At 48.7% G+C, this 72,089-nt stretch overlaps 1 pseudogene; it reads left to right on the top strand.

Annotated features, from left to right (window-relative positions):
* Positions 1-40,470: 40,470 nt before the first annotated feature.
* On the top strand, positions 40,471-64,568 carry LOC142302777 (beta-1,3-galactosyltransferase 2-like; annotated as a pseudogene).
* Positions 64,569-72,089: the final 7,521 nt, after the last annotated feature.

Raw genomic sequence — 72,089 nt, 5'->3', positions numbered from 1 at the left:
GACTCCTGGGGAACTTCCCAATAGGCAAACAAGAGATGGGGTAGGTACTTCTCCCAGTCTGAATCTCGGTCCGTGAAGGCCCTCAGCATATTCTTCAGAGTGCCGTTGAATCGTTCACAAAGTCCATTTGTTTGGGGATGATACGGGGTCGTTCGGATCGCTCGTACTCCACAGGTGCGCCACAGACACTGGACCAACTCTGACATAAACTGGGAGCCTTGGTCCGACAAGATCTCACTGGGGAATCCTACTCTGGTAAAAATAATAACCAAGGCCTCGGCCACCTTGGCTGCAGAGATACTTGACAAGGCCACGGCTTCTGGATATCGGGTGGCGTAGTCCACAACAGTGAGAATGTACTGCTTTCCAGATTTACTTGGTTTAGCCAGAGGTCCAATGATATCAACAGCTACTCTTTGAAAGGGTTCTTCTATTATAGGGAGCGGTTGCAGGGGTGCCTTTGGGTGATCTCCGGGTCGCCCTCTACGCTGACATATGTCACAAGTTCGGCAGAAATGCGCCACTGCTTGGGAAATCCCCGGCCAATAAAAAGTTTGAGTCAATCGTCTCTCGGTGCGGGTTTTGCCTTGATGGCCAGCCGTAGGAATGTCATGAGCCAGGTGTAATAGGGGAATTCTGTACTTCTGAGGAACAATCAGCTGTTTGCTATAAGTCCAGGGCTTATCTAGGGAGTCGGCATTGGCAACCCGATACAGAAGTCCATTTTCTCTGATAATCCTTTCTCCGTTTTCCCCTAGCTGCCCTATTTCAGCCCGAGTTCTAAAACTAGCAAGGGTGGGGTCAGTCTCTACTTCTTGTCTAAACTGAACTTTATCCCAAGTAACATTCATATTATCCCCACAAGAAGAATCACTCACCGGCTGTAATGGCAGTTCTGGTGGCCTCAGTTCCATGGATGGGTTGTACACGTCCACATGGGCTGCTCTCTTGGCTTGACTTCTGGTTACCGCACCGACAAAGTGGCAATGAAGATTCCCCACATCATTTCCTAGAAGAACGTCTGCAGGGAGGCCGCTCATCACACCGACCACACATTGTTTTGCCCCAAAGCCATAATCCAGGGTCACACTCGCTCTTGGAATATATCTCTGGGTACCTCCTGCCAGTTCAATGGCAATTCCTGGTCCCTTTTGAATTGCTTGTGGTTGAATTACTCGGGGATCGGCTATGGTGAGGAAAGCCCCAGTGTCACGGAAGCCAACAACTTTTTGGCCATCCAGCACGACCTCCTGTAGATGTTTGTCCTGAAGATCAGAAGAACAGGTGGCTGGAGCTCGCACCCCATAGACTCCGGGTAGGGGAGCCAGGATATCTGAGTCACTTGGCAAGTCATCAGGCACAGAATCCAGCTCTTCTCCTGGTGAAGGTGTCTGTAGGTAATGAACAGGCAAAGGCGGTCTGTAGCTGTTCTGTCTACGAACACCTGGACATTGGAATTGCATGTGCCCAGGCTGCCCACATCCATAACATCTGCGCTCTGGGATTCTTCCTCCGCGTCGTATTCCCAAAGGTGGAGCATGAGTAATGCGAGGCACAGTCACACGAAGGTCCCCATGAGTTGACGGTCTAGGGTGATGGTGAACATTGGGGCCAGAAGGACCAGGGGCCACCAGCGTTGGGGGGTTGGTGTTTTTTTTTCTCACTGGGTAGTAGTTTTTTCCACTGAGGCTTGATGGTGAGAGCCTCATCAGCTAGAGCTGCAGCTTCCTCCACAGTGGCTGGTCTCCTTTCACGCACCCATTCCCGGATCTCAGCGGGGCACTTGAAGTAAAACTGCTCTTTTAGGAGGACCTGGAGGACGGTCTCCAAGGTTAAGGCCTCCTCTGCCTCCAACCAACGATGCCACAGATGTTTGAGTTTGTGGGCATACATCTTGAAGGACACTTCCTCATCACATGCTAGAGTACGGAACTGAGTCCTGTAAGTGTCTGGCGTTACAGCATAATGTTCTAGAATAGTCTGTTTAATATCCGCATACTCACAGTTCCACCGAGGGTCCATAGCTCTATAGGCTGCAGCAGCTCCACCCTCTAAGAGCCCAACCAGATGCCGGACGCGCTCCCTTTCTGGGACTTCCATTAATCGACACTGATGCTCAAAGTCCTGGAAGAAGCCCTCAATGTCACCAGCAGCCTCATTAAACTGCTTGAAGTCTTTGCGGGACACTCTGGGAAGTTCCCTCATGATGGGTGCTGGGGTTACAGTCTGTCTGGAACCTCTCGCGGCTTCCACAGCGAGCTGCTTATCCAGCAATGCCATCTCCTCCATCCTGCGCTCCTTCTCTTCAGCTCCACGCATGGCCTCCCTCTTATCTTCTATGGTGGCCTCATCTCCAAGCAGTGCCATCTTTTCCTTGTACCACACAACCCATTGACTTTTTTGGGTATTCACCTCCGGCTCCCGTCTTTGCTCCCCTTGCTGTGGAAATTGTTCCTCGGTGCCATCTTGCAGGCAAGCGTGTTCCAATGCCTCAATTAGTTGCTCCTTAGAGAGTCCTTTGTAGCCGACACCTAATTCACGGGCCTTTGTTTGTAGACTCGCCACAGTCCAGTTCCTGTATCCTGAGGTTCTGGTTTCAGACGTCGATTGGCTGTTGTCCTCCATTTCTTCTGCTCTGATCCCGCTGCTGCCACCAGTTTGTGACGGGGTGTACATCAGAGCAAAGAGAGACAACAGGCCGAGGATGATCCAACAGGTTTACTAACAGGAATACAGGAACAGCACACGACAAGTCCAAATAAAACAGATTCGGGGGCACCTCCCGATAATCCAAAGTGCCAGATCACAACGTAATAGTCCTTTTCAGAGTCCCAGAAATCCCACACAATCCACTGGACGGCGAGGTCTGTCCGCAGATTCAGATCTCGCTCCCTTCCTCTTCAAAAACTCAACTCCCAACTGCATTTAGAAACAGGAGTGAATTGTTTGAGCTCGTGGGCCCGCCCCTCAAGGGTAGGGGTCTATGCAATGGTTGGGCCCACTAGAAGATTCTAGAAGGTTGGCTCCGAGATGTCTACAGGTTTGTGTAGTTGGCGTTATCCACTGCTTACGAAACAATGAGAAGTTCCCCTGGCTGTGTGGACAAGAGATAATTGCATTATGGGCCCAGAGACACAGGAGATGGGGGGAAGGTATGGTTACTTACATCCCAAGACATTTCAAAGTGTTCAGTAAGTACAACCAAAGGAAAGTGACATCACATCCTGACATAGTATTACAGCAAATACAGTGAGAAGGTAAAATACATCATGACACTGTACATTAGGGGAAACACTGTATAGGAAAATACAAAACAAAGTTGTCAGCTCACCTCCTCCTATAGGGGTTTGTCATGACTGTTCCTGTTTTGTAATTTTAATCTTTTCTAATAAATTTATAAATTTGGACATTTTATACGTCCAGATGGTTCCTTACAAGCGCCGGACATATACTTCTTTTAACTGTATAGGAAGAGGGGGGGGGGGCGAATCGACCAACTCCTACACATACACATACAGGTATTCAAACATATAGACATTTGAAGATAAATTCACAAAAATACATATAAGTAGACAAATATATACACAGTCGTATACACTGACATACAAAGATATACACTGGAGATCAAAATTAGAGAACACTGTATGATCTGTTGCTTTTTCAGAGATAATGTAATCTACATTGATGACCATGCCGCTAGAACAGGGTTTTACAAAAGATCCAAAGTTTATCAACATAAAACCTTTATTTTACCCAAAATGTTATGATGATGATGATGATAATTAGAGAACAGCAATGACTGTAGCACAGAGAGAGATGATCAGTAAATGTTCTGCAGGTAACAACAGTCACAATCAGTAGGACGTGCACCGGCCGTCGCTGTGAATGACTTCAGCACATCTGTGGCCACAGGACATCACTAGTCTCTCACACTGCTCTGGTGGGATTTTGGTCCACTCTTCTCCCAGTCTCTTCCACAGTTCTTTGACTGTTGTGTGTTTCTTGGCCATAACTTTGTCACCAAGGATTTCCAGAGGTTTTCTATTGAGTTTAGATCAGGGCTCTGGGCTGTGGCCATTTCATTATTTCAATCTTTTTGTTTCAAGGAACTGCTTTCCCCATTTTGCCGTGTGACAGGGGGCATTTACATAAAAATAGCTGGCTGATTGAGTGATGAACGCAAGTAAGGAACCACATATTGTTGGAGAAGGTTCTGATACACACTTACATTCACTCTGCCATGTAGCTGTATGACAGGTCCAACTCCTGCTGCAGAAAACATTCCCCAAACCATGACCCTTCCTCCACCACCTTTCACTGACTTCTTAACACACTTTGGGTTCAGTCTTTCCCCAGTTTGTAGACAAACATAATGTTTCCCATCAGACCCAAATAAATTAAACTTACTTTTATCACTAAAATGAACTTTGGACACGTCTCCTCTGTCCACACAACATGCTCCTTTTGATTCTTTCTGCTATGAGAGGTTTGGTCACTGCAGAGTTGGCTTTCAGTCCAAGTGCTCTTAAACGTCATGACACTGTATGACGAGACAGATCCTTACCCTGTCCAGTGCTAAACTGCCGATCAATTCCAGCTGCAGTGTTGAAGCGATTACCCATGGAGAGTTTCCACATTATCCTGTCCTCTCTTGCATTTGTTTTTCAAGGGCGACCAGCCTATTTGGTTGACTTGAAATAGTTTGCAATATTCTCGAAATCACAGACTTGAAACGACCAACTTCTCTTCCTATGGCCACCCTTTTGGCCTTCATCTGAACAACCTGCTGCTGGAGGGTTTCAGTCACTTTGGAATGACACACCATTTTTGCAAAGTCAGTGCAAACTGGAAAGTTAGGCTGCCAGTTACATAATGTTTGTCAGATAATTAAGGAATTAGCATCAGATGCCAGATTAACACCAATAACATGTATCTAAAAGTCTAATTTTGATCCGTTTTCTTTTTCATTTATCTCATTTACATTTTTATTATGCGCTTTTGAAAAAAATTCAATTCATGACATAAGCTTAAAATCCTGCGAGTTTCCTCAAGTTAGGATATAATCACATAGGACGACACAATAACCGCAACATTCAGGAAATTGTGTGTTGTTCTCTAATTTTGATCTCCAATATAAATATCATACATGCACACACCGACATGTGGCACCCCTGCGGCTTCTGACGCCACAGGGTACTGCACCTCCATTAGGGTGTAGTACTTATCTCGGGTCCAGGGAAGGTCGGTACCGGTTTCCACCAACATCCACACACAGTAACAGTGGGTTGCTCTCCCCAATGGGGACGGACCAGGGTCGGGTCACAGTAGGGGGTCACTACAGCGGTTGGGTTTACAGGATGCCACGGCACCAGGGGCTCACCGATCCACTGGAACCGAGGACTCAGGCTCAGGGAGAAGCAACCACTGGGGGGAAGTCAGGATCACATAGTGGGAAGAGCAGGTTGACCTAGTGAGAGTAGTGAACCAGCTGGTGACAGCGTCAGGAGGCAACAGCTCAGAACACAAAACACAACTACAACAAAAGGTGAACAGCTAGAGACACAGAGCAGCGCAGACGTGCCGCGAGCACATCTGTGGGTCAAGGCGTTAAATACGGTGGCTGGGGAGAAGTGTTACGGGCAGGGAACAGACTACGTCAGGGAAGCTGCTCTAGACGCTCGGATCCGGGGTCGTGGCGGTGGCTTGAGGGGAAGCCGGACCTGGGCCTGAGCACCCGTCCGTCTCCCGCAAGTGAAAAGGGGGGTTATTTACAGGGGAGAGTTTGTCAGTGACGCCACCCGTGGGTTGCGGTGATTGTTGGTGACACCGCCGTTGCCCTGGTATGGGGTGCCCGGGGTTGAAGGAGACGGGCAGCAGGATGGTATCCCCTCCATGGGTAGGGGAGGTGTTGTCCCGGGGCCCAGGTGTCGGTGAGATAGAGTGATCAGACACAGTTTGCGGGGATGGACCGGATGATACCAGTGTACTCACTGTTTTGAATAAAATCACAGAGTCCAGATAGTAAACCAACTGCGGGTAAACAGTAGCCTCCGGAGGGGTGTGCTCGGGTCCCGCACACCGGTAGACAGAACAGGGGCCCTTCCTCCTGCACTTAGATTGGTGTCTTATGGGTTGACTAGTCCGCATGAAACGGGGAAGTCCACTCCCAGTGACTTTTCCGTGGGAGCTGTGGCCCGCGAGAACTGACTTGTGGGATTTTAGCTGTCACTTGCAGACGCCCTATCCCCCTCGTTGGCTTCCATCTCGCTCTATCTGGGCTGTTAGTGGGACAAGACTTGGAATCTTGTCCCCTGATGGTTAATTGTAAAAGTGCTTGCAGCTGTCCTCGCCCTAGGGTCCAGGTACCCCGACTGTGCACGGTCTCCGGACCGGATTCCCGCTGTCGGCATCGGCGGGCTACAACCCTGCCCCGGTCAACTTAATATCGCCCGCGAACGGATCTCCGTCGCCTGTGGCCCTGCTCTGCCGTCTGCCACCTAGTCAGCTCAACTAGCCCAGTAGTCCCGGAGCTACAACCCCCGACTACCACTTCCCTTCTCTCACTTCCACTGTTTTACTTGACTCTCTTGTTCCCTCCCCTTGACACCTCAGAACCCCTAGGTGGGCTTCACCATGTGCAGGTCCCGCCCACTGGTGTGTCCCTATTGTCCTGGGTGGGTGACTAGGCTTTTGTGGCTGATGTTATGTACCTGTGTGGGGTTGTGTTGAAAGGCCTAGGCGGAGAGAATCCTGCATCTGGAAGATGGATGCAGTCTTCTGTGACAACCTGATTTTGTCAGGGCGTCACAGAAGCAGGGCAGCTGCTTCCACAGGACCGGCGCTGTCGGGATACAGAATCCTAGGGCAGGCATTCTTCACGTTGTCTACCAACTCTGCAAGGGTTACGGGGAACGGCTAGAAAAGTCACCGGACCTATCCGACTGAGTCTGCAGCCAAATAGCATATAGGATCCGGGGCTGAGGTCCTCGACCAACCCCATATCGGAACCGCGCTATCAGCATACAGAACGGGACACTTTACTGACACCAGGATCCCCAAGTGCTTCACGCCACGGGGATCCGATACTTAGCGCATCAACGGAGGAGGAGCCCATAGGTTGACACACACTGGAATTGACCTTTCACGGATCCGGGATCAGCTAGAGCCCATCGTGGCAGAGATCGGTACTCTGGGGTAGCACCTGAATGACTTTTGAGTAAAAGACCTGGAATCGCAGCCCCTGTCTCTGCCTCTCCTTTACCGTCGCAGGCGCTCAGCGCTGCGGCACCAATGGGGACTAATGTAGCACCCTGGAAAACCAGGTAGATGTACAGATAGGCCCCCGCATAACACCCATCCCACACGGGGTTAAATCAGCCGACCTGAAACCCTAGTTACCCCCTCAGGGAAGGACAGACACACCAGTGGGCGGGACCAGGCGGTTAGGAAACGCCCACCTAGGGGTCCAGAGAGCCCGGGGCGGGAAAACAGTTCAAGTTGGGAGTTCAAGTTTGGAGGTGAAGCTGACAAGTGCCAGGGTCGGAGCCCTGACACCTTGGCTAGGTGGGAGACAGTAGCCAGAGTCTGCAGGAGACAGGAAGATGGCCACCGGAGATCCGAGGTGGACCGGGGCAGGGTTGGAGCCCGCCGGTACCGACACCGGAGAACCGACCCGGAAACCGTGTGCACAGAGAGGGTACTTGGACTCTGAAACTAGGACCGGCACCGATGGCCTAGCTAATTAACCAATTGAGGGCAGGATTTTAGGTCCTGTCCCAACCTAAGTCCCGAAAAGTAGACAACCACCCACCGAGAGGGATATGGCAACCGCCAGGGCCCGTTGATCCCAAGGGTCAGCGTCAGACAGGCATGGCTCCCAACCAAAGGACCGGCAGCGGACTCCTGTGTTTCACACCGGAAAGTCCTACCTACAACACACAGTGCAGAGGAGAGAGACTTTGACTACCAATCCGGGTGTGGGATCAGATACTCCCGTCTGCGGCAGCCGGCCACCATCACCTTGGTTTACCACAAGACTTGTGTGCTTTATTCGACCGTGAGTAACATCCCCAGCCTGGCCGGGTGCGCCGGCCCCTGCAATCACCATCTTCAGCATAGAGACACTGGGCCCCGGGACATCCATCCCTACCCACGGAGGGGTTAACATCCAGCTGCCAGCCCAACGTCCCCGAGAGCCCCGCAACGGCAGCGGTGGTGCTACGTCTCACCACACACCGTGGGTGGCGTCACAGACATTTTACAACCAATCCCATATAAATATGTCCCCTTTTACTCGGCGTGTCCGCGCGACCCCCAGGTCCGGAGAACCTCTCGATCCGGATCCGAGCAGCACCGGCTGCTGGCATGGGGGCAGCACACCTCCACCCCCCATCCATCCTCCATCATCCTTCCCGGTGTAAACCCACTCCGCCTGTGGGGAGTGACACCATCTTGACTGCGACCCTCACCATCAGCCCCAGAGAGCAGCACCTGCAGCGGCGGCCCATCCCTGGCCGCATACCACAGGTAGCGTCACAATCATAATAGACTTTCCTCACTGTTACTACCACTCCCATCCTCCATCCTGCCTCCCGTCCACCGCCTTCCCTCCCTCGCATATGTCTAGGGGACCCCGAAACCGGGCCAGGCCAGCCCGTGATGACGCAGAGGATCTGCACCACCGGCCCGGCAACATGTCGGGTGAAAACCCTCTTGACCCCGGGGTGTTACAGACACATTAGAGGTATTTTTAATATGGGTAAATCTACAGCAGCCTCAGTCACCTCCCCCGCTTGTTTCCCATCCAGCTCTTCCCAGGAATGGGGCTGTGCAGGGCGCGCTGTTTGATTGCTGTTACTTTAACAGACATGGCTGAGCACAGTGCGCCCATGTGTGCTGGCAGTTACGCTTGCTGCCTGGCCCTGCAACTTTAACTTTGTTTGTGTGCCAGCATAGCAGCATCACTGCTAGCAGACAATACAGCACTGCTGTATAAACATCACAGGGGGCATGGGGGCTACAGTATACATCACAGGGGAGACTGGGGGCAAATACATCACAGGGGAGGCTGGAGGCATAGACATCACTGGGGTCATAGACAGCATTTGAGGCATAGACATTATTGGGATCATAGACATTACTGGGAAGCATAAATATTACTGGAGGGCATAGACATTACTGGGAGGCATAGACATCACTGAAGGCACACACATTACTGGGGGCATAAACATCATTATGGAGACTGGGAGGGCAAACACATTCCTGGTGGGATTTACGCCTTATTGGAGGGGCATACACATTACTGGGGTTGGGGAATACAAGTTACTAGTGGGGCATACACATTACTAGTATGGGTGGCGCACATTGCTGTGGAGGGGGGCATACATGTTACTGGAATAGGAGGCATACAGCACTGAGGGGCACACATGTTACTGGGGGGGTAATACAGCACTGGGGTAGCATTAGCATTGCTGGTGGGGCATGCAGCACTGGGTGGCATACACTTTGCTGGGGTGGGGGTAAACAGCACTGGGGGCGTACACTTTGCTGGGGTGGAAGGGCATACACATTGCTTGGGTGGGTAGAAGATACAACACTAGGGAACACTGGCATTGCCACTCTGTTTCATCTGTGTGACTATAGTGTATCACGCGCTAACTCCGCCCACAGATTAACTTCGTTGCGCACCTGGCAGTCAGCAAATTGTGGCTCTCAACTAGAGCACTGCTGTCCCCACAAATCTGTCCATGAGCCGCAAAAAAGATCTCCTCCGCTGTCAAGGGTGAGTGGGTCTCCCCATTTGTCCTGGGCCCTGGCACTTGCCCGGGTGCTCCGGGTGGTGACGTCAGCCCTGCTTCCATGCTACAGGTTGGGGACCCTGGTGTAGAGCAAGACAGCAATAGTGACTGTAAATTGGGTCTATCCACTTCATCAATGAGTCCTGCTTCTATCTTGAACACAAAGTAAGCCAGAGATTGGTGGACAATGCAATGAAGAAATGTTCACATTGGAGCATCACATTTGTCTTACGTCCAGGATTATGGTGTAGCTGGACCCTTGTAGTCTTCATTTCAAGTACAGTTAATAGTTTAGTGTTACTTTGATTTACAGACATTTCCCTGAAGTGTCCCAGGAGCCATTTTCAGCACAACAATGTCAGGTTTTATATTGCCTGTGTAGCGCCCCTGAGACCCTCAGGGCACTACAGGGAACTGCATCCTCTTGAGGATGCAGGACCTGGCCCCTGGGACCTGGAGTACCAGTGCCGATTCTACCAAAACACAATCTAAATCCTAGTTCTCCACTCCACACTGGGCATAGAGGGTTAACCACATAAGGGGATGGTCGCCATGAGAACGAGTCCCTGGTATAGCCAGCCTGGTGGAAGAGGTCAGACAGTCCAGCGTAGAGTCTAGGGAGTGTAGCATACAGGAGAGGTGTGCGGACGTGCCTGAGCTGGGTCCGTGTAACGGTGACCCCGGGAGCCCAGGAGAGAGGTCGCCAGGACGGGTACCGAAGATACCGCTGGGACCGGAGCACGAACGGGGCACAGGGCCCTAGATCAAGTGCAAGTTTTAAACTGTTTGGCAAATACCTGCCCGGTGAGAACACCTTCACGAACTTCACCGAACCAAATAATCTGGGGGCATCAGCAGTAAACTAGGATCGGGGTTCAGATATTTACCTCTGCACTGCCCGCCGTGCGGAGAAGGAGACTGTACCCCAAAAGGGACAGACGGGGCCCTCAAATTTTGTACGCTATGGGGACCCAATCTACAGAGAGTGCCGGGGACAGAGCAACCTGGGTCACTACATTGGCACTGGTCACTCAAGGGACCTGAACCAGCATCCCCTGGGTCCACAGTGAGTAGAGACTGTTAAAGACAACCTGGTGTGGTCTCCGTTATTACCCCCGTTACATCTCTAAGGCACAGGCCTCCCATCACAGCTGCCACTACCATCAGCTCTGGGAGTACCCACTTTCAGCAGCGGCGGTTCTCCACCCTTAACCGCAACCCGCAGGTGGTGTCACATGACAAAAACTCTTGTCTCCCCTGTAAATATTCCCCATTATAAAAGGGGCCCAGAGCACAGGACCGAGCAACGGCCACCAGAGTGACATTCCAATCACAAGTACTGCCCGGGACCGAGTACCCCTGTCGCGGGCAGGGAGGAGGGTGTCAGCACACCGCGCTCACCCCTTCTGCTCAAGTCCGGCAGCTGCTCAGTGGTGGCTCGAGCGGTGGGCCGGATCCCGGGGTTTCTCGAGCGACACTCCTCGCCCGTGAGTGAAAGGGGGGTTTGTGGTTGGGTGTGGGGATTGTTATAGTTCGTGACGCCACCCACGGTTGTGGTGATTGCACCACCGCTGCTCAGTATGGGGGTCCCGGGGATGGTGATGCGGAGCAGCCAGGTGTTGTGTTGCCCCTCCGTGGGTAGGGGTTGGTGATCCCGGGGCCCAGTGATGAGATGTGAAGTGTAGGGCCTGGTGGGCGCAGGGACGCGGGGGCAGCGCTGTGCCTTGCGGCAATGTGGTACTCACTCAGCCTGACACACGGACACAGTTTGTACGGTAAACCAAACGGCTGGTAGGACGGTCCCACAGACGGCTGCACCTGCACTCCCGGTAGGTGACGGTGATGTCCCTCTTCCTTGCACCTTTGTTTGACTTGTGGTAGCGGTGGATTCCCTCCGGTTACCCGCTCCCCGGCTGCAATCTGGGCCGGAGGAGCTCTACACTTTGCCCGCAGGCGCTGGCCCTGAGAAACTGGTGCCGTGGCGGTGGCGGTGTCTCTCCAATACGGGTTGGGCTGTTGCCTTCAATCGGGACTTGGTTGTTGGGGGATCTGCGTCCCCGTCACTGACGGATTCTGCAAATTTGGCGACTCCTAGCCTTGCCGGGGTCCGAGAGGCCCCTGCCCTGGTGCTGACTGTCCTTCGGAACACTGCTCCAGACCACCGAGCACACAGCCAACGGGGTCCTTCCAGGAACTTCCAAACGGTCCCCCTCCAGACAGTCACCGCCGTTGCTGACCTTGCTGTTCTGGCCCTACACAAGGCTGGACCCTTCAGGCTTTCTTTCTTCACTGTCACTTTACTTGCTTTCCTGCTTTACTACTTTCACTTTCACCCTGTCTAGACTACTCCTCCACTCCTTCCACTTCCTCCTCCTGGACTCATCTGCCTGGTTTATTCCTGCCTCCAGAGTTGTGAGCTCCTCGGTGGGCGGAGCCAACCGCCTGGCCCACCCCCTGGTGTGCATCATCAGACTCCTGGAGGAAGGCAACAAGGATTTCTGGTTAGCTGTGATGTGCCTACCTGGAGTGTGGGGTGTGGTGGTGTTGTGACCTGTGTCCCCTGGCTTGCCCAGGGCGACACATTCCCCCTTAGCAAAATGCAGACCGTCCGCGGGCTGCCGTCCTACACCGATTTTATTTTTCTGTAAAAGGGGGTAACAAGGTTAAGAAAACATGAATAACATTTTTAATATCTCTTCCCAAAACGGGAGGCACATTTACTTTTAACGTTGCAACGGTTTACGGTCACGGTTTCCGCTCTCTCCCACCCAAGCAACCTGGCCCTGATGCTGCCCCTAAAGCCCAGGCAGCACCCCTTGACCCACAGTCCAGCACAAGTTACCCGAGCGGGATCTGTCCTTCCCCTCCAGAGGGTAGCCACCGGTTCCTTTGGTGGCTGGGCCCTAGCCTGCTCTGCTCAGGGCCCTCCCTCCAACCTGCCTCTCCGGAGACGGTATAGCGGAAACGGTAACGGTAACCAACATATTTACAAGCCACTTAACGTTTGTGGTGCCCTGCAAGTTCACGGGCTTGTCCATGGATAGTTCCCATGCAAAACTTTAAACGGTCCCCACGGGGACAACGGTGCCGGCTCCTGCCGGTTCAAATCACATCAGCAAATCAGGTTAAACTTCGGTATCATTTTCTTATCATTTCCAAGTTTTAAACAAACTTGTAAACATGCTGACTGGTGGTCCCAACGGGGACTGTGCAGCGGCACTCCGCTGCCCCCTGCGGCTCAACAGTCCATTCTCACCCGTGGGGCCCTAGTGCCACCTTCACACGGTGCACCGCTCTGGACCCCAATGGTAGCCCGCTGCAGGCGATCCTCTTCGATATTCATGCGGGCATGCACATCCGCTCTACACCCCTCTCGGGCATCGATCTCCCTGCGCAGCTGCTGTTGCCGCCGCTCCCAGCCGGGAGCACTCCCTGTTTGCTCCGGTTCAGCGCGTGCGGGGGACGGACCCAGCCAGAGTCCCTCCGTGTCGGCTACGACCGGCACCTTCAGTAATGAGGGAGCCCGCTGTGACATGGCCTCCTCTGCCTCCTGGCAGCTGCATCCCCGCCGTGCCTCCGGTGCATCTTTGCTGACGGGCTCAGCCTTTGGCTTCTTCCATAGAAGCGGTTCAGGGTGGTCATGAGCTTCTGCTGCAGGTCGGTCCGCCGGGGCGGATTGGCAGGGTACCGCTACCGGTGGTGGTGGTAGCGGGCCTAGTGGCGGGGCAGCAGCAGCTAACGCGGGTAGCGGGAGAGGCAGCAGGGTGAACGGGTGTAGGCCGGGCCCCTCAGCCGCAGCGGCCGATCCCTCGGGAATACAGGGACGTGGGTCTCTTACCCGTTCCTCCAAATCTCCCTCCACCTCGCATCTCCACATAGCAGCCACCACTTCCACCATGTCGGCCTCCCGCTCCTCCAGGAGGAGCTGCCTGTGGACCTGCAGACGGCTGCTTAGCTGGACGGTCCGGACTTCCACCCACGCCTCCATGCCAGGTGCGGGGACCACGGTGTTGTTGGTCGGATTCAGCATCTTTAACAGCGGCCTCTTCCAGGAACCAGTAAATGGCCGCAGGGTCCTGGCGTCCCTGCTTCCATAGCCGCGCTTACATGCGGCCAGCCGCCATTTCGTCCCCCTTAGCTCTTTCCGGCCCCTCCTCTCTCGGGGCGGGGTTTTGGCCTTCGCGCCTCTACTGCTCGAGAAGACGCTCGAGCGGGAACTTTTCGCGCCAAAGATGGCGGCTTCTGAAATTTTCCTGCCGGATACCTCCGGCGGTAACAAGGCGCACCTCTACCAGATGGCAGAGCGGTAAGATCCTGTTCGTGACGCCAAGTTGTCGCGGGCGGGGAGGAGGGTGTCAGCACACCGCGCTCACCCCTTCTGCTCGGGTCCGGCAGCTGCTCAGTGGTGGCTCGAGCGGTGGGCCGGATCCCGGGGTTTCTCGAGCGACACTCCTCGCCCGTGAGTGAAAGGGGGGTTTGTTGTTGGGTGTGGGGATTGTTATAGTTCGTGACGCCACCCACGGTTGTGGTGATTGCACCACCGCTGCTCAGTATGGGGGTCCCGGGGATGGTGATGCGGAGCAGCCAGGTGTTGTGTTGCCCCTCCGTGGGTAGGGGTTGGTGATCCCGGGGCCCAGTGATGAGATGTGAAGTGTAGGGCCTGGTGGGCGCAGGGACGCGGGGGCAGCGCTGTGCCTTGCGGCAATATGGTACTCACTCAGCCTGACACACGGACACAGTTTGTTCGGTAAACCAAACGGCTGGTAGGACGGTCCCACAGACGGCTGCACCTGCACTCCCGGTAGGTGACGGTGATGTCCCTCTTCCTTGCACCTTTGTTTGACTTGTGGTAGCGGTGGATTCCCTCCGGTTACCCGCTCCCCGGCTGCAATCTGGGCCGGAGGAGCTCTACACTTTGCCCGCAGGCGCTGGCCCTGAGAAACTGGTGCCGTGGCGGTGGCGGTGTCTCTCCAATACGGGTTGGGCTGTTGCCTTCAATCGGGACTTGGTTGTTGGGGGATCTGCGTCCCCGTCACTGACGGATTCTGCAAATTTGGCGACTCCTAGCCTAGCCGGGGTCCGAGAGGCCCCTGCCCTGGTGCTGACTGTCCTTCGGAACACTGCTCCAGACCACCGGGCACACAGCCAACGGGGTCCTTCCAGGAACTTCCAAACGGTCCCCCTCCAGACAGTCACCGCCGTTGCTGACCTTGCTGTTCTGGCCCTACACAAGGCTGGACCCTTCAGGCTTTCTTTCTTCACTGTCACTTTACTTGCTTTCCTCCTTTACTACTTTCACTTTCACCCTGTCTAGACTACTCCTCCACTCCTTCCACTTCCTCCTCCTGGACTCATCTGCCTGGTTTCTTCCTGCCTCCAGAGTTGTGAGCTCCTCGGTGGGCGGAGCCAACCGCCTGGCCCACCCCCTGGTGTGCATCATCAGACTCCTGGAGGAAGGCAACAAGGATTTCTGGTTAGCTGTGATGTGCCTACCTGGAGTGTGGGGTGTGGTGGTGTTGTGACCTGTGTCCCCTGGCTTGCCCAGGGCGACACACCTCCTTCCCTGGGCGCTACACCTGCACTACTGTGAGTAACCTGCGTGACCTAAATGGGCTACCATGGCTTGCATCTTCTCTGGACTCATATTCTATTGAGGAAATCTCCAACATCATAGGTTAGTAATTGTAAAAAAAAAAGTTGCCAGTAGCAGATTAATGACTTGTGTAACCAAGTGCATTCACATTCGGCACAGCAAAACCTTTATCGGACAACCATTAATAACCCTGGCATGATGCCAAGCCATATTCACCATGATAGAACATTCATTAAGCAACCATTAATAACCTCATCGGTAGGATGCCAAGCCATGCAAGTGCCAGAATTTGTGTGTGTGGCACTCCTACCTAATACTGAATAAATTAAGATGTATTGGAAAATTTATTCCATTTCTTCACCATTTGCACATCACTAATTGAGCTTCTCGGTGTTGCAATTTCAATTTCAATATTGAGGAGTGTATATTATTAAATCTACCAATGCATATTCTTAGACCTAATACAATTTGGTGTTCCCATAGTCATTAATAAAGGCGTTTGACAGGTGATATGAATGTTTTTTACCACGCCATTCACCTGGGCATCTACCCCTATTCTATCAGTGCTATTTCATATAGTTGCATATAATTTACTGAGTGAAGAAGGTCTTCCTGACTGAAACGTTGCATATTTCAGGAATGTGATTTCCATTAAATCCTACAGTGGGCACGGAAAGTATTCAGACCCCTTTAAATTTTTCACTCTTTGTTTCATTGCAGCCATTTGGTAAATTCAAAAAGTTCATTATTTTTTTCTCATTAATGTACACTCTGCCCCATCCCCCATCTCGACAGAAAAAAAACAGAAATGTAGACATTTTAGAAAATGTATTAAACAAAAAAAACTGAAATATCACATGGTCATAAGTATTCAGACCCTTTGCTCAGACACTCATATGTAAGTCACATGCTGTCCATTTCCTTGTGATCCTCATTGAGATGGTTCTACTCCTTCATTGGAGTCCAGTTGTGTTTAATTAAACTGATAGGAATTGATTTGGAAAGGCGCACACCTGTCTATATAAGACCTCACATGTCACAGTGCATGTCAGACCAAATGACAATCATGAGGTCAAAGGAACTGCCCAAGGAGCTCAGAGACAGAATTGTGGCAAGGCACAGATCTGGCCAAGGTTACCAAATAATTTCTGCAGTACTCAAGGTTCCTAAGAGCACAGTGGCCTCCATAATCCTTATATAGGAGAAGTTTGGGGCCACCAGAACTCTTCATAGACCTGGATGTCCAGCTAAACTGAGCAATCGTGCGAGAAGAGCCTTGGTGAGAGGTAAAGAAGAACCCCAAGATCACTACGGTTGAGCTCCAGAGATGCAGTAGGGAGATGAGAGAAAGTTTCACAAGTTTCAACTATCACTGCAGCCTCCACTAGTCGGGTCTTTATGGCTGAGTGGCCCGACGGAAGCCTCTCTTCAGTGCAAGATATATGAAGCCTGCATAGAGTTTGCAAAAAAACACATGAAGGACTCCCAGACTTTGAGAAATAAGATTCTCTGGTCTGATGAGACAAAGATAGAACTATTTGGTAATAATTCTAAGCGGTATGTGTAGAGAAAACCAGGCACTGCTCATCACCTGACAAATACAATCCCAACAGTGAAACATGGTGGTGGCAGCATCATGCTATGGGGTGTTTTTCAGCTGCAGGGACAGGACGACTGGTTGAAATTGAAGGAAAGATGAATGCGGCCAAGTACAGAAATATCCTGGAAGAAAACCTCTTCCAGTGTGCTCCTCAGACTTGGCCAAAGGTTCACCTTCCAACAAGACAATGACCCTAAGCACACAGCTAAAATAACAAAGGAGTGGCTTCAGAACAACTCTGTGACCATTCTTGACTGGCCCAGCCAGAGCCCTGACCTAAACCCAATTGAGCATCTCTGGAGAGACCTGAAATGGCGTCCACCAACGTTCACCATCCAACCTTACGGGCCTGGAGAGGATCTGCAAGAAAGAATGGCAGAGGATCCCCAAATCCAGGTGGGAATAACTTGTTGCATCATTCCCAAGAAGACTCATGCCTGTAGTAACTCAAAAGGGTGCTTCTACTCAATACTGAGCAAAGGGTCTGAATACTTATGACCATGCAATATTTCAGTTTTTCTTGTTTAATACATTTGCAAAAATTTCTACATTTCTGTCAAGATGGGGTGCAAAGTGTACATTACTGAGAAAAAAATGAACTTTTTTGAATTTACTAAATGGCTGCAATGAAACAGTGAACAATTTAAAGGAGTCTGAATATTTTCCTTACCCACTGTATAACTCTTCTTAATTAATGAATGCTGGATTCCTTTTCTTTAAATATTTTTTACAACACTGGCAATAAATCACGCACACCATCCTATTTTAAACAGCTACAAGGTACTGCGATGGGGGTATCATTGACCCCTTGCCACATCCAAACAACTTCTTTTTTGAGTATGTGACACATGCAAATATTCTGTATACCAATGCAGTGTATGCAGTCAATACCAAAGCTCCCGTTAGCAGTGACTGCAGCTTGAATGTGATCAGATAATGCTATGGCTTTGTGAGCAGAAGAGTTGGAGCACTGTAAGAGAAAAAACAGTGGCTCAATCAGTATTAATAGAGAGATACAGAGATACAGTTGTGCTCAAATGTTTACATACCCTAGCAGAATTTTTGCTTTCTTGGCCTTTTTCCAGACAATATGAAATGATAACACAAAAACTTTTTTCCCCTCATGGTTAGTGGATGGGTGAAGCCATTTATTGTCAATCTACTGTGTTTTCTCTTTTTAAATCATAATGACAACCAAAAACATCCAAATGACCCTGATCAAAAGTTCACATACCCTGGTGATTTTGGCCTGATAACATGCACAGGAGTTGACACAAATGGGTTTGAATGACTAATAAAGATAACATCCTCCCCTGTGACCTGTTTGCTTGTAATAAGTGTGTGTGCATAAAGGCTGAGTGAGTTTCTGGGATCCAGACAGACTCAGGCATCTTTCAGCCAGCCACTGACATTTCTGGATTGAGAGTCATGGGGACAGCAAAATAATTGTAAATAGATCTACGGGAAAAGATAGTTGAACTGCATAAAACAGGAAAGGGATACAAAAAGATATCCAAGGAATTTATAATGCCAGTCAGCAGTGTTCAAACTGTGATTAACAAATGGAAAATCGGGGGCTCTGCAAAAATGAAACCACGATCAAGTAGACCAACAAAAATTTCAGCCACAACTGCCAGGAAAATTGTTCGGGATGCAAAGAAAAGCCCATATATAAAATTAGCTGAAATACAGGACTCACTGAAACTAGCAGTGTGGCTGTTTCAACATGCACAATAAGGTTCGAGAGAGGACCCCATGCTTAGTTCGGCTCGGTGAACCAAGCCGCGAGGGGTTCGCTAATCTCTATCTGTTAATACAAGGCGGGAAAATTCCAGTCTACACAAGAGCCTAAGCCCAGGTATGGCTTGCACTCACAAAGTGCACACCAGGAATGCTACCACAGCCATGGGGATGGCCGGGATACGGACAACAGGACGGTACCCCTTGACGCCGGCTACCGCTGAGGGCCACCCTTGCATGTACACAACATGTCACTCCCTCTATATCATTATTTACTTATTTGTCAGCTTTTTTATTTAGCAGGTCTATGCCAGCACCTGCTGAATGGGAGGCAGAAATACTAACATTTGGCAAATGAGATATAATGTTGATAAATGTAGAGTAATGCACCTAGGATAGAGTAATCCTACAGTCATGTATACATTAAATGGAAGTAAACTCAGGACTACAGAACAGGAGAAGGACTTGGGGATTCTGATTACAAGTAAACTGAGCAGCAGCACTCAATATCAGGCAGCAGCTGCTAAAGCTAACAAGATTTTAGGGTGTATAAAAAGAGAGATTAGATCCCGTGATCCCAACGTATTGTTACTCGACTATAAATCTCTTGTAAGGCCACATCTGGAATATGGGATCCAGATTTGGGCTCCACATTTTAAAAAGGACATTCAGAAGTAGTGATGGGTGACCCCACGATGTTCGGGATCGGGGAGCCTCATCCGATCGTTTTGTAAAGATCAGGATCGGAATCGAGATAACACGATCTTGCATCCGATCACCGATCTTCGAGTTTACAGTTCTGTGATGGGGTGGAAGGGGGCTGTAAAATAAAGAATATAGTTAATAATAAACATTGTCATTATGATCACAGGTCCCGCGACACGTCCTGCAGACTCTGTCTTCTATCCGCTTGTGCTTCTGGGTCCAATCATTGCTGTGCCGCCTGGTAACTGCTGACTAAAAGGACCTTCTGTGACATAATAACCATATGACCAGTCAGGTGTGAATGTAGCATTACCTCATTGGCTACAGACTGGTCACATGGCTATGACGTCTCGCAGGTCCTGTTAACTGAACTTGGATTATCACTGTGCGAGTATCGCATCGCTTCACAGCGCACAATCTCCTGACAACAGCAGGTCAGCTGTCAGCTGCATGTGTTTCCATGCAGCTGATGCGCTCCTGTCCGGAGGGCGTCAGGTGCAGGGTGATGCAATGCGAGACTGCACGAGTAATACCCTCATGTCAGCCTGCTTGATGTAGCAGAGCTGACATGGCTCTCTGTGCTTCTCACTTTCTATAGACTGTCTGAACAGAGTGATGAAGCAGAGCTGACATTGCTGTCTCTGTGGATTATGTCGGACTAAGGATTGTTTTTATAATAAAGATTGAGTCTCTAAATGTTTTTTTTGTTTCATTTCTAATAAAAAAAAAATTCTCTGTGTTGTGTTTTTTCTTTACTGTTTACTAGAAAATTATGGTGGCCGTGTCTAACTTGGCGTGACACCATGAATTTTGAGCTTAGTACCAGCTGAGAATACAAAGCTGGTATTAACCCCTTCATTACCCAGCGTGCCACCCAACACCAGGGCCACTGGCGAGTCGGGTAAAGCGCTAAGAAACAATGCACCATTTCCGAGAATCCCGGCCCCCAGCTGCCTGGCTTTACCTGACTGGCGATCAAAATACGGCGGGAGCCCACGCTTTTTTTTTTTTAATTATTTTTTGAAATAATTAAAAAAAAATGAATGAACTTCCTGTATTTTGATTCCAGCCCAGGTAAAACCAGGCAGATGGGATTGGCTGCCTGTAGCCGTCTGCTTTATCTACGCTGAGAATAAAAAATAACGCTAAGTAATTTTTTTAAATTATATATTTTTATATAACTATATAATGTGTACATTTTATATATATATATATATATATATATATATGTATATATATATATAATATATATATTCACACAGTGTATATGTACAGCTTTGGCAAAAAGTAAGAGAACACCGCAAAATTTTCAAATTTTCTGATTTTATGATTGTATGATCTGCCTCCAGGTTAGTGGGTGTGACCAGCTAAGCAAGACTACATGGCTGTCCCCTCCTCAAACAGACAATCACAGACGTCCATTCTCTGTGTCGGGTCTGTGATTGCCTTACAGTACTGTAAAAATGATTAAAGCATTAAAAAAAAAAATGATGTAGCTCTCAGCACAGATAAAGCGGACAGCTACGGGCTGCACCCCCTTCTGCCTGGTTTTACCTTGGCTGGCAATCAAACTACAGGGAATCCCATTAATATTTTTTAATTATTTAAAAAAATAATTAAAGAAAAAATGCGTGGGCTCCCGCCGTATTTTGATTGACAGTCAGGTAAAACCAGGCAGCTAGGGGCCGGGATTCTCGGCAGCCCGCAGCCGCCCCTGGAAATGGTGCATTGTTTCTTAGCGCCATTTTCAGGCGCTTTACCTATATCGCCCAGCAGCCCTGGTCAATAAAGGGGTTAATACCAGCTTTGTATTTTAAGATGGTACTAAGCCCAAAATTCAGGTGTCACACCAGATTAGATATGGCCACCATGAATTTCCAGTAAACAGTAAAAAAAAAAAAAACATAAAGAGAAACATTTTTTTATTAGAAATAAAACAAAAAAAATTTAAAGACTCCATCTTTATTATAAAACAATTCTTAGGCCTACGTAATCCACAGGTAGAGCATTGTCAGCTATGCTTCATCACTCTGCACAGACAGCGTCTATACAAAGTGAGAAGCAGAGAGAGCATTGTCAGCTCTGCTACATCGCTCTATACAGAGCAAGAAGCAGGCTGACAGTGAGGGTATGATTGCACTTGCGTCTCGCATTGCATCACCCTGCACCTGATGCTTTCCGGACAGGAGCGCATCAGCTGCATGGAAACACATGCAGATGACCCGCTAATGTCGGGAGATTGTGCGCCATGATGCGATGCAACACTCTCACAGTGACAATCAAAGTTCAGTCACAGAACCTTTGATGACGTCATAGTCTTGTGACCAGTCTGTAGCCAATGAGGTAATACAATATTCACACCTGACTGGTCACATGGCTATGACATGGAAGGTCCTTTAGTCACTGGTGGTTACTGGGAGGGCACAGCAATGATCGGAGCGCGAAGCAGAAGCGGCAGGACACGTCGTGGGACCTGTAAGTATGATCATAATGTTTTTTAATAATGTGGGGGGTTTTTACAGCCCCTGAACTCGATCTGGACCCGAACTGTAAAAATGAGCTTCCCAGGAAAGCTCGTGATCGGGATCATGTGCATGATCACTATAAAAAAGAGGAAGAGGAGTGCACTACAACAGCATATTTATATATAGTTATAGTATAAGAAGGGTGCTTGTGATGCAATGAAAGGCACAAGAATCAAGAAGAGAAAGATATTGCACATAACAGCACAACCTACATATATATAAAAATGACAAAACCTTTATTTAAAGTACACTTGTGCAATATAAAAACAATTAAAACATGAAACACACTGCCATAACCAGGCACCCACAAATGTATAACTTCAATAGAAAACAATTTGAATATCAACAATCCCTTGTCACGTGGAGGGTAATGCTAATAGAGTGGAAAGCCTACACATAAAGCAATACATAGAAGACCCGCACAAATAATAAATATTCACATATATAAGTGATAACTGTACAGGTGATAAAGCAGCAATATGTGATTGAACCGAGCAGACTCTGCACTATGTAAAAGGAAGCTGATGCACCAAAGCACAGTAAGACCATGTATACAAGAATGGCAGCAAATATTGCTATTACAAAGAGGATCAACATAAATGCTTTATGTAAAGCATTTATGTTGATCCTCTTTGTAATAGCAATTGTGGCACCCTGGACTAGCCAGGTCGTCACAGGGACTACAACACGACACCCCCACCCCGAGATAGGCATATCAGCCAGACACAAATCCTTGTTGCCTCCCTCCAGGGGCTGATGTCCACACCAGGTGGGGTGGAGCCAGGCGGTTGGCCCCACCCACTGAGGAGTTCACAGTCCTGGAGGCGGGAAAAGGAAGGCAGTTAGTTGGAGTGGGGTTGGAGTTGAGTTAGGGAAGTGGTAGGAGAGGAGCAAAACTGACCGTGTCCGGGTATGTGGCCCGGACACCGAGAGCAAGGTTGGCAGACGGTGGTGGCCGTCTGCAGGAGAGGCAGATCAACGGGGAACCGTAGGACCGGGGACGGGCGGTGGCCCGCCGGTACCGAACTGGGCAGCGAAGTGAAGCCAGCACAAATCGGCAGGGCCTGCGGACCCCGACTAGGCTTGGAGTCGCCGTTAAACAGGTCAAATCCGTTAGTGACCGGAACCCCAGGGGTTTCCTAGCAGCCAAGACCCGATTTGAAGGCAACTGTCCAAACAGCAAAAGGGAAATACAGCTACCGCCACAGCTAGAGTTCCCGGCACATATCCACGCTGGGGAGTGGGTTACCGGTGGGAAGCCATCGGGACCGAACACACACAAAAGGTGCAGGGAAAGGCAGCCACCACCAACCGTCCGGGAGAAACCACAGCAGCCAGCTGCGGGACCCGTCCATCCAGCCGTTTGTTTTACCAGAGACTGTGCATCCATTTGTGGCTGAGTGAGTACTACCGTGCCGACTGGCACCGCGCTGCACAGTCCAAGCGACCCTGCACCTTGCCAGCCCTGCTTCCCCGTCACCTCAACCGGGCCCCGGGACCACCAATGTAATCGGTACAATCCCCAATCTTTACAGATCGGGATCGGCCATCACTATTCAGAAGTAAGAGTCAGTTCAAAGGCGGCTAACTACTCGTAGACTACTACAAGGAATGGAGGCCTTCCATATGATGAGATCTTGAAAAAGTTAGAAAAAAGACGTCTCACTATAAATACATGTGTGGTCAATATAAAGGACTGGCACATGACTTATTCCTTCCAAAGACAATACTAAGGACCAGGGGGCACTCACTGCGAGTGGAAGAAAAGAGATTCCGTCAGCTAAATAGGAAAGGGTTCTTTACAGTTAGAGCAGTCAGACTGTGGAGTGCCGACCACAAGAGGTAGTAATGGCAGATACTATAACAGCTTTTATATCAAGGCTGGATGATTTCCTCAGTACACACAACATTGTTGGTTATAAGTGACTTAAGCCTGCTTTACACGGGACGACCAATTGTGCGATTTCACAATCGATCGTACCCGTCCCCGTCGTTTGTGCGTCACGGGCAAATCGCTGCCCGTGTCGCACAAAGTCGCGAAACCCCCGTCACATGTACTTACCTTCTGAGCGACCTCGCTGTGGGCGGCGAACGTCCACTTCCTGAATGGGGAGGGACATTCGGCGTCACAGCGACGTCACACAGCTGCCGACCAATAGAAGCGGAGGGGCGGAGATGAGCATGATGTAAACATCCCGCCCACCTTCTTCCTTCCGCATAGCCGGCGGGAGCCGTGGGACGCAGGTAAGCAGAGTTTATCGCTCCCGTGGTGTCACATGGAGAGACGTGTGCTGCCACGGGACCGATGAACAACCGGCACAAGTAAAAATAAACAAAACTGAGTACACGACTCACGATTTGTAAGTGATACTGCGTCGCTCAGAGGTTTCACACGAGACGACGTTGTGTATGATGCCGGATGTGCGTCACGAAAACCGTGACCCAGACGATGCATCGCACGATCCGTCGTCTCGTGTAAAGCACCCTTTAGTGACAAAATGTATAATTGGTGGAGGAAGGTTAAACTAGATAGACCCAGGTCTTTTTTCAACCTATGTAACCATGTAACAGTCACAGGCTGCACTGTTGTCTATGAGAGGGTTTCTCATCCCCAAAAAATCTCAATTGTGTGTAAATTGTCAATTTACAAATATAATGAGCTGAAATACACAAATATGACACTATATACTACACTTGGGTAAATTTTGGCCTAAAGGCCACATCCGGCCACTTAGCTGTTGCTGTCCAACCTACAGATGATGACAGCCAAAAAGCTGGACTTCTCATTCTGTAAAGTGGCAGTGCATTGGCATCAGAATCGCAGCGGGCCTCTGACCTGCGTAAACGCTCCTCAGACACAGGTCAGGTGCACCTGAGACATTGAAGAACTAAGTGAAAGGCAAAAGGAATTTTAAGGAAAGAAGAGGTCAAGTACAATGAAAAAACAAACAGTGGGAGAAGGTGAAGGAAAGGGAGTGGGGCCATAACAGAAACAGAGACAGAGACCAAGACTGTGCTACAGACAGAGTTTGTTGCCATCTTGTGTTTTTTCTTTGATATAGCACTTTCATATTCCGGCCATTTGATTATTGGATAGTACTTATTCCACTATGAGCATGCATGCATTGTGTTTCGCCGACCCTCCTCCTCACTCTCACCATGTGGTGCACTATGTCACTGTTTCCTGTGATGCGGTGTACCATGTGCGCTTGATTAATGTTGTGTCTCCTGCACAATAGCCGCACATATACACTATACAATGACATGGTCTTCATCTGATTGGCTGGCGTTTATATTTAAACCATCCTCTTTGTTGATGATGCTACTCCCTGAAGAAGGACATGCCGAAACGTGCATTGGCATGAGCACCACACCTGTATAATGCTCTCTTAGGTAATTATTGTCATTTTACCCTTATTTATGTCATTTGATACTGCAAACATGAGCATTAATATTGCTATTTATGAGGTTTTAAACTTTTGGATGCATCCAATAGCACATTGCCTTTTATTTATATCAATGTAATGATGCATCAATTCTTTTGTTTGGTGCTCCACACATGTACAGTGCACATATATGGCCGGATTTGCATTTTTTTTTTGCCTTGCGCATGCACTTTATTGCAGTGACACTTTAATTTTACATTTTTTTCAAAGGTATAGACAGTACATACAGTCATATGAAAAAGTTTGGGCACCCCTATTAATGTTAACCTTTTTTCTGTAGAACAATTTGGGTTTTTGCAGCAGCTATTTCAGTTTCATATATCTAATAACTGATGGACTGAGTAATACTTCTGGATTGAAATGAGGTTTATTGTACTAACAGAAAATGTGCAATCCGAATTTAAACAAAATTTGACCGGAGCAAAAGTATGGGCACCTCAACATAAAAGTGACATTAATATTTTGTAGATCCTCCTTTTGCAAAACTCACAGCCTCTAGTCGCTTCCTGTAGCTTTTAATGAGTTCCTAGATCCTGGATGAAGGTACATTTGACCATTCCTGTTTACAAAATAATTCCAGTTCAGTTAAGTTTGATGGTCGCCGAGCATGGACAGCCGCTGCAAATCATCCCACAGATTTTCAATGATATTCAGGTCTGGGGACTGGGATGGCCATTCCAGAACATTGTAATTGTTCCTCTGCATGAATGCCTGAGTAGATTTGGAGCGGTGTTTTAGATCATTGTCTTGCTGAAATATCCATCCCCTGCTTAACTTGAACTTCGTCACTGATTCTTGCACATTATTGCCAAGAATCTGCTGATACGGAGTTGAATCCATGCGCCCCTCAACTTTAACAAGATTCCCGGTGCCGGCATTGGCCACACAGCCCCAAAGCATGATGGAACCTCCACCAAATTTTACTGTGGGTAGCAAGTGCTTTTCTTGGAATGCCGTGTTTTTTTGCCTCCATGCATAACGCCTTTTTGTATGACCAAACAACTCAATCTTTGTTTCATCAGTCCACAGGACCTTCTTCCAAAATGTAACTGGCTTGTCCAAATGTGCTTTTGCATACCTCAGGCGACTGTTTGTGGCGTGCTTGCAGAAATGGCTTCTTTCACATCACTCTCCCATACAGCTTCTCCTTGTGCAACGTGCGCTGTATTGTTGACTGATGCACATTGACACCATCTGCAGGAAGATGATGCTGCAGGTCTTTGGAGGTGGTCTGTGGATTGTCCTTGACTGTTCTCACCATTCTTCTTCTCTGCCTTTCTGATATTTTTATTGGCCTGCCACTTCTGGGCTTAACAAGAACTGTACCTGTGTTCTTCCATTTCCTTACTATGTTCCTCACAGTGGAAACTGACAGTTTAAATCTCTGAGACAACATTTTGTATCCTTCCCCTGAACAACTATGTTGAATAATCTTTGTTTTCAGATCATTTGAGAATTGTTTTGAGGAGCCCATGATGCCACTCTTCATAGGAGATTGAAATAGGAACAACTTGCAAGTGGCCACCTTAAATACCTTTTCTCATGATTGTATACACCTGCCTATGAAGTTCAAAGCTCAATGAGGTTACAAAACCAATTTAGTGCTTTAGTAAGTCAGTAAAAAGTAGTTAGGAGTGTTCAAATCAAGAAATTGATAAGGGTGCCTGTCACGAACCACCGGGGGGTCACTCAGAAATCCCCCGCGCTGGCTACCAGTACGTCACAATCGGGGGGTAACAAGTGGGGGTCACCCCTCCTTTATACCTCCCGACCGACAGACAGAGCATGTGACGCGCTCTCTAGCGCCCCTCTTATAGTCAGGCCAATTATGGAATTGCCCGACAATAAGCAAGGAGGCCGCTATACTACTTATGCCGATTATTGAAGGGTCCCCGGTGAGAGTAGGGTATATATTCCTCCGACCTCCGTGGGCGGAATATATAAAATCTCCCCGAATCTCACTGGCCTCCCCACAATAATCCTTGGCACAACTTGCTGCCACCAACCGCTTCACGGTAACTATTAGCCGAACACACAGACGTGGGATTCAAGATCGAGATAACAGAACAGCCCAAGATTAATTATATAATTTAATCGGCCGAAGCCACACTAGAAACTACAATATATACAATAGGACATCTACAGAATATACATAGGTCAGAGTACAGTTACAATCAAAGCATGGTTTACAAACAGGCATACACAGTTCGAGCAGTTACCTTGTGCGTCTGGCCACAGGGGGGCGCCGTGGACTAGGTTTCCAGGATCTCCCTCACAGGTATTCCCTGACCAGACCCCCGAGCAAAAGAACACTGGAAAATGGTCGAATTGGAGTTATCAACCCGGGCAAATCCAGGTCCCCTCCTACCTTTCTGACCTCAGAGGGAGCACTGCTCCACCCCTGGCTGGAGTTATGGACAATATCCACAACAGGGAATATGGGCCATAACTTTGCCTGGGAGTGTCGTAGGCGGACGCCAACGCTCTCATTGTGACAGTTATGAATTTAGCTACAGAACGAGAGGACTCATGACTTGTCTACTAGTTCCCCATTGGCTGATATCACGCCTGGGGTACTTCCCAAGCTCCCACTCCCATAAAAAGGTGTGCCATCATCATCTGCATGCGGAAACACCATTTTTATGGTTGCCATTTTTATCGGAAATATGGCTTGCGAGATATGAACCATATTTTACTGGAGTCGTTCTGTCTGGATACTTCCATAGCCTTATAATGAGATACAAACTCTTGTTACAGGGTCACGGCAGGGAGGCATCCTGTCTCCACTGGTCCCAGGTCATCTAATCTCCATATCACAGGAGATGGCCATGGGATGTGTTGCTAGGATGTGACACCTTCCCAGATGTTGGACATTGAGAACAAGAGGGGAGGGGCACTGCCATGGAGTGATGAGAGCGATTATGACTGGAAATCATAATTCCTCTTCATATCCCAGGATTTTCCTCACACCTCCCCCCTTTTGAGGGCGCTAGGGGGCAGCACACTCCGGTGTTCCCCCGTGCGCCCGTCCGCGACCTCTCCTTGTCGGGACAGCCAGTCTGCGTTACCGTGGTCCCGGCCCCTTTTGTGGCGAATGGTGAAGTTGTATTGCTGGAGCGCAAGGCTCCATCGCAACAACCGTCCATTCGTCCCAGAGACGGTGTGCAACCAGCTGAGGGGATTGTGGTCCGTCTCCACGATGAAGTGGCGCCCGTATAGATAGGGTTGCAGACGCTGCAGGGCCCACACTATGGCCAGGGATTCCTTTTCCATCGTGGAATAGGCCACTTCCCTTGGTAACAGCTTCCTGCTCAGGTACAAGACTGGGTGCTCTTGGCTCGCAGAGTCCACCTGGCTGAGCACCGCACAGAGGCCGAAGTCACTGGCGTCGGTCTGTACTACAAATGGCCGCGTGAAGTCGGCTGCTTGTAGCACGGGCGGGCTGGACAGGGCGTCCTTTAGGGCCCGGAAGGCTGTCTCGCAGTCCATTGTCCAATCGACTGCAGAGGGCAGCTTCTTCTTAGTGAGGTCCGTCAAGGGCTTTGCCAGGCTACTATAGCATGGAACAAACCTCCTATAGTACCCAGCGGTCCCCAAGAAGGACATCACCTGCTTCTTGGTCCTGGGGGTGGGCCAGGATGCGATAACCTCCACTTTCTCAGGCTCGGGCTTCAGTGTTCTCCCGCCTACCCGGTGACCGAGGTACTGGACCTCGCTCATGACCAGCTGACACTTTCCTGGCTTCATGGTCAAACCTGCCCGGTGGATCCGCCTGAGCACCTGTGCTAGATGCTCTAGGTGGTCCTCCCAGGTGGGACTGAAGACGGCAATGTCATCCAGGTACGCGGCCGCGTACCCTTCAAGTCCCGTGAGCAGGGTGTTGACCATCCGCTGGAAAGTGGCAGGGGCATTCCTCATCCCGAATGGCATCACCGTGGATTCGTACAGTCCAAATGGGGTAATAAAGGCAGAGCGTTCCCTGGCCTTGCGAGTCAGGGGGATCTGCCAATATCCCCGGCTCAGATCCATGATGGTCAGGTACTGAGCCCCGGCCAACTGATCGAGCAGGTCATCGATGCGTGGCATTGGGTACGCATCGGCGACCGTGACAGCATTGAGCCCCCTGTAGTCCACGCTGAACCGAGTGGTTCGGTCCTTCTTAGGGACGAGGACTACAGGCGAGGCCCAAGCGCTGTTGGATGCCTGGATCACCCCCAGCTTCAGCATCTCGTCAATCTCCTGGCGCATGTGTTGCTGCACCTCCAGGGAGACCCGATATGCTGAACGCCGGATCGGGGGATGATCCCCAGTGTCCACGTGATGGACAGTCAAGTCAGTCCTTCCGGGCTGGTTGGTAAACAACCCCCGAAAGGGGTGTAGGGTGGCCCACAGCTGGGACCGTTGGTCCTCCAAGAGCTGGTGGCCAACCTCCACATCCTCAATGGATCCGCCTGCCCTAACCTGGGCTAGCATATCCAAGAGGGTTTCCGCTTCTCCCTCCTCGGGCAGGTTGCACACGGGGAGCGCACACGCCTCCCGCTCATGATGTGCCTTCATCATGTTCACATGGAAGGGCTTCCGCCTTTCACGGGCAGGGTCCAGGGTGACCAGGTACGTTACAGGGTTGAGCTGCTGGTACACGAGGTATGGGCCTTCCCAGGCTGCCTGAAGCTTGTCCTGTGGTATGGGGAACAGTACCCACACCTTTTGGCCCATTTGGTAGATCCTCTCACAAGCGTTCTGGTCGTACCAATGCTTCTGATCGGCCTGGGCTTGAGCCATATTGTCGTGTACCAGTTGCGTCAAGGCCTGCATTTTGTCCCGGAAGCGCATGACATACTCGATAACCGACACTCCAGGGGTGGCCAAATCCCCTTCCCAAGCCTCTTTCACCAGAGCCAGGGGGCCCCGCACACGTCGCCCGTACAGGAGCTCAAACGGTGAGAATCCCGTTGAGGCCTGTGGAACCTCCCGGTAAACAAATAACAGGTGAGGGAGGTACCACTCCCAGTCACGCCCATGGGAGTCGACCAACATCTTAAGCATCTTCTTTAAGGTGCCATTGAACCGCTCGCACAGGCCATTAGTCTGTGGATGGTACGGGCTGGCCACCAGATGTCGCACCTGGACTTGCTTACAGAGGGCTTCCATCAGCTGTGACATGAATTGGGTCCCCCGGTCAGTGAGCATTTCCTGGGGAAAACCCACTCGGGAGAAAATCTCCAGCAATGCGGTGGCCACCTTATCAGCCCGAATGGACGACAAGGCCACTGCTTCAGGGTACCGGGTGGCATAGTCCACTACCGTCAGTATGAAGCGTTTCCCGGAGCTGCTGGGGATGGCCAGCGGGCCGACCAGATCCACAGCCACCCTCCTGAAAGGCTCATCTATGATGGGCAGAGATACCAGTGGGGCTTTGGGGTGTGGCCCCGCCTTCCCCACTCTCTGACAGGTTTCACACAAACGGCAGTAGGCAGCCACATCGGCCCCCATTTTTGGCCAGTAGAAATGCTGGTTTAACCTGGCCTTGGTCTTAGCGATCCCTAGGTGTCCGGCCATCGGAATCTCATGTGCGATCCGCAACAACTCTGTCCGGAACGGATAGGGTACCACCAACTGTCGGTCCCTGGGCCACGTCTCCGGTGAACCCTGCTGGACCGTGACCCGGTACAGTCGTCCTTGGTCCCAGACCACTCGCTCCGGGTCCGAGGGAGGCTGTGCCGCCTGCTCCTTTAGAGCTTTCAGGCTGTCGTCAGCTTCTAACGCTGCCTGAAACCCGTGACTAGATGTGGCCAGAATCGACGAGACGGTCACATCTTCGGTCAGTACCCCGGGACCTGTGTCCTGGCCTCCGCTTGACTCGGCTGCCACTTGGTCAGAAGGGGAAGAGCCATCGGACCTTCGGGAGGCCCCTTGGGTTCCAGCACTCCCACTGCGGGTGACAGCGGCCACAGCCGCTGCGACCGTGGGTCGTGCCTGCTCCTCCTCCGTTCCTGACCAAGTTGTTGGTTCAGGCAGACCTACCTGGCTTCCTGACACCCCGGTTGTGGGGGAACCCTGCACCGAGATCTTACCTGGGAGCACTTCCGCTCCGGGACCGGCCCCAATCTCACCTGCCTGTTCCCCCCCTGCAGCAACAGAACCCTGCTGTGAAATCTCTGGGGACCCCACATTTGCTGTGGTAGCCCCCACCCCACACACTGGTCCTCCCCCTGCAGCACCCTGCTCTCTGCTTATCCCTGCAGAGGGCAACAGATCCCAGCTCACTGGCTGATTACTTGTAGAGGCATTGTCACACCTTCCTCTGACTCCCTCCCCTCCTGTCACAGCTGTAGCTGTGTGTGTGTCTATGGTGTCTGTGCAAGCAGAAAAATCAGAGTTCACTCCCCCCTCCCTTACATCATTCATAGATAACACATTAACATTGTCCGGAGGCATGTCAGCACTGGCTGAAGGTCCAGCCCTTGGGGGGGGCCCAAACTGGGAGGTTATCTGCCCCAAATCTGTCCCAAGTAGCACGTTTGTGGGGATCCGATCAGTTACCCCCACCTCCCTCACCCCTCGCCCTGCGCCCCAGTCCAAATAAAGGCCAGCAGCAGGCAGCGCCGGGTCAATGCCTCCAATCCCGGAGACAGCGAGGGTTTTTCCAGGTACCAAGTCTTGGGGGGACACCATCTCAGGCCGCACCAGAGTCACCTCCGAGGCGCTGTCTCGCAGTCCTATGGTCACAGACCGGCCGACGGTAACAGGTTGGAAGCTGTCCAAGGACCTACCACCACCCCCACCCACACAATACACCTTGGGCGACCCTTGGGACGGGGACGGAGCCGGGGCCTTGGGACGCTGAGGGCACATGGCCTTGAAGTGTCCAGGTTGGTTGCACTGGTGGCACCATCTTGGTTCTGCCACGGGCCTGGAGAGGGGAGTTGAGGGGGACACCCCCTGCAGTCTAGGGGCAGGTGGGGCAGTCGCAGAATTCATCTTACTCCCTCTCCAGGTGCTACTGGTGGCCGCTCTCCTGGCCTCAGGGGCCTGATTGTTGGTGTAGTCATCAGCCAGGGCAGCTGTAGCCGTGGACCCCTTTGGCTTCTGGTCTCGGATGAACTGGCGGAGATCCTCAGGGCAGTTTCACAAGAGTTGCTCTGTGATGACCAAGTCTAGGATCTCTGGTCCGGTGGAAAGCTGCAGGCCTTGGGTCCAGTGGTCGGCAGCTCGGGCAAGTGCCCGCCGGTGGTCAGCCCAGGAGTCCTTTGGTCCCTTCTGCAGGGTCCGGAACTTCTTGCGGTAGGACTCCGGAGTGAGGTTGTACTGTTGGATCAGGGCCCGCTTGATGGTGTCGTAGCCCTGATCTGCCTCAGGAGGCAAGTCCCCAAGGATTTCCAGGGCCTTACCCCTTAAACGGGGGGGTCAGGTATTTGGCCCACTGGTCCTTGTCCAGATGGTGCTGCAAGCAAGTCCGTTCAAAAGCAGTCAGGAAAGAGTCCAAGTCTCCATCCTTCTCCAGCACTGGGAAGTCCTCAACACGGACCTTTGAAAGTTTGGAGTCTTGAAGGTCACGTGTGGCTGATGAGGGCCGGAGCTGAGCTAGCTGCAGCCGGAGGTCACGCTCTGCCTGTCGCTCTCGCTCCGCAGCCTCACGTTCTGCCCTGCGCTCCGCCATGAGTTCCTTGTAGCCCTCCCGGTCTCCAGCCTGGAGTAGGGCCATAGCCATTTGAAGAAGGCTATCCGAGCCTGCCAGGCTCGGTGGAATGGCACATGGTGATCTGCGGCCCGCTGCTGAGCCTGGTGATTCACTGTCCATTTCAGAGCGGAGGACTGACATCTGGCTCGTTGAGGACCCTTGGGCGAGCTTGTGTCGCCCTGGGCAAGCCAGGGGACACAGGTCACACACCACCACACCCTACATCCCAGGTAGGAACATCTAAGCTAACCAAAAATCCTTGTTGCCTTCCTCCAGAGACTGATGATTCACACCAGGGGGTGGGCCAGGCGGTTGGCTCCGCCCACCGAGGAGGTCACAGCTCTGGAGGCGGGAGAAACCAGGCAGTCAGCTCAGGGAAGAGCTGGAGAGAGGAGTCTAGTCAGGGGAGGAGGAAGTGGAAGGAGTGGAGGAGTAGCCTAGACAGGGCTAAAGTAAACAGCTAAGTGAAAGGAGTGAAAGTAGAAAAGTGAAAAGGAAGAAAGCAAGTGAGGTGACAAGAAGGAAGGAAAGCCTGAAGGGTCCAGCTTTGTGTAGGGCCAGATCAGCAAGGTCAGCGACGGCGGTGACTGTCTGGAGGGGGACCGTTTGGAAGTTCCTGGAAGGACCCCGTTGGCTGTGTGCCCGGCGGTCTGGAGCAGTGTTCCGAAGGACAGTCAGCACCAGGGCAGGGGCCTCTCGGACCCCGGCAAGGCTAGGAGTCGCCAAATTTGCCAAATCCGTCAGTGAAGGGGACGTAGATCCCCCAACAACCAAGTCCCGATTGAAGGCAACAGCCCAGCCAGTATAGAAGAGACACCGCCACCGCCAAGGCACCAGTTTCTTAGGGCCAGCGCCTGCGGGCAAAGAGTAGAGCTCCCCCGGTCCAGCTTGAAGCCGGGGAGCGGGTTACCGGTGGGGACCCATCGCAACCATCAAGTACATCAAGGTGCAAGGAAAAGGGACATCACCGTCACCTACCGGGAGGGCAAGTGCAGCCGTCCGTGGGACCGTCTATCCAGCCGCTTGGTTTGCCGTAAAAACTGTGTCACGTCTCAGGCTGAGTGAGTACCACAGTGCCGCAAGGCACAGCGCTGCCCCCGCGTCCCTGCGCCCACCAGGCCCTGCACCTCCCAAGCCATCACCGGGCCCCGGGATCACCAACCCCTACCCACGGAGGGGCAACACAACACCTGGCTGCTCCGCATCACCATCCCCGGGAGCCCCGTATAGAGCAGCGGTGGTGAAATCACCACAACCGTGGGTGGCGTCGCGGACAATAATCATCCCCGCACCCAACAACCCCCTTTCACTCACGGGAGAGGAGTGCCACTCGAGAAACCCCGGGATCCGGCCTACGGCTCGAGCCACCACTGAGCAGCGGCCGCCGGACCCGAGCAGAAGGGGGCGAGCGTAGTGTGCTGACACCCTCCTCCCCGCCCGCGACAACTTGGCGTCACGAACAGGATCTTACCGCTCTGCCGTGTGGTAGAGGTGCGCCTTGTTACCGCCGGAGGCATCCGGCAGAAAAATTTCAGAAGCCGCCATCTTTGGCGCGAAAAGTTCCCGCTCGAGCGTCTTCTCGAGCAGTAGAGGCGCGAAGGCCAAAACCCCGCCCCGAGAGAGGAGGGGCCGAAAAGAGCTAAGGGGGACGCGATGGCGGCTGGACGCATGTAGCTGCAGCTATAAAAGCAGGGACGCCAGGACTCTGCGAACATACCGTTCCTGGAAAGAGAAGCCATCATGTGGATGCCGTCCCGCGACACCGTAGCCCCCGCGCCTGGAACCGCGGCGTGGGTAGAGATCCGAACCGCGCAGCTCTACCAAAGGCTGCAGGTCAAGATGCAGCTCCTCATGGAGGAGTGGGAGGCCGACATGGCGGATGTAATAGCCACCGTGCGGAGACGCGAGGAGGAAGCGGAGAAAGGGAGGGTGAGTGACCCACGTCCCGATGCCCTTGAAGGGCCGGACATCGCGGCTGTGGGGCCCGGTCCAAGCCCTCTCCCCCCGTTGCCTCCCTCGCCACCCGTCCCGGAGGCCGTGACCCCGCCACTAGGCCTGCTACTACCGCAACCGATAGCAGTACCCAGCGTCCCCGCCCAGGCGGGCCGACCTGTAGCCGGAGCCCGCGGCACACCGGAGGTGTTACCGTGGAAGACTCCGAAAGTGAAACCGGAGGCATCCCCTGAGAAGTTCCCCGAGCCGGAGCCGATGACCCGTTCCGAGCCGAAGGCCCAGCAGCGGAAAGCCCCTATGCCCATCCCCCACACCTCGGCTGAGGTAGCGCCGGGTTGTTGTTGCAAAGCAGCGCCCAAGGCCAAGACACCGCGGGACATGCCGCCCAGATTCCTGACAGTGGGCAATGTCCAGGATGTCCCGCGGGGCCCGACCCGTGCGCCGGCGCTGGCAGCAGCGCCGTACTGGGATAGGGAGCCGGTACCGCTGGGCCTGGAGATCGCCGAGAGGGAGCGGAAGAAGGCCGAACTGGTGGCCCGAGCTATCCGGGAGAAAGAAAGTCTCCGCCAGGCCACATTCCGTGTCCGGGGCCCGTTGTACGAGGGGCAGGTGAGGCGGTTTGATGTCCGCCGGGGCTACGGGTTCATATACGAGCCGGGCCTGGAGGCCGAGGTGTTTGTAGCCCGGCGGGATGTGAATGCCCACCTGCCTGAGGAGCATCCCGGCCGCAACCTGATGCCAGGGGACCTCGTTCGGTACACCCGACACTGCGGAGAGAGGGGGTGGTTTGCCCTGGATGTGAAGCTGCGGGGTAGCCAAGAGAGCAGAGTGAGCCCTGCACCCCCTCCCTCGGATGACGCTGAAGGCCTGGAGTAGGGCAGCGGGTGCCCGCAGCAGCAGTCCCCGTTGGGACCACCTTGTTGTTTGTTTGAAAAGTTTGAAGAATGATAAGAAAATGATGATACCGAGTACATTACCTGATTTGCTTTGTGATTTGCAACCGGCTGGAGCCGGCACCGTTGTCCCTGTGGGGACCGTTTAAAGTTTTGCATGGAGGACTATCCATGGACAAGCCCGTGAACTTGCAGGGCACCACAAACGTTAAGTGGCTTGTAAATATGTTGTTTACCGTTACCGTTTTCCGCAATGCCGCCTCCGGAGAGGCAGGTTGGAGGGAGGACCCTGAGCAGAGCAGGCTAGGGCCCAGCCACCAAAGGAACCGGTGGCTACCCTCTGGAGGGAAGGACAGATCCCGCTCGGGTACCGTGTGCTGGACTGTGGGTCAAGGGGTGCTGCCTGGGCTGTAGGGGCAGCATCAGGGCCAGGTTGCTTGGGTGGGAGAGAGCGGAAACCGTAACCGTAAACCGTTTGCAACGTTAAAAGTAAATGTGCCTCCCGTCTTGGGAAGAGTTATTATTAAAAATGTAAATATGTTATATCATTATGTTATCTTTTTCAGAAAAATAAAACCGGTGTTGGACGGCAGCCCGCGGACGGTCTGCATTTTGCTAAGGGGGAATGTGTCGCCCTGGGCAAGCCAGGGGACACAGGTCACACACCACCACACCCTACATCCCAGGTAGGAACATCTAAGCTAACCAAAAATCCTTGTTGCCTTCCTCCAGAGACTGATGATTCACACCAGGGGGTGGGCCAGGCGGTGGGCTCCGCCCACTGAGGAGGTCACAGCTCTGGAGGCGGGAGAAACCAGGCAGTCAGCTCAGGGAAGAGCTGGAGAGAGGAGTCTAGTCAGGGGAGGAGGAAGTGGAAGGAGTGGAGGAGTAGCCTAGACAGGGCTAAAGTAAACAGCTAAGTGAAAGGAGTGAAAGTAGAAAAGTGAAAAGGAAGAAAGCAAGTGAGGTGACAAGAAGGAAGGAAAGCCTGAAGGGTCCAGCTTTGTGTAGGGCCAGATCAGCAAGGTCAGCGACGGCGGTGACTGTCTGGAGGGGGACCGTTTGGAAGTTCCTGGAAGGACCCCGTTGGCTGTGTGCCCGGCGGTCTGGAGCAGTGTTCCGAAGGACAGTCAGCACCAGGGCAGGGGCCTCTCGGACCCCGGCAAGGCTAGGAGTCGCCAAATTTGCCAAATCCGTCAGTGAAGGGGACGTAGATCCCCCAACAACCAAGTCCCGATTGAAGGCAACAGCCCAGCCAGTGTAAAAGAGACACCGCCACCGCCAAGGCACCAGTTTCTTAGAGCCAGCGCCTGCGGGCAAAGAGTAGAGCTCCCCCGGTCCAGCTTGAAGCCGGGGAGCGGGTTACCGGTGGGGACCCATCGCAACCATCAAGTACATCAAGGTGCAAGGAAAAGGGACATCACCGTCACCTACCGGGAGGGCAAGTGCAGCCGTCCGTGGGACCGTCTATCCAGCCGCTTGGTTTGCCGTAAAAACTGTGTCACGTCTCAGGCTGAGTGAGTACCACAGTGCCGCAAGGCACAGCGCTGCCCCCGCGTCCCTGCGCCCACCAGGCCCTGCACCTCCCAAGCCATCACCGGGCCCCGGGATCACCAACCCCTACCCACGGAGGGGCAACACAACACCTGGCTGCTCCGCATCACCAACCCCGGGAGCCCCGTATAGAGCAGCGGTGGTGAAATCACCACAACCGTGGGTGGCGTCACGGACAATAATCATCCCCGCACCCAACAACCCCCTTTCACTCACGGGCGAGGAGTGCCGCTCGAGAAACCCCCGGGATCCGGCCTACGGCTCGAGCCACCACTGAGCAGCGGCCGCCGGACCCGAGCAGAAGGGGGCGAGCGTAGTGTGCTGACACCCTCCTCCCCGCCCGCGACAAGCTCCTCCTCATTTTGTCCAGCAGTGCCAGGTTGTGCGATGTCCTCTGCAGAGCTGTTCTCTGGCGTCGGGCTCCTGGAGGACTCGTGGACAACCTCCTCATCGTCTCTGGCCTGAGCCATTCCTTTGGCTTTGCTCCTGGTGCTCTCAGCCATTGTTGCAGACTTTGGTCACTGACACAGAACTGACACCTGATGCCTCCACACACCTACAGTACCTGCACTCTGACACTCTAGTGTTGAGCTAGTCTGAAGACCCCAGCAGCCACAGCTGCTGCAGGCAGTCTTTAGTGTCTGGGAGTATGGGTCTCACACTCACACACACTATTATCTCGATCCCACCGCTATGCCACCAATATGTCACGAACCACCGGGGGGGGTCACTCAGAAATCCCCCGCGCTGGCTACCAGTACGTCACAATCGGGGGGTAACAAGTGGGGGTCACCCCTCCTTTATACCTCCCGACCGACAGACAGAGCACGTGACGCGCTCTCTAGCGCCCCTCTTATAGTCATGCCAATTATGGAATTGCCCAACAATAAGCAAGGAGGCCGCTATACTACTTATGCCGATTATTGAAGGGTCCCCGGGGAGAGTAGGGTATATATTCCCCCGACCTCCGCGGGCGGAATATATAAAATCTCCCCGAATCTCACTGGCCTCCCCACAATAATCCTTGGCACAACTCGCTGCCACCAACCGCTTCACGGTAACTATTAGCCGAACACACAGACGTGGGATTCAAGATCGAGATAACAGAACAGCCCAAGATTAATTATATAATTTAATCGGCCAAAGCCACACTAGAAACTACAATATATACAATAGGAGATCTACAGAATATACATAGGTCAGAGTACAGTTACAATCAAAGCATGGTTTACAAACAGGCATACACAGTTCTAGCAGTTACCTTGTGCGTCTGGCCACAGGGGGGCGCCGTGGACTAGGTTTCCAGGATCTCCCTCACAGGTCTTCCCTGAGCAGACCCCCGAGCAAAAGAACACTGGAAAATGGTCGAATTGGGGTTATCAACCTGGGCAAATCCAGGTCCCCTCCTACCTTTGTGACCTCAGAGGGAGCACTGCTCCACCCCTGGCTGGAGTTATGGACAATATCCACAACAGGGAATATGGGCCATAACTTTGCCTGGGAGCGTCGTAGGCGGACGCCAACGCTCTCATTGTGACAGTTATGAATTTAGCTACAGAACGAGAGGACTCATGACTTGTCTACTAGTTCCCCATTGGCTGATATCACGCCTGGGGTACTTCCCAAGCTCCCACTCCCATAAAAAAGGTGTGCCAGCATCATCCGCATGCGGAAACACCATTTTTATGGTTGCCATTTTTATCGGAAATATGGCTTGCGAGATATGAACCATATTTTACTGGAGTCGTTCTGTCTGGATACTTCCATAGCCTTATAATGAGATACAAACTCTTGTTACAGGGTCACGGCAGGGAGGCATCCTGTGTCCACTGTTCCCAGGTCATCTAATCTCCATATCACAGGAGATGGCCATGGGATGTGTTGCTAGGATGTGACACCTTCCCAGATGTTGGACATTGAGAACAAGAGGGGAGGGGCACTGCCATGGAGTGATGAGAGCGATTATGACTGGAAATCATAATTCCTCTTCATATCCCAGGATTTTCCTCACAGTGCCCATACTTTTGCACCGGTCAAATTTTGCTTAAATGCGGATTGCACATTTTCTGTTAGTACAAGAAACCTCATTTCAATCCAGAAATATTACAGTCCATCAGTTATTAGATATATGAAACTGAAATAGCTGTTGCAAAAACCCAAATTGTTATACAGAAAAAAGGTTAACATTAATAGGTGTGCCCAAACTTTTTCATATGACTATGTATGTAAATATTTTTTTTATTCACCTTTGTTGGCTTTTTTTTTTCTGTGCATGAGGCATGAGTATCTTCCACTAATCCTCATTCTTTTTATAGGAGCACGAAAAACCTACATTTAATGTTTAATACTAACAGTATGTAGGTGTACTATATGTAGGTTTTCATGTTCATACTGTATAAATCAATATATGTCAGGAAACTGAAATTACAAAGAACGGGGTGCAAATGTCTTATCTGGTGGTACCAAAAATAATTTTAAAGGTGCACTAACCTGGTGTGGTTGTGTTATATACACAACCACTATAACCACGTGTTGAGGAAGGCTGCTGCAGAACCCAGGAAGATAGCTTATCACAGGCACGTGGCTTCTGTAACTGATTTAGTCTAAGCAATGGTAATCTCCCAGCGCCAAAACAATCATTGCAAATAAACAACAGCGCGGAGCTTGATAAGAGACACTAGCTGAAACCTGTGTTTCAACCCCTACAGCATACTGTCTTGAGATTACAAAGCAAAAACCTGCTGACAGATTCCCTTCAAAGGGTTGATATTGACTTTTAGGATTGCTACATCCCATATGTGTCACCAGAGATAAAAATCCAGATTTTAGGTGGTGGAAGAGTGAGTTAGATGAGAGATGGGAGGAAAGTTGAGCATTGAAATGCTGCTTGAGGATTTTAGAGGCGAATGGGAGCAACGATATGGGGCAATAGCTAAACTTAGAGGTCAGATGAAGGGATGGATTCTTTAGGATAGGTGTGATCATGGCAAGTTTTAAAGCAGAAGGTACCAGAGGTAAATGATAGGTTGAAAAGATGGGTTAGGGCTGGAATAATTATGGTGGTGAGGGTGGGGAGAGGTGGGATGGGGTCAAGTGCACAAGTCGTGAGGTGCGATTTGGAGAGAAGATAATCTCTCTTTCAACAATGGTGAAGAGGAAGGTTATGGGGGAGGAACACTGCCTGTTATACATAGGTTGTGGTGGTTGAATAATAAAGACTTGTGACTTGTAGCTCCGTTACAACCTATGTACTGATTTACTGAGTTATTTCTTGTTTACTGACCCATTCAGTTAAGGAGAAGTAGTGACCAGTTGGAGTGACACTGACATTTCCCTGACAGAGAAGCTGAGGTTGGATTAACGCTAAATAATACCTGTTTATTAGAGTTTTTACTAGATAAATGTAAGCTATCACATTTATGTTTTGTATATTACTAATTGTGTATTGATCTGCCTACTGAAAGTGGTTTATATTATAAAATAAATACTTGTTGTGAGTCATCACTGAGTCGCCTTTACTGTGCCGTTGCATCCTCGGAACCTATTTTAGAACTATTTGAATATGGTTGTGCACATCACTTATACTTATCCTACATTTGTGTCATTAATCTGCGTTTACTCGTTGTTACCACATCTATATGCATCTGCTCCACACAGTATAGTGGAACATATTGGTGTATGCGTTGTACATATTTTGACACGGTATGCGCGCTCAGACCAAACTATGTCTGACGCAAGACAAAAATACAACAAAACAATATGGGGGGGTAACACCGGGGGCACAATAACAATGGTGGGACCTAGCTTTAGTGAGAGGGGTAGATGGGACACCTCCTATCCTCACCTGCAGCTGTCCCTACTCTCCTAGCCAGGCCCTATACAGTCTCCTCAACTGTCGCCAAACAGGGGACAAGCGGGATGTTTGCTCTGGGTGCATCCGGAAGGGGGTTGCTGTCGGGCTGCCTGATGCGGTGGTCCAAGGTGTCTTCCCGTGGCTGCATTTTTCTGCATCTGGACTGGCAAGCTGACAGCCGGCTCAGAGAAGGTGCAGTGTGCCAGATTCCAGCAATTATTTGTACTTCTGTCTTTCAGGCACAAGTACTATTGACGCCCTGCTCGCCGGCACTCTCAGGTCAGGACAACATCAGCAGCATGATCAAGTCATGCAGAGGTGCACACGGTGTTGGTGGTAAGTTCTCCAGCTGAAGACACCAAAGATTTATTATAATTAGGATGGGGTTTATTTGTTTATTTAAGGACACAGTTTGGGGAGCGAGGAAGGATGAGTGCTCACACAGAATGCGAGTGAGGGAGAGGAATTTGAGGACACAGTTTTGGGGAATGAGGGGGGAAACATTTGCGGAACAGTTTGGGGAGCTTGGGTAGGATGGGTGCTGACACAGAATGGGGAACATGGGGGGGACATTTTCAGAACAGTATAGGGAGCTGATGGGTGCTGACACAGAATGGGGAGCGAGAGGGAGAAATTTGAGGACACAGTATGGGGAGCAAGAAGGGGATGGATACAGACAGTATGAGGAGCGAAAGAGGGGATGGGTACAGTCACAGTATGGAAGAGGGGGATGAGTGGGCACACAGTATGGGGAGCAAGGGTGAATGTATGAGGAAACAGTATGAGGAGTGAGGAGGGAATACATGCATACATAATATGGGGAGAAAAGGGGATGGAATGGGTGCAGATACAGTATTGTGAAAGGGTGGGTGAAATTTGAGGACACAGTATGGGATGGGGAGTTAGGAGGGGATGGATGCAGACAGTAAGAGGCAGAAGGGAGGGGATGGATGTGACCACAGTATTGCGAGTTAGGGGAAGATGAGTGCAGACAAAGTATGGGAAACGAGGAGGGATGTATGAGGAAACACTATGAGGAGCGAGGGAGGAATGCATATATACACAATGTGACAGGGTATGCGACAGAGCAGTAAGGGACACCAGGCTGAGGAACAATCCAAAGCTCTTTATCGGACCCACAAAGATAAAGCACCAAACATGAATATAAATCATTAAAGTCTGCAAGAAGTCCACAACAAAACAACAGATCCGGGGGCGCCTCCCGGTATTCCGACGCCAGGGAAAATATGGCAATGGTCCTTATATGAGTTCCTTGAGTCCAACAGGGTGAACAACAAAACACAATCCCACGTGGCCACTGATCTCCAATCTGTAACAGTCCATACACCGGCATTAGGATCTAGCCTCAGCTATAGATCCTAGTCCTTCTCCTGCCGAGATCCAACTAATTAACTTTGTCTCATTGTTCTCTTTTCCTGGGATGGGCCCCTTAGGTGGGCAGAAGGGACCACCTCCCCTGGACATTTGATACATGAAAGGATTCTAGATGTCCTGGCTCTATTCTGTCTACCAAGTTGTCGATTGGATGAGTCCCATGCTGAGAAGAACAAACAATCTCCCTCCAGAACTAGTACCTACAGGACAGTCAAGGAGGGACAAACTACTACACCATGAGCACAGGTGGGGGAGGGACACGCTGTTACAACCCCTTCCCCCCCTCAAGTTGTGTACGGATTAGTGACCTCTACAGGTCGCTTGTCAGTACACGTAAACATGGCGGACTTGACTCAGGGCTCCTCCTGTCTGGACAATCCATCGGCATTTTGTGTTGGCTCCATCTTCTTTAGTGTATGGTGAAGGTGTGGAGTTGAAGGGTCGGGCTCCAGTTTTTATCCTCCTTGACTTAAACTCTGCTTCCTGCACCCACAAATTGGAATTGTAGATCTCCCACATCATTGCCTAGGAGAATATCTGCAGGCAGGCCGCTGATTACTCCAACCACAAATTGCTTGACCCCAAAGCTAAAGTCCAGTTCTACACTTGCTTTTGGGATATTTCTCCTTTGTCCTCCAGCCAATTCAATGGTAAACCCTGGTACTGGCTGTGTTGCCTCTGGCCAAACCACTCGGGGACCAGTTATTGTGAGAAACACCCCAGAGTCACAAAAAACAAGAACTCTTTGTCCATCCAGTACAACCTCCTGTAAGTGCTTTCTTGGGTGATAAGAAGAACTTGGGGCTGTGGCTCGCACCCCATAAACACCTAGTGGTTGAAAATGAGTGTCTGAGTCATTAGGCAAGCCAACTTGAAGGGGTGACACCTTTTTCCTCATTGTACTTGGCTGTAGATAGTTAACAGGTCTATTTGGTGCAGGGTCATTCCTCAGTTGACCAGCAGGGCAAGTGTCTTGTAGATGACCAGGCTGCCCACATCGATAACATCTGCGCTGCATCTCACTGCTTCCAGTTTGCATTCTAGAGAAGTAAGTAGAAGAACCTGGTGACTGATATGGATGGCAGGTGCTGAAGATGGTTGTCGATTTGGAGGATGACTCCACTGGATAGATGGGCATGTGGCCTGCAGATGACCGAGATGCCCACAGCTATAACATCTTCGCTCTTTTACTTTCTTTCCTCATTGCATTCCAGAAAATGTGGTAGGAGCAACTGGAGGCACATTCACACGGGTATCCACATGAGGTGGTGACCTAGGAGGTCGAGGAACATTGGGTACTGAAGGACAAGGAACCTCTGGTGTTGGGGTGCTGCTCATTTTTTCTCCCTCTGCTAGCAGCTTCTTCCACTGAGGCTTGACAATGAGCACCTCATCAGCTAGAGCAGCAGCTTGTTCCACTGTCTCTGGTCTCCTCTCACGTACCCATTCCCGGATCTCAGTAGGGCACTTGGCATAGAATTGTTTTTTAGGATGACCTAGAAGAAGGTCTCCCAAGTTAAGGCCCCCCTCTCCCTCCAGCCAGCGATGGCATACTTATTTGAGTCTGTGGGCAGACATTTTGAAAGACCCTTCCCCATCACAGGCTAAAGTATGGAACTGAGCCCTGTATGTATCTGGGGTCATGGCATAATGGTCTAATATAGTTTCTGTAATGGTTCCATAATTGCAGTTCCACCAAGGGTCCATAGCTCTGTAAGCTTCAGCAGCTCCACCCTCTAAGAGCCCCACCAGATGTCGGACTCTCTCCCTTTCCGGGACTTCCATCAACCGGCACTGATGCTCAAACTCCTGTAAGAAGCTCTCAATGTCTCCTACAGCCTCATTAAATGGTTTAAAGTCCTTACGGGACATTCACCTGGGATCAGCCCCTTAGGTGGGCAGAAGGGCCCACCTCCCCTGAACATTTGATACATGAAAGGATTCTAGATGTCCTGGCTCTATTCTGTTTACCAAGTTGTGGATTGGAGGAGTCCCATGCTGAGAAGAACAAACAATCTCCCACCAGAAGTAGTACATACAGGACAGTCAAGGTATGACAGACTATTACACCATGAGCACAGGCGGGGGAGGGACACGCTGTTACACGCAATATGAGGGGAATGGGTGTGGTCACAGTGTGGTGAGCGGGGCAGAATTTGAAGACAGTATGAGGAGGAAGGGGGATGTATGAAGAAACAGTATGAGAGGGGGATGTGTGCAGACACATAATGGGAAGGGGTGGGGCATGTATGAGGAAACAATTTTAGAGGGGGATGTATGTGTACACAGTATGGGGAATGAGGGGGATGGGATGCGTGCTTACACAGTATGGGAAGCAGGGTATGTGTTAGAAGACAGTATGGGGAGCCAGCAGGGAGAGAATAATTTGAGGACACAGAATGGGAAGCAAGGGAGGGGATTGGTGCAGACACAGTATGGGGAGTGAGGGGGTCATGTATTAGTGAACACAGTATGAGAGGGAGGATATATACATATATACAGTATGTACACATTATGGGGAGCAAAGGAGATGGGATGGGTGAAGACACATGGGGAAAGGGGGAAGAGTGAGGAAACAGTATGGAGAGCAAAGAGGCAAATATATGAAGATACAGTATGGTTAGCAAGGGGAATGTGACAGGAGACAGTATGAGGGAAGTAGGGAAATGTGTGAGGAGCCTTTTGAGGAAAATACTGAGAGGAAAAAGCATGGAGGGATAAAAGTGTGAGTGGGCACAGAACAGAGACCAGGTAGTGTGTTCGGGACAGTATAGAAAAGGAGTAGCATGGGGCACAGCCAGAAGAGGACAGTATGCTGAGGAGGGAGTGAGTAATTAGGAGCGCATGCAGGAACCACATGCAGCGAGTTGTTTGCTGACCAGGTTCAGTGTTTGGAGGCAAGAAGGCCTGCTGTGAGTAGTCTCTGTGCTGGGACTTAAATACTGGGTTATCACTGAAGTGCCACTGATTGGAATGTGATTTCTGTTTTCCTTCATATACAGGGTATTTTCTGTATTAATGGCATGTTTTATGGAGTGTGAGTAAATATATATGTGAACAATATGCAAAGTACCTGCCGTGGCTACCTCAATGCAAATAAGAAGCAAGCGGAGTGAGTACCCCCTCATCACATTCAGTGTTTTTGTAGCAATAAGGCCATGTTCACACTTTGCATAATTCCTGTGTTGTTTTTGTTTTGCTGTCTGCACCAAACTACACAATAACAATCTTCTCTGGTTATTGCATTTTAGCTGCATTTTTTATGCATTTTTCCCTTTATTTCATGCGGTTTTGGTGCAGATTTGAAGCCGCGTTTTTAAGTTTGTTTATAGTACAGAAAAGCTTGGATTCTGTACATAAAATTAACTGCAGTTTTTTACGTGTGTTTTTTTGTTTGTTTATTTTTAGCTCCTCATAGAAGCCTTTAGAGAAAAGAAAAGCAACAATCTGCAGAGTTCTGCGGTGTCTTTAGGAGAACAATACAGTGTATACAGTATATATACAGTTAGGTCCAGAAATATTTGGACAGTGACACAAGTTTTGTTATTTTAGCTGTTTACAAAAACGTGTTCAGAAATACAATTATATATATAATATGGGCTGAAAGTGCACACTCCCAGCTGCAATATGAGAGTTTTCACATCCAAATCGGAGAAAGGGTTTAGGAATCATAGCTCTGTAATGCATAGCCTCCTCTTTTTAAAGGGACCAAAAGTAATTGGACAAGGGACTCTAAGGGCTGAAATTAACTCTGAAGGTGTCTCCCTCGTTAACCTGTAATCAATGAAGTAGTTAAAAGGTCTGGGGTTGATTACAGGTGTGTGGTTTTGCATTTGGAAGCTGTTGCTGTGAGCAGACAACATGCGGTCTAAGGAACTCTCAATTGAGTTGAAGCAGAACATCCTGAGGCTGAAAAAAAAGAAAAAATCCATCAGAGAGATAGCAGACATGCTTGGAGTAGCAAAATCAACAGTCGGGTACATTCTGAGAATAAAGGAATTGACTGGTGAGCTTGGGAACTCAAAAAGGCCTGGGCGTCCACGGATGACAACAGTGGTGGATGATCGCCGCATACTTTCTTTGGTGAAGAAGAACCCGTTCACAACATCAACTGAAGTCCAGAACACTCTCAGTGAAGTAGGTGTATCTGTCTCTAAGTCAACAGTAAAGAGAAGACTCCATGAAAGTAAATACAAAGGGTTCACATCTAGATGCAAACCATTCATCAATTCCAAAAATAGACAGGCCAGAGTTAAATTTGCTGAAAAACACCTCATGAAGCCAGCTCAGTTCTGGAAAAGTATTCTATGGACAGATGAGACAAAGATCAACCTGTACCAGAATGATGGGAAGAAAAAAGTTTGGAGAAGAAAGGGAACGGCACATGATCCAAGGCACACCACATCCTCTGTAAAACATGGTGGAGGCAACGTGATGGCATGGGCATGCATGGCTTTCAATGGCACTGGGTCACTTGTGTTTATTGATGACATAACAGCAGACAAGAGTAGCCGGATGAATTCTGAAGTGTACCGGGATATACTTTCAGCCCAGATTCAGCCAAATGCCGCAAAGTTGATCGGACGGCGCTTCATAGTACAGATGGACAATGACCCCAAGCATACAGCCAAAGCTACCCAGGAGTTCATGAGTGCAAAAAAGTGGAACATTCTGCAATGGCCAAGTCAATCACCAGATCTTAACCCAATTGACCATGCATTTCACTTGCTCAAATCCAGACTTAAGACGGAAAGACCCACAAACAAGCAAGACCTGAAGGCTGCGGCTGTAAAGGCCTGGCAAAGCATTAAGAAGGAGGAAACCCAGCGTTTGGTGATGTCCATGGGTTCCAGACTTAAGGCAGAGATTGCCTCCAAAGGATTCGCAACAAAATATTGAAAATAAAAATATTTTGTTTGGGTTTGGTTTATTTGTCCAATTACTTTTGACCTCCTAAAATGTGGAGTGTTTGTAAAGAAATGTGTACAATTCCTACAATTTCTATCAGATATTTTTGTTCAAACCTTCAAATTAAACGTTACAATCTGCACTTGAATTCTGTTGTAGAGATTTCATTTCAAATCCAATGTGGTGGCATGCAGAGCCCAACTCGCGAAAATTGTGTCACTGTCCAAATATTTCTGGACCTAACTGTATATATACATACATATATATATATATATATATATATATATATATATATATATATATATATATATATATATATATATATACACAGTACAGACCAAAGGTTTGGACACACCGTCTCATCTCTAGAACAACTGTTAAGAGGAGACTTTGTGCAGCAGGCCTTCATGGTAAAATAGCTGCTAGGAAACCACTGCTAAGGACAGACAACAAGCAGAAGAGACTTGTTTGGGCTAAACAACACAAGGAATGGACATTAGACCAGTGGAAATCTGTGCTTTGGTCTGATGAGTCCAAATTTGAGATCTTTGAATCCAACCACCGTGTCTTTGTAGAAAAGGTGAAAGGATGGACTCTACATGGCATTCCCACCGTGAAGCATGGAGGAGGAGGTGTGATGGTGTGGGGGCGCTTTGCTGTTGACACTGTTGGGGATTTATTCAAAATTGAAGGCATACAGAACCAGCATGGCTACCACAGCATCTTGCAGCGGCGTGCTATTCCATCCGATTTGCGTTTAGTTGGACCATCATTTATTTTTCAACAGGACAATGACCCCAAACACACCTCCAGGCTATGTAAGGGCTATTTGACCAAGAAGGAGAGTGGTTTGGGGTGAGGTGGACCGCAGAGTGAAGGCAAAAGGGCCAACAAGTGCTAAGCATCTCTGGGAACTCCTTCAAGACTGTTGGAAAACCATTTCCGGTGACTACCTCTTGAAGCTCATCAAGGGAATGCCAAGAGTGTGCAAAGCAGTAATCAAAGCAAAAGGTGACTACTTTGAAGAACCTAGAATATGACATATTTTCAGTTGTTTCACACTTTTTTGTTAAGTATTTCATTCTACGTGTGTTCATTTATAGTTCTGATGCCTTCAATGTGAATCTACAATTTTCAGAGTCATAAAAATAAAGAAAACTCTTTGAATGAGAAGGTGTGTCCAAACATTTGGTCTGTACTGTAATATATATATATATATAATACATACAGGGTAGTCCAAAAGTAGGTGGACAGTATGTGTAATAGGGTTATCAAACATGGTGTAAAGTGAAACTGACTCAGTTGCCCTTAGCAACCAATCAGACTCCACCTTTCATTTTCCAAAGAGTCTGTGAAGAATGAAAAGTGGAATCTGATTGGTTGCTTCAGAGTCCTGAAAATAAAGAAAACTCTTTGAATGAGAAGGTGTGTCCTAACTTTTGGGCTGTACTGTATATATACATATATATATATATATATATATATATATATATATATATATATATATATATAGGTTTGTGGAGGTCGCCTGAGCTATAGCTTGTTTGTTCAAACGTAATAAGAATATCTGTGTATATAAATAATCACAATATAGATGTAGTTGCATAATAATCTGTCTATGTAGCCGTCACATAACACATAAACCCATAATATAATTCAAAGTTGTATGGTCATGGAGGAGTTAACCAAAGATAATGAAGCCAGAATGTGAAACTGCAAAGTCTTATCAATAGCTTTCACACAGAAAGAATGTACAAAAAACAAACTGCGCTGTGAAAAATTAAGGAGTAAAAGTACTCCCTGTCTAGGTTAAAGATGCAAACTGTATAATTGGGTGTCTTGCAATACACAAGTTCAGTTGGTGATGCTGGCTCAAGGAGAACATGTCTTATGTATTCATTGTCTGATATATCAATGTATCGGCACTGGTATACAGCTAATACGGCACCGTCTCTGATATCCCAAAGGAAGACTCCATTAGCAGTCTTCACCCAAATTCCTCCCTTAACAGTTGGCACCCAACGTGGTTTAACAGGTTTAATAGAGAAAAATCAATCATGCCATGTTATTCCGCCATTTACCGGTCCCCATAATAATCTGATTGACGTGTTGTGCGATTACGATTACAGGGACACTAAATATGTCCATGTTATTTGCTGATTTGTTATGTTAATTATTATTTTTTATTTTTTTTTTAAAGTGCATTAAAAATTACTTTATTCAATTTTTCAATTTTTTTATTATTTTTAGAATACAGGACATAGAGATGCACTGCTCTCTACAATGGATCTCTATGTCTAGTATAATCTGCCTGTGGTGTCAGAGGCTGCTCTGTAGCTTCAAGTAAACTAAATTCTCCCTGTGACATCATCAGAATCTGTGGCTCAAAGACTAGGGCTCCTATTAAAATGTTTGAATGTTGTTGCTTTGCATCCCACGGTGGGGTGAAAATTAAAAAAAAATGACATTTTTGTAATTATTTCTCATTATTTTATAGTAGTTTTATGGGAACAAAAAAAAAAAAATCGAACTATTTCTTCACCGCCAGGGACATAGAGATACAATAATATGCTTCTGGGTTTTCTGACTGCAATACAGGTCAATAATGCCAGGACAGAAGGACTCTGAGCCCTCAAATCGGGACAGTCCAGCTGAATCCAGAATGGAAATAGTGATGGACGGACCCGGACTTTAAAAGTTTCAAAGGTACCCGGATGCCGAGCCCAGGATTCCAGGTGTTTGATCTGGCACCGGCACTCAGGAAATTAAAAAGAATGTCATGAGCGCTTCATACTGGCTCCATTGCTGCTGTACACTGCTCCTGCGGCCTCTCCTTCACTTCCTGGGCCACTCATTAGGCTCGTTTATTTTAATTATGAAATAAATAATTTAAAAAAACAACGTGCAGTCCCCCCAATTTTGATACCCAGCCAAGCTAAAGCCCGACAGCTGGGGGCTGGTATTTTCAGTCTGAGAAGATCCATGCTTATTGGAATGCCTTCCAATCTAAAAATAGCTGCCTACAGCTGCCCGGGATTGTCACATCCATTAGATGCGACAAGCCCAGCGCTTTACCCGGCTCTTCACGATTGTTCTGGTTCAGTAGTAATTAGGGTAATAGCAGGGGTTAATAACAGCCCTAGATTACTAGTCTATGAGACACCCCCATTAATAATCTGTAAGTAAAAGTAAATAAACACAAACACCAAAAAAAAAACCTTTATTTGAAATAAAATACAAAAAACACCCTCTTTCACCCCTGTATTAACCCTCAAAACACCTACGCAGGTCCAATGTAATCCACACGCGGTCCCATAATGATTCAGCTTTGCTACATAAAGTCACAGTGCGCTATCATGGAACATGTCCGCATGCTGTAACTGCAGGCAAAGAATGAGCCGCCATCAGCGGTGATGTTACGCTGTCTCAGAAGATGGGGCGTGGTCCAACGGCAGCCAATCAGAGACGTTGTGGCTAGAGAAAGCAGTGAATATGAATTAGGGATAAAAATCGGCCCCGGAACCCTTTTTTATTTTATTTCTTTTACAACCCCCTACACCATTTTACACCACATCACTTTTGCCTCCCATTGAATATAATGGCTTAGTTAACGATCGGATCAGCTAGGTATGCCGATCCGATCGGAGATCTCCGTAGAGCTTGGCAATCCTGAACCGATCCAATCCTTGGCAGGATCAATCATCTCTATTCAATACAAACACAAACTTTTCCAAGAAAACAAAGTTTGGGTGCTTTACAAATGCAAACCACTTGCGCGAGCATCGCTGTGCTTGGGTATGCACATTGCTCGGACCAAGGCGAGCTGTGTGCAGTGTTTGAGGGTAACAAAAGTGTGATGAGACGTAGTGTGCACCACACAAAAAAGATAGATCCTGCCCACACTCCTTCCTCTGGAAGTGATCTGTTTATGGCTACCTGCATGTAGGCGGAGACCCGAAATGTCAATCAGTGACTTCAAATGAAGTTCAGGTCAAGTCTGGGTCCAAAACCAAACTTTAAAAAAGCTCAGCTGGACCAGCAAAACCCAAACTTCCACAGGTCCACTGATCTCTAGTCACAATCTTATGATGCACAGTAAACTCTGGCCAGGATGTGACTAAGGGGCACTTTGCACACTAAGACATCGCAGGCCGATGCTGCGATGCCGAGTGCGATAGTGCCCGCCCCCGTCGCAGCAGCGATATGTGGTGATAGCTGGCGTAGCGAAAGTTATCGCTACGCCAGCTTCACACACACACTCACCTGCCGTGCGACGTCCCTGTGGCCGGCGACCCGCCTCCTTGTTAAGGGGGCGGGTCGTGCGGCGTCACTGCGATGTCACACGGCAGGCGGCCAATCAGAGCGGAGGGGCGGAGATGAGTGGGATGTAAACATCCTGCCCATCTCCTTCCTTCCGCATATCCTACGGAAGCCGCAGTGAGGCCGGTAGGAGACGTTCCTCGCTCCTGCGACTTCACACACAGCGATGTGTGCTGCCGCAGGAGCGAGGAACAACATCGGACCGTCGCGTCAGCGTAATCATGGATTACGCCGACACTGCACCGATGATACGATTACGACGCTTTTGCGCTCGTTAATCGTATCATCCAGCCTTTACACACTGCGATGTCGCATGCGATGCCGGAAGTGCGTCATTTTCAATTTGACCCCACCGACATCGCACCTGCGATGTCGCAGTGTGCAAAGTGCCCCTAAAAGTCCTGGCCTATAATGTGGAGATTTGGGGTAAAAAGGACAAGACAGAGATGTGAGTATTGATTAAAAAAAGCTATTACCTCTCTGGCCTTCTTTTTTCCACCGTCACACACCACAGCTCCAAGACTTCTGACCGCATTCAAGTTTTCCTGTAAACATTGTGATCTCCAAGGCCCGGATGTGGCCGTAATTCCTGGCGTATAGTTAAGAGGCTGGAAATATGGAGTACCCAATGACAGCAAGAAAATGACAGGACAATGAGCAGCAGGACATCATAAAGGTGAATATTGCTTAAAAAATAAATTTTAATACTCACCCGCCCCGTGACCCCACTTCGTCGACCGGTCCTATTCTTTCTGTAGTTGTGAGCAACATATCCAAGCCTTACAGCCACACCTAGGCCCCAAAAGTCATCGTAAGGCTGACATCACAACCTTCTCAGAGTAATCTCCAAGGCCTGGACTGTCACGTGGGGTAACATGGAAATATGGCGCAAGATGTGAAACACAACAAAGGGTATATTGGGGACACTTTAACAACGGTGGCCCCTAGCACTAGTGAGGGGGAAGATGGGACATCTCCTTCACTCACCTGCAGTCTACACTCCTAGTTAGTTTAAGGAGAAAGAAAAGGAGTACTAAATGGCCAACCATATTATCAATAAATATCAAAACCATTGCCTTGTGGTATCAAAACCTGAACAAGTTTATTGAACATTACATCAGACAATGGTAAAATCACAAAATGTAGAAAAAGACATGATAAGCAGGAAATCAGTCCCAGATAAACATTCCCAAACAAGAGGACATCAGCCCTATATAATAATATACACAATATGGGTAAGCAGCACCCTGAGACTATAGTAGAGGAAAATTCCTCACACCACAGATACATAAAAAGAACAGAGCTGCTTACCCATTGAAAAGTGCAAGGTGCTAGGTCAGTGCCAGGGCAGAGGTCCAAATAACAGTGGGAGAAGCCCCAACGCGTTTCGCTGCGTTGCTTCTTCGGGGGGCAATGCATGAATCGTATGTGGCCAAGTACCCCTAAATACCCCTGTATATTACCGGAGATCGCCGCATGTATCGCGTCAGCATTCCCCGTCCGCCCATCACTTCCGGGTCTCCTCGGCGGAAGTGACGCCACAACAGCGTCCCCTCCCACTGCATCCGAGCTCCTCAGCGTGGGTGGAAGCGGGGAACGGCAAGAGACATGCGCCACGGCCATCTCATGTGTGGGCAGGAGAAAGGGCGTCCCCAAACTCACTATACCACACAGAGCATAGCATCATGTGGTGTCACCGCAGGTCCGTTTCACACAATGAATCATCAGCAAAGGGAGCTGAGACGCCGATATAAGAGTGATTCAATGCAATGGCATTAAGTATCCCCTGATGTAGGATTGTATATGTGGCGCCCTGGACAAGCCAGGGGCCACAGGTAACAACACACACACACCCCCACCCCCAGCAGTTTCACAGCAGACATCCCCAGTGAAACTTGATTCCTTTCCTCGGGCTCAGACTGACACACCAGGTGGGCGGAGTCAGGAGATGGAGACGCCCACCCAGGAGTTAGCTGGCCTGAGGCAGGAAACAAGCCCAGTCAAGTCCTAGGAGAGGAAGAGAGAGGAGGTCTGCAGAGAGGCAGACGCAGACTGGGGACTAGGATTGGAGCCTAGGGCCCTCGTGCAGCAGAGAGTCAGGCAGACGGTAGTGGCCGTCTCCAGGGAGACAGTTGGTGGAACCGTTGGTAGCCGGGGCTGGGCGGTGGCCCACCGGTACCAAACCGGGGAGCCAGCTGGAAGCCGGAGCGCAGGAGGAGCATGCACGGAGGTGGAAGAAAGGACTTACACCACCAAACTGGGTCAGGGGAGGAACAACAACCGCAGCCGTCTGTGGGCACCCGTCCATCGAGCCGAGTGTTTTACCAAGGACTGTGTCGTGATTACTGGCTGAGTGAGTACCCCGTGCCGTGCGGCACAGCGCTGCCCCTGCGACCCTGCACCTCACCAGGCCCCATAACCCGCCTGCTACCCATCCACCTACCTCACCGGGCCCCGGGACAACCAACCCCCTACCCACGGAGGGGAGAACTAACATCTAGCTTCTCCATACCATCACTCCCGGGATCCCCGTCCAGAGCAGCAGTAGTGTCACAACCTCACCACAACCGTGGGTGGCGTCACGGACAATCTCCCTTACCAAATCCCCTTTTACTGTGGAGCCTGGGATCACAAACCGGGTCACGCCACCATGATACCCACAGAAGTGACCCCGTGGCCCGGATCTGAGTACCCCCTAGTGCCCGGGCGACACATATATATAGGACCAGCGATAGCACCACTGTATTAACAGGCGTATAGGGGGACTAAGAGATAATAATGATCAAAACAGGAATTGAAGAGTACATTCAGATATAAAAGATACATCATAAGACTTTTACATCAATAACAATGCATATATGCATCATATTCTTGAAGACTTCATTCCTGTGTCATAAAAATCCATCGTACAGGCCACAAAAAGACATATGAGCACTGACTCCACTGACGTCCTGAGGCAGATCGATGGGATCTTTGTGGATCCTGGCGTTATCTTGGCCACTGTAGATGTTGAGTCTTTGTACTCATCCATTAAACATGAATTTGGACTTCAAGCAGCTAGGTTTTTTCTGGAGACGAGCGGTCTGGATGCACCGATGATTGAATTAATTTTGGAATTACTTTCATTTATTTTAACGCACAATTATTTTCTTTTTAAGGATCGATTCTTTTTACAGGAGCGCGGCACTGCGATGGGTGCGGCGTGCGCGCCTTCGTACGCAAACCTTTTCCTAGGTAACTGGGAGAGGGAGGTTTTTGTTCAGGTTTTGATACCACAAGGCAATGGTTTTGATATTTATTGATAATATGGTTGGCAATTTAGTACTCCTTTTCTTTCTCCTTATATTTATGTCATTGTGGAGTGGCCAAAGATTATTACTACTTTATATTCCATCTGTTACCCAGAAATTCTTGATTATAACTCCTAGTTAGTTTCTATACAGATTTGCCAAACATGATACCTGAGACGCTTGCAGACCCTGTAACAGCCCTGGCTAGTGAGCTGGCAGGTGAGGGATGCTAGCCCCACTGCTGCACTAATAAAACACAAAGGGAAGTAAAGACATACAGGGGGGAAACACACCAACAGACTGCTGCAGTCAGCACCAAGACAGCAGCCTACACAGCAACTTACAGAGAGGGCTTCACCAGCTCCTTCCACCTTCAGGCCAAGCATCCAAATGAGTAAGAGAATAACCGACACCCTCTACAGGGAGCAGAGGGTATATATAGCAACTGGGAGTGGTCCAAAAGTGGAAACACCTGGGAAGGTAATGGAATGCTTGCTTGCAAGGAATACAGACATTAACCCTCTTCTCGCCAAAGGAAAGGGAATACACTTAATCTGCAGAGTGTCAAAGCAAAGAGACTCTAGTCCAGAACCTGTCACAAGTCTCTACAACAGCGAGATGATCGTGACATGGACGCAGCTGTGACGCCTGGCATATAGTGAAGAGGTCAGGACTCAGATGCAGCTACTCCAATGATGAAGACTGTACAGCTTTGTGGCTCTAGTATCCATATGCACATCATAGATGTGGACATAAGACTCAGAAAGAATATAATAAGGGAATATGATACTAAGGGGTACTTTGCATGTTGCGACATCGCTACTGCGATCTCGTCGGGGTCAAATCGATAGTGACGCTCATCCGGCGCCGGTAACGACGTCGCAACGTGTAAAGCCTAGATGCACCGATAAACGATCGCAAAAGCGTCGTAAATCGGTGATCTGTGCAGTGTCGGTCATTTTCATAATTTCGCTGCAGTGACAGGTACGATGTTGTTTCTCGTTCCTGCGGCAGCACACATCGCTGTGTATGAAGCCGCAGGAGCGAGGAACATCTCCTTACCTGCCTCCACCGGCAATGAGGAAGGAAGGAGGTGGGCGGGATGTTTACGTCCCGCTCATCTCCGCCCTTCTGCTTCTATTGGCCGCCTGCCGTGTGACGTCGCTGTGACCTCCTTCCTAAGGGGGCGGGTCGCGGCCAGAGCAACATCTCAGGGCAGGTATGTGCGTGTGACGCTGCCATAGCGATAATGTTCGCTATGGCAGCTATCACAAGATATCACATGTGCGACGGGGGCGGGGACTATCGCGCTCGGCATCGCTATCATCGGCTAGCGATGTCGCAGCGTGCAAAGTACCCCTATGTCTCTGTGCCCACATGTGCGTATTGCACTTCAGCGTAACTGCATGCGTCCTGCGTCCCCAGCACAACCTATGAAGATTGTGCATAATCCATGGGCACATTGCGTTTTAGAACGCAGCGATTTGCATGCTGCCAAATCGCTGCGTTCTAAAAAGCACATGTCACTTATTCCATGCGCTTTGGATGCAGCTCCCGCTCTGTCTATGGTGGGGGCTGCATCCAGAGCGCATGAAATCGGCTTTTTCACTGCATTCATTACACAGTGTTTCTGCAGCGATTTGAGGTGCACATGTGCTGTTCAAATCGCTACAGAAATTTCTGCAGGGACACAACGCAACGTGGGCACACAGCCTTACCCTTTTTTGACCTATTGGTAAACCTTGTGAACATACAAGACAGCAGGTGCACACACTCCGGCATCTTATCACTAGCTCTGAGGCAGGTGGATAACAAGCGCACAACAGGCCCCCAGGTTATTACAACCTGCATTTAGCGGCCACGTACAGTACGGCACTTTGTAATTCTAGTTAAATGCTGTCATTAAAAGCCTCCAGTAAAAAATATCTTCTGTAGATAATTCAGGTGTCTCTAGGGATAAAACACATTGAGCACAACATATAGCCATGGACTTAACGAAGCATTGCTGCACCCAGGCATGAGGAGACGAGCTGCTGGTGTACCGTAATACTGAAATCTGCAATTATACCAAATAATGGAGGAATCAACCATCTGAAGGACACAGTGGAAGGATAACTGCATCTGTGAGTCTGGAGGTAAGTAGGAGGATCTACAACTGCTACATACCTGGCGTTGTGCTCCGTAGTGGTCTCCACCTTGCAGCTCTACCTACAAAACTACAAGTCCCAATATATCCCGACAACTGCTGACTGCAAGGACATTCAGGGAGATGAAGTTTTACAACCAGGGTTTAGGACATACTGTGATAAAGTCAACGCCATCATCACATGTATATTAATATACATCTCTAGTGGTGATGAGCAGACTCGCAGATAACCGGGACGGCAGATCCTGGTGATCTGGTTTCTAAAATCCGGTTCCAGGCCGGATTCCAGTCCCCATATAAGTCTATAGGTACTAGAATGGTGGTAGAAAGGATAGGGGGATGTTAGCAAGCGCGGTGTACTTACCGAGACACCGGCACGGCTGTACGCTGCTCCAAGGCCGCGCATACATTTCCGGTGCTGTGCATTAGGCTCACTGTTTTCACCGCCCACCCCCGCCTGTGATTAGTTGCAGTCAGACGTGCCCCCACCCTGAGTGGGAACGTGTTAGCTGACTGCAACCAATCACAGGCACAAGGACGGCCGGTGGGTGGGGAATGGGGAAAGCAGTGCATATGGATGAGCAATGATGAGCGGCCCAGTAAGTGAAAGAGAGGCCGCCGGAGCGGTGTACAGCCTTAGTAAGTATGAAGCGCTCGCTTAATTCCTATTTTCTTTATTTTCTCCTTATTTTTTTTTAATTTCCCCAGTGCCAGATCCGGATCAATATCTGGAATCCCAGGTCCGGCACCCGGGCACCTTTGAAACCGCGCGGATCCGGACTTTTACAGTCTGTGTCCGCCCACCACTAATCTATATGCTTTGTCTAAGTTCCATGAGTTTGCTATTATAGAACTACTTGGCTGACTTTGTTTTTTTGGCCAGTGCCTTCTTTTAGACTTCCACGGTAGATCCATCCATACTATGACTGACTTGTCTCTCAAGGAATTTGGGGGGGAAAAAGCCCCCTATATTATATTGTCTATAGACCTGCCAGATGTCTCAAAAAAATAAGTGGTGGAAGGTACGTAGATGATGCATTTAGAGATGTAGCAGTCACACAAGGTTCCTGGTACCTGACTGGCCCAAAATGTTACCCCTCTTTACATTGGACACCTACTGTATATTATAAATAATACCTGGCAAAAATAAAGACCTGCTACAGATGGAATATTGAGGTCCCAGAGCTTCATGTTAATAATAAAAGCCTAGAGGGTAGTGCACATAAATTAATGGGAATCATTGGCTAGGATAGGTCAGAGCAGGATATAGTCACAACGCTGATCCAGTACGAGGTGGCACAAAATTGTCGATGATCATAAACTTGTCATGGTTGATAAATGCTGAAATCTGTTAGGATTGGCCTTAGATTAGTTGTGCAGTATATAAATGCCTCAGCTATAAAGCACCATATATTAAAGTCTACAAATAACTAGACCATAAAGTACCCAACAACATGACCATTTCAGTGCCTTAAATAGATATTAATTTATTTGTTTTTTATATTGTTAACATATTCCACAGCACTTTACAATACAGAGGAGGCATGAAAGGACCATAAAGACAATACAAAGTAAATGCATAATGTAGGACCATGCAGAACTGTGGAGAGCTTTGTGGGTGAGAGTGGTCAGTTTATATTGGATTCTGTAGCAAATAAGCAACCAGTGCAATGACTGTCACAGGGTGGAGGCATCAGTGTAGGGGTTGGAGAGGAATATGATCTTGGCTGCTGCATTTCGGATGGATTGAAGAGGGGAGAGTTTAGTAAGAGGGAGACTGATTAGTAGTTTCCGATTATGTTCTGGTTCAGTATGTCACAGTACATGTTGGAATTCATGATTCCCTCACTGAACTGTAGCTCCTCACAGCCAGCAGCACACATGCAGCCCCAAACCATGACCCTCCCTCAACCATGCCTGACTGTAGGCAGGACACACTTGTGTTTGTCCTCCTCACCTGGTTCCTGCCACACACGCTGACACCATCTGAATCACATTAGTTTATCTTTGTCCCAACGGACCATGATTCCAGTAATCCATATTCTTCGTCTTCTTGTCTTCAGCAAACTGTATGAGGGCTCTTTTGTGCATCATCTTTAGAAGAGGCTTCCTTCCTGGACAACAATCATGTAGACCAAATTAATACAGTGTGTGGCATATGGTCTGAGCACTGTCAGACTGTCCACCATCCCCTATTTAACCTCTGCAGCACTCATACATTTATTTTGAAAAGACAACCTCTGGCTATGACGTTGAGCACGTGCATTCATCTCCTGTGGTCACCCATGGTGAGGCCTGATCTGAGTGGATCTTGTCTTGTTAAACCGCTTTATGGTCTTGGCCACCATGTTGTAGCTCAGTTTCAGGGTGTTGTTAATCTGCTTATAGCCTCAGCCATCTTTATGTACAGCAAAAATTCTTTTTTCAGATCCTCAGAGAATTCTTTGTCATGAGGAGCCATGCTGACCTTCCAGTGACCAGTATGAGAGAGTGTGTGAGAGATAACACAAAATGTAACACACTTGCTCCCCACCCACACTGAAGACCTTGTAATACTAATGAGTCACACGACACCGGGGAGGGAAAATGGCTAATTGGGCACAATTTGATACTCACTTTTGTTGCCAGCATTTTTGAAATTATTGTATGTGTGTTGAGTTACTTAGATGGCACCAAATTTACACTGATATAAAAACTGTACACTTACTACTGTACATTGTATCACAGGGTCAGATACTCAGTGTTGTCCCCTTAAAAGATATAAAATATTGAGGGGTGTACTTACTTTTGTGATATACTGTATATAGTGTTCTGGCTGAGTACGCATGTGCAGTATTCTAAAGTCCACCATACATATGCAATAGCTGTTTGCCGAACAGTGCTAAATTAACTGAGCATCCTATATTTTCTATAAAAAAGCCATTGCCAGGAATGTCTGGTGCATCTTATATCCATGAGAAAAAAAACATCTTCAGTCCGAAATTGGTTTGGATTGAAGTTGGATTGATATCTCCCCCAACAATAAATTGTCTGGGATTACCATACGCATTGGCGTGTTGACCAAACTTGTCGAAACTGGTGGTTTTGGCTGACATTAGCTTGGTGTATATACAGTTAGGTCCAGAAATATTTGGACAGTGACACAAGTTTTGTTATTTTAGCTGTTTACAAAAACATGTTCAGAAATACAATTATATATATATATAATATGGGCTGAAAGTGCACACTCCCAGCTGCAATATGAGAGTTTTCACATCCAAATCGGAGAAAGGGTTTAGGAATCATAGCTCTGTAATGCATAGCCTCCTCTTTTTCAAGGGACCAAAAGTAATTGGACAAGGGACTCTAAGGGCTGCAATGAACTCTGAAGGTGTCTCCCTCGTTAACCTGTAATCAATGAAGTAGTTAAAAGGTCTGGGGTTGATTACAGGTGTGTGGTTTTGCATTTGGAAGCTGTTGCTGTGACCAGACAACATGCGGTCTAAGGAACTCTCAATTGAGGTGAAGCAGAACATCCTGAGGCTGAAAAAAAAGAAAAAATCCATCAGAGAGATAGCAGACATGCTTGGAGTAGCAAAATCAACAGTTGGGTACATTTTGAGAAAAAAGGAATTGACTAGTGAGCTTGGGAACTCAAAAAGGCCTGGGCGTCCACGGATGACAACAGTGGTGGATGATCGCCGCATACTTTCTTTGGTGAAGAAGAACCCGTTCACAACATCAACTGAAGTCCAGAACACTCTCAGTGAAGTAGGTGTATCTGTCTCTAAGTCAACAGTAAAGAGAAGACTCCATGAAAGTAAATACAAAGGGTTCACATCTAGATGCAAACCATTCATCAATTCCAAAAATAGACAGGCCAGAGTTAAATTTGCTGAAAAACACCTCATGAAGCCAGCTCAGTTCTGGAAAAGTATTCTATGGACAGATGAGACAAAGATCAACCTGTACCAGAATGATGGGAAGAAAAAAGTTTGGAGAAGAAAGGGAACGGCACATGATCCAAGGCACACCACATCCTCTGTAAAACATGGTGGAGGCAACGTGATGGCATGGGCATGCATGGCTTTCAATGGCACTGGGTCACTTGTGTTTATTGATGACATAACAGCAGACAAGAGTAGCCGGATGAATTCTGAAGTGTACCGGGATATACTTTCAGCCCAGATTCAGCCAAATGCCGCAAAGTTGATCGGACGGCGCTTCATAGTACAGATGGACAATGACCCCAAGCATACAGCCAAAGCTACCCAGGAGTTCATGAGTGCAAAAAAGTGGAACATTCTACAATGGACAAGTCAATCACCAGATCTTAACCCAATTGAGCATGCATTTCACTTGCTCAAATCCAGACTTAAGACGGAAAGACCCACAAACAAGCAAGACCTGAAGGCTGCGGCTGTAAAGGCCTGGCAAAGCATTAAGAAGGAGGAAACCCAGCGTTTGGTGATGTCCATGGGTTCCAGACTTAAGGCAGTGATTGCCTCCAAAGGATTCGCAACAAAATATTGAAAATAAAAATATTTTGTTTGGGTTTGGTTTATTTGTCCAATTACTTTTGACCTCCTAAAATGTGGAGTGTTTGTAAAGAAATGTGTACAATTCCTACAATTTCTATCAGATATTTTTGTTCAAACCTTCAAATTAAACGTTACAATCTGCACTTGAATTTTGTTGTAGAGGTTTCATTTCAAATCCAATGTGGTGGCATGCAGAGCCCAACTCGCGAAAATTGTGTCACTGTCCAAATATTTCTGGACCTAACTGTATGCTGCCCCAGCAGCAGTCGAACTGCTCGGATCCGGGGTTGCTGTGGCTCGAGGGTCTCCGGACCCGGGGGCTTGCGGCCACTTCAAATGTACGGGGATATTTACAGGGGATGAATGTTTGTGACGCCACCTGTGGGTTGCGGTAAAGGGGAGTACCACAGCTGCCGAAGGGAGTACCGGGGCAGATGGTGTGGGGCAGCTAGATGTCAGTCGTCCCTTCGCAGGTTGGGAAGGCCCCGGTTAGTGGGGATTTGGTAAACGGGTGGCTTTGACTTCAGAAGCAGGTTGCAGGAGTCAGATTACTCTTTGCGGTAGTCGTGGTGCTGGATCAGGTGGATTAAGCAGACACTCACACAGATGGTAAACCAAAGTTTCTAAGCACCGCAGTCTCTATGGGGGGAGCCCGTCCAGGTCCCGCTCCCACCAGTGTCACTTGGTAAGTCCGGAGCCCTGCCTCCGTGCACAAATTGATTGACAGTTATGGCCCCTTGGCTTGAAGCTTTCGAGGCCCCGCTGCCCGTGTGTATGACAGCTGTGGTCTTGGTGGCTGGCACTTGGGATTTCAGTGGGTTGTGTATTTTGGAGAACCTCCAATCTCTGAGCTCTTGGGAAAAGTTCATAAAGAGACTATCCTCCACAGGTTAATTACCAAGGCGCTTGAAGCTCTTCCCTGATCTAGGGTCCTGTACCCCGCCGTGCTCAGTTCCGGTAAGGTGGCTGGGCTTTCTGGTGCCAACAGTCCTCCTAGACTGTGTCTGTTACACTCCTGTCCAGTGTTTCTAATACCGGTTCCCGACTCCTGTGGTCCCAGACCACCATTTGAGACCCAACCTGTCACCTCCCTGGGAGCTCCAACTCTCCTGCTCCTCACTCTCTGAGGCCTACCACTCAACTCCCTCTCACTTCGAGAGCTGACTCCAAAACTCGCTTCCTTCCTCCCACCAGTCTGCCTGACCCCTAGGTGGGCGGCCATGCTCCAACTTAACCAACCCACTGGTGTGTCTGTCCAACCCTGGTGTGAGGTGTGGTTGGGATTTGTAGTGCGGATGTCAGTGACACTGTTATTGGGAACCTGGAACCATGGGGGTAGGCCCTGCATCCTGGGGTACAGGATGCAGTTCCTTGTAGCACCCTGATGTAGTCAGGGGCGGAACATATATAAAGCCTTTAGTCGGGCCTACCACTACGATAAACAATGTCTGAGACTTGACTTCCTTAAATTGGCTCATAGACCCTTTTGAATCGAAAGTCGAGACATTTGGTGTTCGCATATGTTATGTAGTTTGTGGTGGGATCTTGGTGTAATCAATAGACCGTCACCAAGTACATTTCATAACTACATTGTCTTTGTGTTTTCCAGGAGGCATGAAGACAAGAAGACTGAACACTTGGAAAAACTTTAAACTATGTCTTCTAAGTGTCATATTTTTTTACGTTCTTTGCCACATTTGATGGAGGTGACGTCCTCTTGGACACCTATAAATGGTTCCACCATCACCTCAAGCTCCGTTCTTTCACAAGTCAAATCATCATCCTGAATTCTTCATATTGTACCAAAAATCATTCCCAGCTATTGCCTTATCCATATCCTTACAAGTTTCTAATTAACCAACCAGAAAAATGCCTCATAAGGAGGCCATTCCTAGTTCTCCTGGTGATCGGAGAGAGTCAAGATGTGAAGTCTAGAGACATCATACGAACAACTTGGGGAAACATAAGCAACTATGAAGACGTTAACATCATAAGGATCTTCTTGGTTGGAATCTGGACCATCATGACAGATACTGTCCACAATCTACTGGAAAAAGAAAGTGCCCTTTATGGGGACATTGTTCAGCAAGATTTCCTGGATACCTACAATAATCTAACTCTGAAAACTTAATGGGAATGGAGTGGGTGACCAAATTTTGCCCTAACGCCTCTTATGTGATGAAAGTGGACAATGATGTTTTTCTCAATGTCAACTATCTTGTCCACCAAGTTCTCCATCCTGAATCTTCACCGCGTACTAATTATATTACAGGATTTATTGTACGCTATACAGGACCTTTACGGGACAAAGATAGTAAATGGTACCTATCTGAAGAAGCCTATCCTGGTGATACCTACCCACCATACTTATCGGGCCCAGGATATGTGTTCTCGGGAGATATGGCTCGAAAGATCTATAAAGTGGCACAAGATATCTTGATCTTCGCCATCGAAGATGCCTTTATTGGTATTTGTTTGTACAAACTGAACATTTTACCTACGAAAGCGCCAAAATATACTTTTCATGGGAAAAAAATCGATTATGATCCCAACAGATTTTGTAATCTTGTCATGGTTCACCAGTATATGGGTAATGATTTGAAAAATGTTTGGGAAGACTTCTGGAGGAAAAGGATGTTTATATGTTAGGGTGGGATTAGAATCGGGGGGCTCTTTGTCTCTGTAAAGGAGGAATATAAGCTTCCACCAGACATCTATGATTATACTCGGGGTAAAAGCCAACCATATAAAAAAAAAGACTGACCCACACATCCAACAGGTGTGAACAGGTGCTAGCTGAAAACACATTATAACTACAAAACATATACAGCTGCACACTGAAATGCTAACAATGAATAAGGGAACTCTGGTATCGTATTACTGATATAGGAATATTTGAAAAAATAGAGATATTTAGTTTATGTATTGGTCAATGCATGTGAGCCTGGTCACCACAGCAAGGTATATCTCTGTAAACTGGGATCCTAACTTAAATTCTTGAATTACGTCTCTCTGGGTTAAAAACCTCCATGTCTGGTTCCTGATAAACAGAGATTACCTTGCCGTGGTGACCGGGCTCACATGCATTGGCCAATACATAAGCTAAATATCTCTTTTTTTTATATATTCCTATAGCAGTAATGCAATACCAGAGTTCCCTTATACATTGTTAGCATTTTAGAGTGCAGCTGTATATGTTTTGTAGTTGTGTTTTCAGCTAACACCTATTTACACCTGTTGGATGTGCAGGTCAGTCTTTTTGTATATATTTGTAGTGCACCTCTTTCTGATTGAGCACTCCGCCCTATAACCAGGCTGTGTTCACTCCCCTTTATAGCTGGAATCTAGGTGCCCAGGCATGGGGGATTTTAATCCAGATAGTGACATTTCAGGTTAGGTTCCCGGTATACAGAGATTACCTTGCTGTTGTGACCGGGCTTACATGTATTGGCCAATACATATACTAAATATCTCTTTTTTAAAATATTCCTATAGCAGTAATGCAATACCAGCAATATCATTGTTCCCTTATTCATTGTTAGCATTTTAGAGTGCAGCTGTATATGTTTAGTACAAGCCAACCATGTCCAACACCTTACCAATTTTGATGAATTTAACAAGTATGAGCGAAATACAGCAACAAACGTATGGCCTGCCATATCCATTGTCTATGTACCTGTTACGGATATGTCAAGGCCGGCTGACAATCCTGTTGCAGCGAGTGTAAGAAAATCCCAGAGATTGGCAGCACATGTTGTTATCTGACAGTACCCTGTTTCTGCAGCAGAAGAGTCTAGGACCCTGGGAAACTGTCAGTTTTTCCCTTTCTGTTGCCAGTTTCTGACTACCTTTATAAACCTCACTCTGGGGATATTTGGGTATGGTTTATAGTTTGTTCCTTTAGTAATAGTGGTGTTAATGTAGAGCTCATAACCTCCTTCCTTACTTAGGGCCCATTTGCTAGGGTGAAATGGGGGCCCAAGTATTCCAGCTCAGTGACAGGTGCAGAACCTGTATAGGGTTTGTTAGGACTGTGAGGGTGCGCTGCAGGTCATAGTCAGGGGTCACCACTTCTCCCATTCCCTAGCTATAAGGCATTCCTTCCCCCTTCCTGTGTGTTGTCCTTTATGGTCAGTATAGGTTCTATCCCCGGCCATGACGGTACCTATAAATGTTAAAGGGATTGTCCCATCAAGACCCGTAATAGGGCATTTGGACTATAGAAGGAGCCAAAACTCAAAAATCCAATATATGAGCCATTATGGACAACACTCCCTTTCCTCATGAAGTGAGACCAATGGTAACATTATATTAGTAAACTGCTTTTCACTGCAGTCGCATCAGTCAGCTGCACAAAAAGCAATTACTAGCTGGTGTTACAAAAAATAGGCATAAGCCTAATGAAGGTTGTCCTAAACATAACGGAAAAGGCCTACATGGAGGGGTAAATTCACTAAGCCACAGATTGGGGTGAACACAAAAATTGTGGGCATTGGCACAGGTGACTAAATTTGCCAGATGGCACGCAGACCAGCAAAGCCGTGGATAATGGGCTATACTCAACAGCAAGTAAACAAGTGGAGCAAGGCGCACCAGAAACCAAAGAGCTGAGAGTGGAGACAATCACAGGGCAGCAGATGAAGCATTAAACGACAGGTCTGAACTAGGATATATGTGTAGGTTGTAGAAACTATAGGCGTTTGTAGAGGTAATGTGAACAGTCTCCAGATAACAGTTTGTAATGCTTACAACAAATAATAGGTTAACAGTTTGTAATGCTTACAACAAATAATAGGTTAACAGTTTGTAATGCTTACAACAAATAAGAGGTTAACTAACAGGTCGAAGTAGATACAGAGTGCATAAAATACAGGAGTCTGCAGAGATGATTGAGGCATAATGTCAACAGTCTCTATTAACAGTTTGTAATGCTTACAGCAGATGATAGGTTCCCTTTAACCACGTATCACCAGGTTTTTGATATCCTAAGAGCAGCATAATGTACAGACAGAGACCTTGATTCCAGTCCAGATTCGTCTCAACCCAATTGCCCTCCTCTGTAGCCTCTGTAGCCCTCTGTCCCAGGAGGTTGGGGTATGTTCTGACATTAGCTGTGTCTATGTCCTAAGGTCACAGATGCAGCTGAATATAATTGTGGAGGAAAAAGCTGAGTGCATGACACCCACTTGCTGCTTTGGGCTGGTGTACACCCCCCTCCTCCTGTTAGTCGCCGATGCCGTTGGGTAGTAAGACACGCAACATCAGAGTTCACTTGGCTAACCAGTTTAATTTTATTCTTCACACCATTCTGCCCCCCCCCCCCCGCTATTTTGAACTTTGTACTCAATACTCAAGGGTCTGCGCCTCCTTCCTCTTAATATCGCACACCTTTGTCCACTTCTGGGCCACAACAGTTTCTCTAGCCGGATTACAGCCTGCCGGGGACAGCCGAAGGCTCCGGACCTCCAGAGGTTACTTTGGGGTTCCCTGACTGGTCCTAGCACCGAGGCCATGTCTTTTCTCATTGAATCCATTTCTTGACTGAACTTCTCTGGAGCTCCCTCTCTTACGCACGCTGCCATTTGTCTCTCCTCCCTTCTACTATTTCAACCCTTTCATATCCAATATCTCTTATAAAACTCGCTTCACCGCCGTCTAACCCGACCACTAGATGGCAGCATTTGGTAACCTGATAAACAGTCCTAACTCTGCTACATCCAGACCTATTCTAGTCTAAAAACATTTCAATATCAACACATACATTTATAATATTCAACAAAAAATGGTAAATACGTAAGACATAAAACAGTTACATCAGGGGGGCACCACCCACCTATTACACGTGTGTCTTTGTGTATATTGATATAGCATTGATGTGAACACATTGAAGTAGCAAATCTGTGTGTATTTGTGTGCACTGATGTAGTAGAGCTGTGTGTGCATTGGTGTGCATTGATCTAGCAGAGCTGTGTGTGAATTGGTGTGTATTGATCTAGCAGAGCTGTGCATGTATTGATGTGTATTGATCTAGCAGAGCTGTGTGTGCATTGGTGTGTATTAATCTAGTAGAGCTGTGTGTGCATTAGTGTGTACTGATGTAGCAGAACTGTACATTGATTGGTGTGTATTGATGCAGATGAGCTGTGTGTGTATTGGTGTGTATTGATGTAGCAGAGCTCTGCGTGTACTGGTGTGTATTGATGTAGCAGAGCTGAGTGTATTCGTGTGTATTGATGTAGCAGAGCTGTCTGTGCATTGGTGTGTATTGAGGTAGCAAAGCTGTGCATGTATCGGTGGGTACTGATGTAGGAGAGCTGTGTGTGCATTGGTGTGTATTGAGGTAGCAAAGCTGTGCATATATTGGTGTGTATTGATGTAGCAAAGCTGTGCGTATATAGGTGTGTAATGATGTAGCAGAGCTGTGTGTGTATTAGTGTGCACTGACGTAGCAGAGCTGTGTGTGTATTGATGTAGCAGAGCTGTGCGTGTATTGGTGTGTATTGATGTAGGAGAGCTGTATGTGTATTGGTGTGTATTGATGTCGCAGAGCTGTGCATACTGTAGATTGGTGTGTGTAATGATGTAGCAGAGCTGTGGATTTATTGGTGTTTATTGATGTAGCAGAGTGTTTATTGATGTAGCAGAGCTGTGGGTATATTGATGTGTATTGATGTAGCTGAGCTGTGTGTGCATTGGTCTGTATTGATGTAACAAGGCTGTGTGTGTATTGATGTGCTTTTGATCTAGCAGAGCTGTGTATGCGTTGGTGTGTATTGATGTAGCAGAGCTGTGCGTGTATTGGTGTGCTTTGATCCAGCAGAACTGTGTGTGCATTGGTGTGTACTGATGTAGCAGAGCTGTGCGTGTATTAGTGTGTACTGATGTAGCAGAGCTGAGTATATTGGTGTGTACTGATGTAGCAGAGCTGTGTGTGCATTGGTGTGTATTGATGTAGCAAAGCTGTGCATATATTGGTGTGTATTGATGTAGCAAAGCTGTGCGTATATAGGTGTGTAATGATGTAGCAGAGCTGTGTGTGTATTAGTGTGCACTGACGAAGCAGAGCTGTGTGTGTATTGATGTAGCAGAGCTGTGCATATATTGGTAATGATGTAGCACGCTGTGCGTGTATTGGTGTTTATTGGTGTAGCAGAGCTGTGAGTATATTGGTGTGTATTGATGTAGCAGTGCTGTGTGTGCATTGGTGTGCTTTGATTTAGCAGAGTTGTGTATGCGTTGGTGTGTATTGATTTAGCAGAGTTGTGTATATTAGTGTGTATTGATGTACCAGAGCTGTGTGTGTATTGGTGTGTATTGATGTGCCATAGCTGTGTTTGAACACCATGGGGCCATCATAGGTTTCGCCTACCTCTCCCTCTGGTGGTTGTTCCAGTTTCTGCTAAACACAGTTTGTTTCCTTGTTACTTTGTAATTTTTAAAATGTAATAAATATTTATGTGACGCCCTGGACCCCAGGGGTCACAGGTCATTACACACACACACACACACACACCCTTCCCTGGACATGTCACACCAGTCAAACTTAAAATCCTTGTTGCCACCCTCCAGGGCTGATGTTCACACTAGGTGGGTCGGAGCCAGGCGGTTAGCCCCGCCCACCGAGGAGTACACAGGCTGGAGGCGGGAAAAACACAGTTGGAAGGAGAGTCCCGTTGTGGGCAGTAGTAAAAGAGGAGCAAAAACTGTTGGTGTCCGGGTTGGAACCCGGGCACGTACAGCAAGGTCGGCAGACGGTGGTGGCCGTCTGCAGGAGTTGGCGAAGGTCAGCGGAACCGTAGGACCGGGGTCGGGCGGTGGCCCGCCGGTACCGAACCGGGGAGCTGATTGGAGCCAAGCACCAGGCAGGGTACTTAGACCCCAACTAGGCTTAAAGCCAACCTCTAGTCAAATTCTCTGATTGCGGTCTGGATCTCAGGGGTTCATTCCCAACCAAGTCCCGATTGAAGGCAACAGCCCAACCAGTACGGATAAGCGCCACCGCCAAGGGACAGAGATCCAAAGGGCCAGCGTCTGCGGGCAAAGGGGCTCCTCCGGCACAAATACGTCGGGGAGCGGACTACCGGTGCCCAGGCATTGGAGTCAACATTCAAACACAGGTGCAGGGAAACAACAGCCACCATCAACACATCCAGCTGCAGGCCCCGTCCATCCAGCCGTTTGGTTTACCAGAGACTCTGTCCATCTGTATCTGAGTGAGTACACCAGTGCCATCCGGCACCACGCTGCGTTGCACCGCGACTCTGCACCCTGCGAGCCCCATCCTACTGGAAAGCAATTCCCCATCGGGCCCCGGGACACACTGCCCCTACCCACGGAGGGGTCAACACCTAGCTGCTACCCGCCATCGCTCCCGGGAAACCCCGTCACCAGCAGCGGTGGTGCCCACCATCACCACAACCCGTGGGTGACGTCACGAACTCTATCCATCCCAAAACCAATCCAAATCCCCTTTTCACTCGTGGTCGAGAAGCGCTGCTCGAGCCCCGGGTCCGGCCCGCTCGAGCCACCGAGGAGAAGGCACCGGATCCGAGCGCGAGCTCCCCGAGCAGCCCCCGCGACGGGGAAGTTGGCCCCCGCCCTCGACATTTACAATTTTTGAAAAAAAATAAACTGTTGAATAACCCCTCACCTATAAGACATTAAGATTTGTTATCATTATCAACAAGTCAGCAACAAGACACAAGGTAGTTATACTGCATCGGCAAGGTATCTCCCAGGAAAGGTGTTCAAAGAAGCCTAGGGTTCAGCAATGGGCTGTTCAAGCTCCTCTGAAGATGCACCAAGGGTCGTAGATGCGGCATTGGCATCTTCTTTCCCATGACTGCCTATGCATGGTGTTTTATATTGAAAAAAAATCTTGTTTTGCAGCTACCACTAGGGGGAGCTCACTGCACAGACATTTGTACAGTTCTCATTTAATTCCATATTAAATCTATTAGCAGTGAGCACCCCCTCCTGGTGGCAAAAAGGGGACATTTTGTGGCAAATTTTTTTCATGGCCATAATTAAAGATTGTACAACTGTATTTGCCAGTTTGCTTTATACATAATATACAGGGGCGCTATTACTTTCTTATCCATGAAAATTTATTAAAAAAAAATAAAAATGAAAAAAAAAATCAAAATGATATATTTTCATTATTTCAACAGCAGGTGTCACTGTTTTCACCGTTATAGATTGCAATATCAATCAATATTTATTTTTCTTTCACTGCCACCTACAGGCGAGTCTTGTTATTACATCGTAAAATATAATATTCATTTTGGGCCTCTGTGGTTAGACGAGCTTGGTGGTTTAGTGGCTTCCTGCTTGCAATCTGGAGTCTGTTTCTACAATATCCGAAGTAACATAAAAGGTGCAAAAAAACAAACTGTGAAATATAATGACATTACGCACACATATTACCGGCAGGTGTTACATAAAGGAAAACTGGCAACAGAAGCATGATAGCGGTTTTATTTCTTTCCACATGGCGGAATAATGACATTATGAGAGGATCGTAGTTTAACACATGCCACAAACTTACAGTGCCTTGCGAAAGTATTCGGCCCCCTTTATTTTTTTCAACCTTTTCCCACATTTCAGGCTTCAAACAAAGATACAAATGTTAATGTTCTGGTGAATAATCTACAACAAGTGGACACAATTGTGAAGTTGAACAAAATTTATTGCTTATTTAAACTTTTATAAAAAATAAAATACTGAAAATTGGGGCGTGCAATATTATTCATCCCCTTTAAGTTAATACTTTGTAGCGCCCCCTTTTGCTTATATTACAGCTGCAGTTGCTTGGGGTATGTGTCTATCAGTTTTGCACATCGAGAGGCTGAAATTCTCGCCCATTCTTCCTTTGTAAACAGCTGGAGCTGAGTGAGGTTGGATGGAGGCGTTTGTGAAGAGCAGTTTTCAGCTCTTTCCACAGATTCTCGATTGGGTTCAGGTCTGGACTGTGACTTGGCCATTCTAACACCTGGATACGTTTATTTGTGAACTATTCCATTGTAGATTTTGCTTTATCTTTGGGATCATTGTCTTGTTGGAAGACAAATCTCCGTCCCAGTCTCAGGTCTTTTGCAGACTCCAACAGGTTTTCTTCAAGAATGGTCCTGTATCTGGCTCCATCCATCTTTCCATCAATTTTAACCATCT

This window comes from Anomaloglossus baeobatrachus, chromosome 4 (genome assembly GCF_048569485.1).
Source record: "Anomaloglossus baeobatrachus isolate aAnoBae1 chromosome 4, aAnoBae1.hap1, whole genome shotgun sequence".
Taxonomy (NCBI): domain Eukaryota; kingdom Metazoa; phylum Chordata; class Amphibia; order Anura; family Aromobatidae; genus Anomaloglossus; species Anomaloglossus baeobatrachus.
Note: the sequence above shows the minus strand (reverse complement) of the source record. Positions and strands in the feature narration are given on the sequence as shown.